This window comes from Phaseolus vulgaris, chromosome 1, assembly GCF_000499845.2.
Source record: "Phaseolus vulgaris cultivar G19833 chromosome 1, P. vulgaris v2.0, whole genome shotgun sequence".
Classification (NCBI taxonomy): Eukaryota; Viridiplantae; Streptophyta; class Magnoliopsida; order Fabales; family Fabaceae; genus Phaseolus; species Phaseolus vulgaris.
The window spans coordinates 50,000,918-50,057,665 of record NC_023759.2 but is presented as its reverse complement, the minus strand read 5'-3'; the positions used below and the strand labels follow the sequence as shown (position 1 = coordinate 50,057,665).

The 56,748-nt window shown below is 29.9% G+C and overlaps 5 protein-coding genes across 13 annotated transcripts; 2 read left to right on the top strand and 3 right to left on the bottom strand.

The window, feature by feature from the left end:
- Positions 1-7,943: 7,943 nt before the first annotated feature.
- On the top strand, positions 7,944-8,441 carry LOC137816118 (E3 ubiquitin-protein ligase RING1-like). The gene has a single exon (XM_068619209.1). It carries the CDS (start codon positions 7,944-7,946, stop codon positions 8,439-8,441), a length of 498 nt encoding a protein of 165 aa, XP_068475310.1.
- A 7,675-nt stretch (positions 8,442-16,116) lies between these two features.
- LOC137815131 (uncharacterized) lies at positions 16,117-22,189 on the bottom strand. The gene is made up of 7 exons (XM_068618187.1): positions 21,810-22,189; positions 21,199-21,284; positions 20,398-20,544; positions 20,185-20,293; positions 19,900-20,023; positions 19,280-19,553; positions 16,117-16,667 (listed from the first exon to the last, which is right to left on the bottom strand). The coding sequence occupies exons 1-7, from the start codon at positions 21,931-21,933 to the stop codon at positions 16,560-16,562; spliced, it is 972 nt and encodes a 323-aa protein (XP_068474288.1). The 5' UTR covers positions 21,934-22,189; the 3' UTR covers positions 16,117-16,559.
- A 10,482-nt stretch (positions 22,190-32,671) lies between these two features.
- Positions 32,672-37,431, top strand: LOC137815130 (transcription factor TGA4-like). Of its 6 annotated transcripts, none has more exons than XM_068618180.1 (9): positions 32,672-33,191; positions 34,010-34,236; positions 34,331-34,405; positions 34,949-35,008; positions 35,100-35,177; positions 35,293-35,356; positions 35,616-35,887; positions 36,156-36,383; positions 36,951-37,431. In XM_068618180.1, the coding sequence occupies exons 2-9, from the start codon at positions 34,078-34,080 to the stop codon at positions 37,101-37,103; spliced, it is 1,089 nt and encodes a 362-aa protein (XP_068474281.1). In that variant the 5' UTR covers positions 32,672-33,191; positions 34,010-34,077; the 3' UTR covers positions 37,104-37,431. The 6 variants fall into 6 exon arrangements, with proteins under 6 accessions (XP_068474281.1, XP_068474282.1, XP_068474284.1 ...); XM_068618181.1 differs by having other exon boundaries at positions 32,699-33,191; positions 34,007-34,236; XM_068618183.1 differs by having other exon boundaries at positions 32,820-33,191; positions 34,061-34,236.
- A 2,474-nt stretch (positions 37,432-39,905) lies between these two features.
- Positions 39,906-44,389, bottom strand: LOC137815128 (glutathione hydrolase 2-like). 4 transcript variants are annotated; one of them, XM_068618177.1, is made up of 6 exons: positions 43,759-44,389; positions 42,372-42,887; positions 42,047-42,282; positions 41,126-41,390; positions 40,792-40,948; positions 39,906-40,252 (listed from the first exon to the last, which is right to left on the bottom strand). In XM_068618177.1, exons 1-5 carry the CDS (start codon positions 44,104-44,106, stop codon positions 40,802-40,804), a joined length of 1,512 nt encoding a protein of 503 aa, XP_068474278.1. In that variant the 5' UTR covers positions 44,107-44,389; the 3' UTR covers positions 39,906-40,252; positions 40,792-40,801. The 4 variants fall into 4 exon arrangements, with proteins under 4 accessions (XP_068474278.1, XP_068474277.1, XP_068474280.1 ...); XM_068618176.1 differs by having other exon boundaries at positions 40,811-40,948; XM_068618179.1 differs by having other exon boundaries at positions 43,199-44,269.
- Positions 44,390-54,610: 10,221 nt separating this feature from the next.
- Positions 54,611-55,483, bottom strand: LOC137815127 (uncharacterized). Its single transcript, XM_068618175.1, has one exon. It carries the CDS (start codon positions 55,303-55,305, stop codon positions 54,733-54,735), a length of 573 nt encoding a protein of 190 aa, XP_068474276.1. The 5' UTR covers positions 55,306-55,483; the 3' UTR covers positions 54,611-54,732.
- Between the last annotated feature and the right edge of the window lie 1,265 nt (positions 55,484-56,748).

Genomic DNA, 56,748 nt, shown 5'->3' with positions numbered 1-56,748 from the left:
TATAATTTTTTTATTAGTAAATAATAAATGAATTAAAATAAACATTTAAAGACGTCTTAATTCCAATACAAATATCAACCACCTCTCACTATCTTGCTGGTTAATTAAAAAAACTATAATAAACATCAACAAAATACTGACAAAATTAATATAAATTAAGTTTTTTCATAATTATGTATCAGGATGATGATATATTAACACCATCAATAATTAAAATATAATTTAGTTATTATAATAACTAATTATTTTTAGTATTTAAATAGTTACTGTTAAATATTTTCAATTGTTATATTCTGTTTAACATTTAATTTGATAGGGATTTAAATTACATGTCATAAATAAATAGTTAATATTTTTATATATTGATCCATTGACATATCTTTCTACTTATTTCTCTTATTAAAGAATTTCATCAACCATTTTTCACAAAAAAAAACTTTATTTTCCAATCATATTTTTTATTCACAGTAATTAAGTTCAATAATTTATTTATAAAAATTGAGTATCATTTGTTCCGATTTATTGGTATTATATATATTTCCCCCTTTAATTTGACCTTGTTGCTTAGAGTATACATTAAAATTTTACTTATAAAAAAGGTACTCTTATCCCTTAATTAATAAGTGACACGTGTTTCTTTATAATGGTTAGTATATATATATATATATATATATATATATATATATATATATAAATAATTTTGGATAGTTGGTATAAATCCAATCTCCTGCACAATTTTATACTGTGAAACCAAAAGACCGTTATAGAACAGAAAATACGGATAAGTGTTATATAAACAGAAAATATAAAGGATGTGTAAATAAGATTTGTAGTACGAATGCACAACAATGACGCTTTTATTCTGATAATAATACAAAGCGCTATTTTGACACAACACATTAATTAAACTTTGTGATATACATGTTACAGACAGCTAAAACCCCACGCTGCTAACCTTAAAAAGTGTTTCATCACTTCGTATAAACAGGGTTTGCTTTTTTTACTGAAACAAACATTTAAAAGTTTAATCACACATATAACAGCTAGAGTTGAAAGGAAAAAAGAAGAAGTAATGGTGTGCATGTGAGAGAGAAAAACATAGTTTTGGGGAGTTATTTTCTCAAAGTTTAAAACCATTTATGCCCTAAAAACATTATCGGGTGTTCCTCCTTCTTCACTACCTGGATGTATCTTGTTCTTTCCCACACTTGAACTTGTCACCTTTCTCTCTTCAGAACTCACCTCACCTCTTCGTACTCTTTCCTCTTCCATTCTCTTCATCTTCTCCTTCTGCCTCTTCTCCATAATGTAAATTTCAGCTGAACGTGCTCCAATGGAAGACATGTTTTTGTCTGCAAAAGCAAGAAGCTACTTACAAAAGAGTTGGTTAATTATAGTATTAGGCTTGGCTTCTGAGAATGCTCTGTGAAATTAGCATTGCCAAAGACGGTATTTATAGGAGTTGAGATTGATGCGAGAGCATGTGAAATGAGTAGTCACGTTCATTTCTCTAATGAAAATGTGTTTGTGGCATTGCTTTTCAACCAACCATAATGAGGAATACACACTAATAAAAAGATAGAATGCCATGGTGTCATCATACTTTGCATGTAAATTGAAGTTTTGGTCCGCGCACCATTGATGTGTTCCAAACTTTCTAAATATAAGATAGAGAATGTTAAGGTTCCAACTGAACAATTTGTAATTATATATTGTTGAAAATACACATTGTGGTGTGGGGCATTAAATATAAAATTTCAGAAGTGGGCTTCTTAGTTGTTTAATTAGTGTGGCATCCCAACATTTAGCACTATTGTCACACAGATGACAAGTCAGCTTCAGATGATAATATATTCTGTGCAGGAGTTGGAGGCTGCACAATATGAGACCCATATTGCATTGCATGCCGCTACCATACTCATTACACACCAGTGGATTTTATCACAATTATCATTCACTTGTTACGTGATATAAAATTGTTTACTTATGAAACTTAGGCGTTGAAGTTTGATTAATTTGGAATCTCTCTTATACTTGTTTAGCAGTAAGTTCACTAAATCTTATTTTTTTCTGGTTTACATAGTTTAAAATTTTTAATGTGACAAGTTAATTTTATTTTGAGTAATGTTCGAATTAATGTTCGAATTGTGTTAGTAAACGAGATTTGGAAACATAGGAATAAAAGTTTATTTAATGGAGGAGTGGTAGACTATTCAGAAGTTTTTTCCTTGTCATAGAATAAGGTTTGGTTTTGGATTTCATCAAAGATACCATCATCGAGTTTCTCATCTGATATATATCACTACAAGAAAATCATGAAATAGAAATCAATTTTTAGAGACCAAAATAATTAGTTGCAATAGTAACTAAATTAGAGACCATTTTAGAAACTAAATAAAAAATTGGTTTCTAAATTAGTTTTTATTGTTGTTAAATAGTTTCTAAATTGGTATCTAATTAGCAACCAAAGTTTTAGAGACCAAATTTAGAAACTAAATAATTGGTAGTTAAAACCTTGGTTGCTAATTAGATACCAATTTAGAAACTATTTAACGATAATAGAAACTAATTTAAAAACCAATTTTTTATTTAGTTTCTAAAATGGTCTCTAATTTAGTTACTATTGCAACTAATTATTTTGGTCTCTAAAAATTGGTTTCTGTTTCATGATTTTCTTGTAGTGTATGTATTTAATTAAAAGTTATTGATAGGACGACATGGTTGGTCTTTAAAATATAAATCATTTTTAGCTAGTTTTGAGAGGGTAGGCAATTGAGGTTATTTTTTAGTTTTATGTATCTTTTGCTCTATATAAGGGTTGAACCACCCAAACCATATTTATTCTATCTTATTTATTCTATTTTTTCTGGTTGATAAAAAAACGTTAGAAGCGCATCTAGAATGAATATATTATATGTTATCTCGCAAAGGAAAGAATTAAATAGAGAGGGAATGTAAAAATCATTTGTATTTAATGTAAAACTTGGGAATAGTTGGATTAGATCCAAGGAGACCAAAAGGTTTTGTTTATTAATTACTAATAGTAGTTCATACACGGTACACTTTAATTGATGACCACTAATCGTGGAAACTATTTATGTGCAGCTTCTTTATAGCATTTTGACATAGGGTTTTAATATTATGCAGTGCACCAACTAAGCTTTTAGATGTTCATTATTAAACGTATATCTCAAAAGCATAAGCCATTAACTGACAGCTTAGTTATCATGAGACCAGAAGCTGCAAAGTGGAATAAAGCCGAAACCTCTTCTTATGAAACCATGTCTCTGAATAACTAAGAGTTTATCTTTCAATCTACAAACACTTTGAATATTGCATTAATTCCTCCTTGTTTTAATTTAAGTTCCTCTTTTTCTTGGGTGGCTATTAAATAAATTCTATCATGTAATATAATTCATGGTCTCCATTATTATATCAACTTACCGTTTATAAGATTGGACAATAATTAATATATTTATGTATTAGTGGAGTTTACTTGAAATTAAAAATGTAATGTCCTTTTCCACTTATGTGGACACTGTTTAAGAATACTAGAGTGAATATCACTTAAATTAATAACTTACTTTTAGAATTTTAGGCTTTCTTTTATATTTAGAGAATAAACCTAATTCTATAAAGTTTTATATCTCTCACTTATTTAAGTGGAGAGAAATCAAATTAAAATTGTACGAAAGAGAATCACTATTTAAAATATGCTAACAAATAAAGAGAAAAAATCATTATATTTTTCACGTATTTACTAGAATGGTCAGTGTTGTAGAAAGGATAAGAAGTTTTTTTTGTCATGACAATTATAATGTGTTGAAGAAATTCTAGATAAAAATAAAGGCTATGGTGGACACTTCTTTTACTACTTAATTTAAATTTAGTTCTAAATGGAATCCACAAAATAAAGTTGAGAAACTATAAACGAGTTTCTTACACTTCTATAATTGTAGTCTTATGAAACCATGTGCATAAGACCCAATATAGCACAAGTTGTTGGTACAACTAATAGATTTTGGACAAATCTAAGTAGAGATCATTTGAATATTGTGAAATGAATTTTAAAGTATTGTCATGATACTACTATCATGAAACTTTGTTTTAGTGGTAATAAGTGTGGTACTCAAATTCATATATAGCTAGAAACGTTGATTTCAAGAAGTTCATTTTTGAACTATTTGATTAATTTTGCAAGATAGAGGTGTGTAACATTATCAATAATAATAGGATCAAAATTAACTGGCATTACTTAAGGATACAAGGAGTTTTTATGGCTGAATAAATTTTTACATGAGCTTGATTTTGTTAAAAAAAATATATTTATAGACAGTCATAATGTAGTTTATCTTAGGAAGATTTTTATTAATGAGATATCATTGTATACAAATGTTTTGAATTAGAAAATATTTGTATTAATTATAATGAAGATGATATGATGACTAAGGTATTACAAAAAGAAAAAATTGAAGTTCCATAAAATAGAAATCAATTTTAGAAACAAAATATAATTAGTTGTTATAGTGACTAAATTATAGACTATTTTAGAGACTAAAGAAAATTTTGATTTTTAAATTAGTTTATATTATTGTTAAATAGTTTTTAAATTGGTATCTAACTAGCTACTAAGATTTTAACTACCAGTTATTTAGATTATAAATTTGGTAACAAAAACCTTGGTAGCTAATTATATACCAATTTAAAAACAATATTAATTTAGAAACCAATATTTTTTTTAGTTTCTAAAATGGTCTTTAATTTAGTCATTATAATAACTAATTATTTTTTGTCTTTAAAATTGATTTCTATTTCATGATTTTCTTGTAGTGATGAACGAGAGATATGCTAGATTTTTGGGAATATATATACTCAAATTTATAAAACTCATTTTGTCTTGCATATTTAAGTAAGAAGAAGTTAAACTTGGATAGTGTAAGGGAGACTCATTGCTAAAATTATGACAACAAATAGAGATAGTAAAGAAAAAATAACTTTTTTTTGCATGCCAACAAGTATAGAATTAAAAATTTCTTTTCTTTTTTTAAGGATAGTTAGACTTCTTTTATTGAAGTAAAATTAAATATAAATTAATCATATGTGAGTTATTTCTACCACATATGTTTAGAAGTTGTTTAGATTTTTTTTGAAGTTTTTAAATAACTCCTCCATTAAAACATTTTGACATCGGAGTTGTTTAATTTTTTGAGTTGTTTCTCCTAACTAAATATTGTTTATGAATAAAAAAATATTTTATTTAAAGCTATATATAAACTTGTGAGTTGCTTATAGTTTTTAATTTTTTTTATCAAAACAAAGTTAAATATAAATTACGTAGTATATCAGTAAAAAAATACATTTTCTAAAGCATAAAACAGCTTATCTAAATAGCTTCTTTTTTTACACGTGTGCGAGTGAGTGAAGGCTTTTGCGGCATCGCTCGATTCTCGTAACTGTTTCTTTCCCTTAACGGTTCTTGTTAATTTGCAAAAAAAATTAAATTATAGAAAAAGTCAACATGTATTCAAAAACTCTAAAAATCAAAGTTGAACAATTATTTGATGTTATGGATAACTACTAAAAGCTTGGACACTTCGAACACGTATGATACTGGTAGAGTAGAGAATGTATTAATAAAATGTTTAATTCAAAAAATATTTATTAAATTTATAATAATTTTAATATTATTTTAATAAAATTTAAAAAAATATATATTAATTTTATAAAAATATAAATTTATTATATAAATTTTTATTATAATTATAAAAATATAAAATAAATTCTTTTAAATCATTCATGAAAAATATATTTTTGTTATAAAAAAATTAAAATATATTTATGCACATAAATTTTTATTATCAATTTATATAATTTATAATTATATGATATATAAATTTGTGTTCCATGTCCTAGTATTTTTATCTCTATATCCATATATATTCATTTTGTATTAATATCCATAATATTTGTGTTTGTATCAGTGCGAACTCGTGTCTCAGTATTTGTGCTATAGTGTATAACCATCAATACTTCTTACAAAAATTAAACATCAAACAACACGAAAAAAATTATGAAACATGCAAATTAAAAATTAATTACAAATATTTTATGTATACAGCAGAAAAAAAAACATTCTTTCACTCTATACATTAATCTAGTCCCACTTCTGACTAAGCCCAATTCAGAAAGCCATCGAGTCTAAAAAATACAAAATATAAATTTATTAGCTTAATAGTTGGTTGATGTGATTTTTTATTTTTTATTTTTTATTTTTGGCTGCTCAAAGACTGCAAGGAGAATGAAGACTGGGTGCACCTTATCTTCTCAAAATGTTCCGTGTAAGCATTCTTCTTCTTCTTTCACTTTTTTTCTTCTTTTATTATAGCTCAAAGACCCAACACCCCAAACATTTTTTCTCTATTTTCTTTTCTACCCAAAACAATTCGAATATTTTCTTGGACAAAAACGTCATTCCACAATTCTTGTTTCTTTCAATATTTTTATTATAATGTCCTAATTCTTACTATTTTCATCTAATTTTGTCCACTTAATCTGACCACCTACCCCCATTCCATTTTCCAATTCTTATTTGGCTCGTACTGTTTTAATTCCAACTCATTCCAATAATTTTATAATTCTACTTTCATTTTAATATGCTACCATAACGTTTTCTCCTCCATCATCTTATGATTTTTTCCTTCTTCACAACTTCAACGAAAGTATCATTCCAAAATTCAAAAGACCATGTTTTAGTTTTACAGGTATATATCGCGAGATCAAATTTATATTACTATTTATCTACACTTTAACACGTTATATATAAATAAGTTTTGTATGGTTCACATACCACTTGAGGATGATGATGTATATAAGATATAGTTGGAAATTTCTATTTATTTTAATGGATTATGTTCAATAAATTTTGATAACTGATTTAAAACTGATCTCTTGAATATATTTAATGATGGTTATTTCAAAAGTTTTGAAATTGTAACTATCTCTTAAAGATGTGATAAGCGTTAATTATTCATTATCTCTTCATAAGGAAACATTTTACTCATTTTCTATATAAAGAAAAACTTATGAGAAAGAGAAAATGCAAGCAAGGAGAAGAGCAAGATATACAAGAAAATCATTAAATAGAAACCAATTTTAAAGACAAAAAAAAAAATAATTAGTAGTTATAGTAACTAAATTAGATATCATTTTAGAGACTACAAATATTTTTAATTTCTAAATTAGTTTCTATTATTGATAAATAGTTTTTAAATTGGTATAATTAGCTACAAAACTTTTAACTACCAATTAAATTAAATGCAAATTTAAAAACTATTTATCAATAATATAAACTAATTTAGAAATCAATAATTTTTTTAGTCTCTATAATGATTTCTAATTTACTCAATATAACAACTAATTATTTTTTGTCTCTAAAATTAGTTTCTATTTAATGATTAATTATTTTTTGTTTCTAAAATTAGTTTCTATTTAATGATTTTCTTGTACATATCCACCATAGTCTGATATTAGAAATCTTAGTGAGATGCTAGAGAGACATTGTATTTCATCCTTGTTGGATGAGATTAACTATGTTATCCTCAGAGGGAGAGAAATCAATGTTGTAGTCCTACTTTCATAATCAAAAAATTTTCTACACTAAGTTCCATAGATTTTATTTATCAAGTTGAAGAAGTTTTTTCATATTAAAATTTCTCAATGTCATTTTCTCTTTTGTTCTATTTTCTATTCTTTACTTATTATTTCCAAGTATCTGGTTTCTATCTACACCACTAAAAGAGAATTAGTTCTAATTTTGTCCTATTTATTAAACTCTTATTAAATAGTACTGTGCTGCAGTGAAGACACAAGGCGATGCGTTACATATAAAGGCAAAAAGAAGATTATTGCAATAAAGAAATCCTGAGAGCATTTAGCAGCCAACCATGAGACCTCTCGCAAAGTTCTTTCACAAGTTTTGTGGGGAAATTGTAATCCTGTTAGCATCCCTCGTAATAGAACTTATCATTCTCATTCAGAAACTAAAATCGTCCTCGTCAAGTCCCATCAGCACCCACCAATACCTCAAATTCATCGAGAAGAAGAACCCCACCATTTGCTACACCAAAAGGTTGCTGAAGGCAGAACAGGGTTGTGGTGCAGAGTGCAGAGTATGCTTGTGCGAATTGGAGGAAGGGGAGAAGGTGAGGAAGTTGCAATGCCATCACATGTTTCATAGGGATTGTTTGGACAAGTGGCTGCAACAATATTGGGCTACGTGCCCTCTTTGTAGGAAGCAAGTGGTGCCGCCTGATGTCGTGTTGAAGCACCGTCTGCATCAGAGTCAAGCAGAGGAACAAGGTTTTGATGGGAATCACGATGACAACATTCTCTATTTTCTATCAGCATTTCGTCGTGGCAACACTCTGCATAGATACTTCTGAATTACCCAAATTTTTCCTCAACTAACTAACTTTTAGAGAAGGGAAATTTGTTATTCTTCCTCTGCTGGGATTAATTCCTCAGAAGAATACTGATATCGATGTACACCTTGTGTTTATGGAACAGGGATATTAGAACAGAGACAGTGTGTTTCTTTTGTTTTTCTTTCACTCCTCTGTTTCATAAGGGTATGTTTATTCGACAAAATTGTGACGGTTAGGGTTTGGAATTTACTGATCTAGAAATTCATATGAAATATGTGTCTGTAATTGGTTGTTGGGCAGCGAAACATAGCATCCACAGATTGTGATTGTGGTGGAGAAAGGCAAGTTCTTCACCACTCAGAATTGGATGGTCAAAGGAGGTAGTGGAGAACACAGTCATGCTCTGTTTTTCATTGTGGCTATCTATTCATAGTCTAGAACACCTTTCTTTCTATTATGACAAATTGGTTAGTGGTTAGTGAATAAGTTTATGGTTCCACTTCTAGAAGCAGTTGTTTTCGATTTTTAAAAGGTTTGTTTTTAGGTTAACGTGGGTTAAATATATAAATATGAAAAAACCTCGAAAAGGAAAATAATAAATTTGGAATATAAACAACTTAAATTTAATATACAAAATTTTGTTGGTATAGAATATTTAAATGTAACTAAATTGAGAGGGAATATGAAAAATCTCTATATAAAAAAAATATTACTAATATAAATGCATGCTTTAGAAAAAGAAAATAAATTATTAGTATTGCATTGAGCAAATAAAGTATCTTAAATCATTTCTCCCTTTATCTTTTGACTATAAAGAAGTTAATGGCTGAAATTGTACTATGCTAATGTTTGGCCACCAATTAGTTTTGTCATCCCTATAATCACGTAGTGATGAATCATTGTGTCTTTTTGAGAATATTGAGCAATTAAGTTTAGTAAATATTCACAAGTTAAATATTAATTCAACTTACGTAATTCAATGTTGTCATAACTTAAACCAAAATTTGAAGAAACCTTGATAGAGATGGCAAAAGAATTTATTATTGAGGATATTATCAGAATTTGTGCCAATTTTAATGGAGAATTCTCATATTAATGGGTATATATACGTATACGAAGATTAATATGTAGACATTCATTTTCTCCTCCTCATCTTATTCTTTTTTTTAAATTACTAAAATATATTTAATTTAATAAATAATTTATAAAATATATATCATTTTTTTTAATTCTTAATTTTGTAACTATGTTTAGATCATACATATAATAATTATTTTATATTTATTTGATACTCGTATTTAGTATTTATATAATAATAATCATTTTATTGATATTAAAGAAAATAAAATATGTATCATATTATATTAAATAAAAATATTACGTTTTTTTACTGTAAATTTTATTTTTTATAAAAATTGTTTAATTAATATTTAAAATGGTTATCTGTTGTCAGATAAAAATGAGAATGAGATAGGAAAATTCATACTTATTTAAGATTAAAATAAAGATTCATTTTTACTCTGAAATAAAAAATAACATTAACTTTTATTTAAAAAATAGGATATATATATATTTTACTTTGAAAATAAAAATGAAGATTAATTGTTATTTGGAAAATCCACCTGGCCATTTTTACCCCTCCTTGCATGCACAATGAAAAGACGTGTTTATCACGTATTAGATTCCATTGTGAACTTAAATATGAATATGTTTATTTTGTTAAGAATGCAAAATTAAAAGACAACGACAACATTAAACACAACACAGTAGTTACGCTTTGCATCCTCTTCTTTCTATGATTACACATTAAACAAACTTACTTTAAAAAGTACCCTATTTCCTCTTTTTCAAACCCCTATGCAAACCAATATAATAATAAATTAGATAAATGATACCTAAATTAATTTAATTACATTAATGCAATAAAAAAAGCTAACACAAATATCTTAATTAAAAAAACTACTTAAAATTATTTTTTCAAAAAGTAAAACTAGTTTATGGATAATTGAAAAATAAACTTAAAAAAATATTATAATTGTATTCATATCATATGAGATTATTATATATAAGCTAATTTTACATTTTAAAACAATTTAAAAAATATCTCACCCTTTCTTTGTTAGAAATAAAAGTTGGCATAGGTGTGATGTGTTGTGTAGAAGAATAGAGTTGGTATTAATTATTGAATGCAGTTGAGAGGTAGATGAAGAATTTGAATATCCTAGGACAAATGCATGCATCAAATCAAACTGTGTTGAAATTGTTCTAAGTTTTGGTAACAATGGTCTCTCACTCTCACATCTAATTAATTCCAACACATTTCTTAGGATGCTTGGTCAATTAACCAATACAATTTTATGTAAAAACCAATCACAACAACTTAAAAAAAATTACAATTAAATTTTTAAATGATATTATTTTATTAATATACATATATATAATGTTTTAAAATAACGATATATTTGGTTGGGTAGAAAAAAGTTAAAAAAACATGAATAGGGAGAATTTTTCTTTATTTTCTTGAAAAAAAAGTGTAAAAAAAAAATTACTTTTAGAAATTACAGCATTTTTCTTTCATTCCAGTATTTATTTGATTTTCGTTTGAAAACATTTTTCTTTTTGGATGGTACTAAGCCTAGCATAAATTATAGTAATAAATTAAAGAAAGTAAGTGGAATTTACTATTATGATATATTGGTAGTGGTTAAAATGGTAGGAGAACCAACCGATGTGACGGTTTAGACTGTCGGTGGATAATTGATTTACAAAACCTGCTAACACTCTACTCCAACTAACTCACTCCTTCTTTCCAACGGAAATTTTAAAATCTTAATAAAGTCAAAATTACACAAAACATGTGTTTTAGGTTCTTCACCCTCGTTTAGCCTATGTTTATATAGACTCATGTACGACGAGTGAAAGGGGGTAAAATCAAGATATGAAACTGGTTTGCTTGTATAGGTTTTCGGTTATGAGATGGAAAGTTTATCCTCATGTGAATCTCATTATTTTAATTCTTCTCTCAAGTGAAAACACTCCACTCAAAACAATGGGAATAAAAAATAAATATGACGTTCCTTTTCGTCATTACTAGTGTACCTACCTTATCTAATAAAAAATATATATTTTATTAATGAAGAATGGTAGTTACTTAGTATTATATTTATATAACATATATAAAGATAAAAGATAAAAAAAATTAACAGAAATTGGTAGACTCGAAATGACTCCTAATACCATATTAAGAAGTTGATTTTAAGTTTAACTCAACCTCATAAAACCAACTTTAAGGTGAGGTTTGCACTCATTTATATGTTATATAATCTCTAGTCGATATGAGATCTCTAACAATAATTAAAAATTAAGAAAGAAAATGTGAGTAAATTGTTGTCCATTGGGGACACTATCCGAGAAACAAATATTAGTGTCGTCTAGACCTACGTTAAATGTAATAGAATATTAACTTGCATTCATTTTGTGTCCCGTTTTAAACTCGATATTATTTTGTCATTTAATTTTTTTCATTACATCTACATATGTTTCCATTCTATACGCTAACTTATTATTATTATTTTAATAATTTTAACTTGCATCCGTTTTCATTATATATTTAATATTATTTTATCACTTAATTTTTTTCATTAATCATTATATACTTAATATTATTTTATCACTTAATTTTTTTCATTAATCATTATATACTTAATATTATTTTATCACTTAATTTTTTTCATTAAGTTTATTAACTTATTATTATTATTTTAATAATTTTTAATGAGTTAAAGACATAATATTTCACATTTATTTCGAAATAACTTACAGATTATTTTTAAAATACAAAAAAATTTTGAAATAAAAATTTATGAAAATGAAAGAAGAACTTACGGAGGTGCAAGAAGAAGCAGTCCTTTGTATCATTAATTAACGGGCCGTAAAGCCCAAAGAAAGCAATAGCCTCCCAAAGGTTGCCATCAACTACTGGGAGATTGCCCAAGAAATTTAAAAGTAAATTTTAAGAGCATTTCTTCATGCACCTTGTACATTTCTTCTCCATCTTCGTAAACATAAAATTTCTATTTTATCCTATTTCACATTTTCATAAAAATAAAAATTTCATTTTATTTTTTCTATTGTACTATTTAGAAGATTAAAATATGTTACGAATAATACAATTTAAAAATATTTAAAAAAATAAAATTTGCAATGTAGAATTTAAAATAATTTTTATTATTTTAATTGTCTTCTTCAACAATATTTCTCATCGAGAAAAACATGTCACTAATATTTAACTTCTCAAACTTCTCACAAACAATGTCGTCGTCTTCCTTAGCATCACGACTTTCAAGAAGGAACCACAAACATCAAACTATCTCAATCACTATTTTTTTCACTATATAACTTTCATATTGAACAATTCAAAACTCATTTTTAACTTTTCAGATTATACAATTCAATTTTTTTAAATTTCATCATGAAAAACACTTTTTAGTTCCAGACTGTTTAATCTTAAAGAAACAAAATGAGAATTGTATGAAGAAATGTCCAAATTTTGAAACAGGTAGGGTCCACTCGTAAACAAGAAACTAAAGCTAAGGCTTAGCTATCTGTACCTTCTATGATGCTAAGTTCATATCCTATAAATCTTGTAAAATATTGTTCACCAAAACGTGTTCTTCTGTACAATGTTATGGAAGTGTGTAAGAAGCAATACAAAACTAAAAGAGACTTAACTTTCTCACAACAAAAAGTGGTAGACAAAGCTTAAATGAAGCAAATAGTTACGAAATAAAAAGTGCCACACAACAACAACAAAAAGTCATTATCATCATCATCTACACTGGTTATTTCATATAAAAAAAAAAGAAAAAGTCACACACATATGTTGAGATGCATTTTTATATACAAATATGCAGAGTAGGAGGGAGAAAGGTAGATTACAAAAGCAGAAATGAGGAAGCTGAGAAGGGAATTCAAGCAGAGAAGAAACTTTTGGAAGCAGCAATGGCGATTTGGGTTTTGGGTTCCCAAACCCATTTGGTAAGCTCCTTCTTCTGCACTTCAATTTTGTCCTTGGGAGGGAAGGAGTTGGTGGCTGGCAAAGCTTCTTCTCCTTTCTTAAAATGTTTTGTTCTCCTCTCATATTCCTCCGCTACCAACATCGCAATATCAGACATGGTTGTTTCTCTCTCACTATTCTGGGTTTTGTTTGTTGTGAAATCATGTTTAAAGCAAATGTTATTTATAGTGAGAGACTCAGTACGCGTGGCCGGTCAACAGTTTCGGATAAGGATCACGCCTTCTTCTTGTTAGGTTCCCACTATTTAATTATTTTATACTTATTCTTACAATTATATTTGCCTCAATCATTTATATCATATACTTTTTTATTAGATGCTATCATATCTTTATATATTATTCTCATAAAGTTTTAATCAGTGATTTAAAAGAATAACACTAACAATGTTGATATTTATAACGTTGATTAAATATTAGAATTTTTCATAGTATATAAGTGAGTATAAATTTCACTCTATAAGTCGATTTTATGAAATTAAATTGAACTTAAAATTCATTTCGTAATATGGTATAAAATGATTGTCCTTTCCGAATTCTAAAAAGACTTTCACAGGAAATGCAGAGTATTAATAATGGCCCTTCATAGATACACGGAGAAAATAAGATGAAAATTTAAATATATATATATATATATATATATATAATAAAAAAAGAAAAACAAATGACATACTAGTTAAAAATACACAAAGACAAAACGAAGAAGAAAAAAAAGTGTAAAATTAATATGAGGTTTTATGCAATAAAAATTAATTTTATAATGATGTTTTTTTGAATTAATTGAATAAAAATATAACTAAAGTATATTTAACGTGTGTTTTATTACAGCTCTAGTTATTGATTCCTTAAATGGATAATAATAAATAATTACTTTTTGATGTGTGGTCGGTTTGGAATCAGAAAATGACAAATATTGAAACGTGGGACACGTTTAAATACATAGTACAGAGACAGTAGGTACTAGCGTCGAACATGCACATGCCCAAGCCTGTGGCGGTGTCTGTTTTTGAGTTTTTTCACAATGGATCATTGTCTATGGAATCCTAAAATCGGGCCCTATTTTTATATATAGGTTTTGAATGCAGATATAACTAAAAGTACTAATACAATAAATCATATTAAATAATAAATAAAATATATGTTGAATACTTTTAATTTTGCCAACCCTATTTTCTAAGTGTAAAAAATAAATACAAACCGGAAAAAAAAAGAGATAGTATGTCATGTAATAAAAAAATTGAGCATAAGATAAAACAACGATAAAAAAATCATATTACTGACACTAAACTTGGACTCATTAAGTAAAATATTGGATTTTTAAGGGCTGTGAATGAATAAATAAATAAATAAATATACTACCAGTGATAAGTTGAATTTCCTAACAGAAAAACAAAAAAAATATATACAGAAAGTATAATAACAAAAATAAAATCAAACACAGAAACTAAAAAATGCAATAAAAGATAAAAAACAAAAAATATTTTTAAATGTATGAACATCAACATCCTTTGTTTTAAACGTAAGAGAAACGTGCCCTTTATCATTACAGCTTTAGTTTTATAACAATAATAATTTTACGTGTCAATCTAAGTCGGTAAGGTAACCATCTGCGACGTGTGCAAAACTATACGCGTGGCTATTTTGTAAACTATTCTGAATTTGAATTTGCTTCTATCTACTGTGTGTAGAAAAAAGTTATACTATCACCGAATGAATCTTTAGCAAATCATGGGTTCGGCCTACGGAATTACTATATGCAATTACTCATTTGCCTACGGAATGCACACAATTTTGTTCGGCCAACTATTGAACAGCAGTGATTGATAGGAATATGTTCTACTTTACTTGGAAAGCAAAACTATAAACTTTACATCTTGTCATTATTATAATACATTCCGCTTTCACCTTTTCATGTCAATATATTTTTCACCTTATTTTTCCTTTACAATTTTTTTTTTAGAATTTGCCACCTTACATTATAGATGTATATTAATGAAAGGCAAGAATAATTGGCTGTTTTTTAGCATGCAGAAGTAAATCAGATGTACTTGTTATAATTAATGAAGGAAGTAAATATGATGAACTTGCTAAAATAAGTGAAGGAAAGAAAGAAGGATAAACCACCAATGCAAACTCTCATGGCCTCCACCAGACATTAATTATTGTTTGCGGTGGCTAAAGCCGTGTGGAAGTAAAACGTAAGCGAGCAAAATGGGAAAGAATGAACTCCGTTGAAATAGTGAAGTTTTAGGTATTAAAGGAGGATAAAGTAATATATCTATTTCTATTCATAATCACAACTGCAAAAGAAAACAATTCTTGAAATATTAAGAAATATGGAAACCAGAGAAATAGAGAGAACTAATCATCAGATGTAATCTAAGAAACTCCAAGAATAAAATAAGGATCCTAAGCAAACAAACTCCAAAATTCTTCTTAATGCAAAATTATCAATTTAATCCCTCTCTGTTGAAATCAACATATCAACTCAAGAATCGATTAATGACGTTATTGCCAGGTAGATGCACTTCCATTAAGAGGGACAACAGATATAGCAGAGACAAAAAACGTTGTAGACTAAGAAATAAAGTTAAAGAAACAACAATACTGAGAAAGAGAGTGAAGACCAAACATTTTTCCTTAGTCCAAACACTATGCTTGTATCACGGGGCAGTTGTACGCATGAAATTTTACCGCTAGAATTATTTACAACAAATGCAACAAGCAACCAATAAAACATGACTAGCCAAGCAGCAATGCATCAAGGAAAAGAAATGGCGATGTACCTGTAATCGGTTATTGGGCAATTAAAGAATCCTCTTTCACTTTCTTTACATAAGTAGACTGTAGGCGTGTCGTGTCAGACATTCACAATTTTCCACATATCAATAGTTCAGCATAAGTGTACAACTCTAGCCAAACTGAATTGAGTGGCTATCACACAATTATCAATTAACAGCAGGTCTTCACGAAAAGGACCAGCTTACCAAAACATGGGGGAAGACAAATGTATCTCTACTGTCATTATTGTCATCAAGTAGATGTGTGGTGTCTCTTACAAACTCATAGTAGGCCCAATGTTTTCAACTGCTGAACATGCTCAGGAGGGAGAGCAGGGGGAGACCAATCAGATCCTGTCAGCTCTCCATCAACGTCTTCAACCACGTACTCCTATGATGACAAGTGAATAATTTCATAATCAACAATTCAAGATGATGCCAGCTTAATTGAGGGCATCATGATGCTTTCATAAAACACGCAATTAACACATGGGATTATTGGTCTTATTCATAAATTATAACTAATTACAAATTGTTTATGGTCACATATCAGCCAGAAGATGCCTCACTACTAACCGCTCCCGGTCCCAAAAACCTCTCCCACACAAGAAAAGAGATACAGACATGATAAAACACATTTTGGAAACAAAAAACAGAACAACACAGCTTGAACATGTCACGTAAAATAAAAAATTAATATTTTACAATCCCATTACAAAATATCTAAAACATAAAAATTCAAATCTTTATAATAAAATTTTTGCTATTTTATATATTATGAATTTATGATAAGTGTCTTTAATAAAATAAAGGTTCATAACAAATGTCGTCCTACTAAATTTGTCATATATAATGTTCCTAAATCCATTGGACATTATTCAGCTCATTGCATTCCAGTTATTGCCTACTTTGGAGGACAAATGCATTTCTATCACGATTTTGTATTTAAAAGGTGCTTTGATGGGATAAGGGTGCATATAAATGGTATTCGACTTCTAAAAAATGTGAAACTTTTTAGATATGCTGAAACAAACCCCTCAATCGAGTCTAATGAACTAGAGTGGCCTAGCTCCCCCTACCTAGCAAGTCAATGTTCCAACTTCAAGCTTCAAATGACAATACCTCATATGCAATAATCTTAATGTGTCTATAGCTCCAAGTAAAGGGGGGCCCAAACCACTTTAGCTCCTTTAGCCTCGGCTAGGAGGGTGGTTATGAGCACCTAAAAATACCACTTCATTTAGGAGCTAGAGCCAATAGTAGTTATATACACATTCCTCCCAAATCTACTAAGACCTATTTTAAGGATAAAATCGTGACGGGGACAATTTTGAGTTCCAAAACACACAACACTAGGATGCGGTGACCCTAATGAGTTATAACGAACTTGTAGTATTCAGAACAATTGACTAAATATTTTTTGTTTGAAAAGTAACATTTAAGAGGCCCAAAATCCAGCTTTAAGGCAACAAGCAAGATACAAGACCTAAATCAAGCCGAATTACTACAGCCATTTTAGCAAATCACTCTGATACAAATATGAGTTGAAAAATTAAATCTAAAACACTTTGTCCTGTCAGACAAAAGAAAGGAGAAAAGAGAGAGAATATCTCCAACAAAATTCTTCAAATAAAATCATATCTGATGGATAGCAAAGAATAAGAAAAACCAGATGGTAAACTCCACACACTAACTGAATGCAACTCCCAAACAGTTACGACCCATAGAATCCAGATCTTCAAACCGAGTCAACTCACATCCTCTCCAGAAAATTTTGAATTTACCAAAAATCCAGTCAAATTTTAACCTTCAATAGCTTATTGCACAGTAGTTACGGAAGAGAAAATAAAATAAATGCTACAGATTTTGGCTGCAGAGAACATCCTGTTGCACAGACTAGAGAAGATCTTAATCAATGGCAGCAGATGCAAAATGGTTTCAAAAGGGTGACCAATATAAAATTCATGTATTCTTTTTAGTGAGGGGCAACAATTATTTTGTATATAAAATTTTAAAGAAAATTGAAATTTTTTGGGGTGACCATGGCATCCCCAGTTACCCACTCTATCCGTCCCTAATCCTAATCCACCTGCCACATACCCTAACATTTCGCCAGAGGATCTATGTAAGAGACATGTCCAACAATGGTACATCAGCCTTGCTGTCCCACCAGTCCTTCAAAGTGTCCCATTTCCACCCTAGCTAAATTATGCAAACAATGGAAGAGTAGCAAGAGATTGCATAATGCATGCTCATGTACTTGGGAGGGGTGTGTGAATGAGAATGAACTTGGGGAATTGATTTGTAACAGATGCACACTGCAGGTGGGACAAAAGAGTTTTGGTTTGAGAGCAGAATTGGGGAAATGGGGAAGTGAAATAAGCATCTGAGCAAGAGTTTGGACAGAAGAAAGTATACCAATTGAAGGGTCTGTCATATATCTGTACTTATCTTTTTTTTCACCCAGTTTTTGTACAAAATTATAAAATCTGATCAATATAATAAATACTGTCGTATCAGTAGCAACAAGGATGGATGTTAGGAGAGTTTGGCAGTAATTTCCAAATTATGGAATCCAGTTCTCTATCTATCATTTATTAGACTACAAAATTCCTTTCAATTCCATCTACAAGTTCACAACAGCTACATAACAACGCATAATAAACGTAAGCTAGTAGCTGAAATACATATACTTTCGCAAAACCATCAGAAAATGCCTCGGTCAATGTGACTCTAATGCAAGAAAATCTTAAAAGCAAAGTCAATTATAAAACAATAAAAGTTTAGAGTTGACTTTCTTGGCATTTCCATCCCTGGTAAATGTTTGTGCGAAGATATCATATGGGGCTTAAATGCTAAAAATTAAATCAAGCGACAGCTAAAAGGCTAATTGCAGATATTGGTTAGGAATTAGCATTACTTGTCAGCAGAATTGCAAAACGGTTAGACAGCTCATATATATACACCAAAGGCACAAAAGAACATAAAGTAAACCAGCCACACCTTTGTTAACATCCTTTTTGCAAGTATGTGATAATGACGTTGCCATATCCGCTGACCTACCATGGTAGCCACCAATACACTGTAGAATATCCCAATTACAGTAAAAAGTCCCAGAACAACCAAAGCCATTATGAATAACAATGGCAGCCCTGCTTCCCCAGCACCCCCCAAACAACCACCACATTCAGTTGCCATGGTTCCACAACTCTCAAAGCAAGTGGTGCAATCAGTCCACATACAAAGAGTGCCTGGCAAATGACAGTCTGCACAAACTCTGCAACATCATGTACAACACAGAAGTTAACCTTCTGAATCACAAACTTGTTGCTACTGTAACCTACTTCATACACAACATTGCAAATCTTCTTTTTCTGCTTAGCATAAGCAAGCATGAATGATTTAGCAACTTAAATTTATATATCTTTGAAAAAATGTTCTTAAAAGAAGGGTCTGCAATATATAAATTAAATCTTATATATTGCTCTCCTAGCATATTTTCTGGCATCCTATAATGAAATAAGAAAACAAGCATTATAATGATGCCTTATGAAGATGCAGAGTTCCATTATGTGTTCTAACAATGTCAGATGCTTGTGAATGTGAAAAATCAAGATTACTACCCAGGTTGACAGCAACAAAGACATAATTCTCTACAAGGCTGAGCTAAATCATTGCGAACTCTTCGATCATAACAAGTAATGAAGCACCCAGAAAGGCCAAGCAATGCGAAAAATAATAGAGCTCCTGCATTAGAAATTACCAACAAAAATTAACCAAAACCAATATCTTTTCGACTTTGGAACAAGAAAACATTGAACTCGAGGCAATGGAGTCAAAAAATAATTTGCAGAAAACCATATTGCATTAGCATTTTGATGACATAACTCAAGTTAATCGTAATTTACCACATATGTAGTAAAAGCTCATTTCACTATCAAAACCCCAGAGAAGACGAAGCCAATATTGCTGGTATCCATCTATTAGATAAACCAAATATGCCAGTGCCGCAATGACCTGCATAAATAATTAAGGGGCTGAATCAGATCACCTATATGCACTCATAAAGTACAAACAGACAAGTATGTAGATGGCTAGACAAACGGAAACAAGTCACCTACAAGCTGGACAGACAGAAAAATAAACAAAATGTCTCTGGTGACAAAAAACCGAAATTTCAGGGTACGCCATTTCCTATCAGCAGCAACATGAACACGCAAATGGTAAGGAGCCTTGCACGTAGTGCAGTGAGCAAAGGCAAATCCTTCCTGGAAAAGAAAAAAAAAGTTAAGTAATATCCATATATTTCTTAGGTAAGCACGGTAAAGTACACCATTTTACACATGGAACTGTGGAGTACAGGAAAAAATATTCTGCTACTAAAAATTGGGCCAACTTTAACGACTAAAGTTTAGGCGGTTGCATATCATAAAAATACAGATTATTGTTAGAGCTCTGCATAATACAAATATCCAGGTGTTTCTCCATCTGTGGTTAGTACTTTATACTCTACAAAACACCACGCGCACCGGAGGATAACTGAAGGGTAAAAAATAAATGGTTTAATGGGTAATGGATAATCGGTAATGCATATCACCAAAATAAATAGGTAATGGATAGCCAGCAAACAGAGAGATGACTGAAGGGTAAGAATCAAAAGAAAACCACTGAAAGAGGTATGAAATGCTACCAACACATGTTAATACACACAAATTGGAAAATATTATGAGATCGAATCAACAAATGAGAGCATAACATAAATCACTGTTTAATTGATTAACCAAACAAAACGTTTACTAAACACCAAAGAACCCTCCAGTCAGTTTAGCATAACACTTGCTTCTTGCCACGCTTACTAACAGTGACAAAACTATCATCACTTGTAAAGTTGTAGTGTAATGTTATAAATCATAAAACATTACCTTAACTGCTCGCCAATGATCCAAACATTCTCGGTGTACGTATTTTGATGTCCCTTTGCACTTACAAGGGGCTATGAAATCTCTACCTGAGTAAAATAAACGGAATGCAGCTGATAAAATATATCATATACTCTAAGAGTCGGGGATCATCATTCAATAATGAAGCGTACATACATTAGCAACCATTCCCGACATAGGTGCAATACCCCACACATGGAACAACAACAACAGTCCCAAGAGCAAGTACACGCATAATTGCTAAAATAACGAAATTCAAATTCCAATGAACAATGATGAAATCCAGACTGTACTGCATTACTCAAATTCAATAATTAATTACTTTCTCCGTATAACGAAACCAAAATGAGCAGAGCTAGGCGAATAACGTGCTTCTCGTCAACTCACACGATTCAAGTTTCTGAAGACTTAAATTCTTAAATCGACAAATAAAAGGAATTTTAAGGACAGAAGTAGTAAAATTCGAAATTACAACATATTGAGTCCTTAGAATTACGAAGTGATTGTTTCTCAGTTCTGAGCCCATGAAAGTGCAACTTGCGAAAACCTGAAATCGAAAATTGAAAAAGAAAAAAGTATGGAAGTGAAATTACCATCGGTTTCGAGACAAATTCGGCATTGGATTTGTTCGGAGGGGCCGGCTTCGAGGTCGATCTCGGAAGGGTCGGTGAGAGGAAGGGGAGGGACGAGAGGAGAAGAGTCTGAGTGATCGGCCATTGAAATCCAGAGGGTAGAAATGTCAAATGAGAGATGCTGAATCAACTTTACTTTCGCGAAACCATAATTCTAATTCATCATCCTTAGCTTAGATTACAATTTAGAACTCAGGAGAAGAAGAAGAAGAAGAAGAATCTCACTGATCCTTCTCTCTCTCTCTCTCTCTCACTCTCTCTCTTCTCTCTCTCTCTCTCTCTCTGACTTGTAAGTGCGAATTGCTTTTTCAAGTTTTCGTTATCAGCGTAAACAAGGTTATGCGTGAACCGTTGGATTGGGAACGATGAAATGTTCATTTTCATTTTTATTTTTATTTAAAAAACTTAATTATAAGTTTTACAGTTTTGTGAACGTAAAAGTGTCAAAGTATTGTACTGCAAAACAGAGAAATCAAATGTAAGAAATCAAAGTTTGAATATAATTTTTTTTTTTAAATTGAAAGATAAGATAACTTTATCAAAGCAGTATTTTTTTTTGGGAGTGATTATTAGTAAATAATTTTATATTCGCAGCATTGATTGCACACTGGTTGTTTTGGAAGTATAAATATGTAGCTCTGAGCATTGAAGAGAAGACTCATTCTTGGGCATAAACCATGACTTCAATCTTTTTGGGCTTAAACCATAAGGAGCTTTTGGGCTCATTACTACTCTGTTCATGAAAAAAAAACTGCATTTGTTTACCAAAAATATTCTCCCATTTTTAGCAAATTCTCCCTCCACCTTTCTGATTTTTTTTCTAAGTTTTTCAACTTCAAGATTGTACAATAGGTATTTTCATATCCAAAATGAGATCTAAATAACTTATTATTATTATTATTATTATATATTATTTTAATAATAAAATATTTACATGTGATTTTATTTGAGTATTGATACGTGACAATCCGCATTAGATGAGAATTATAAATATTTTTTTATTAAAATAAAATAAATTTTAAAATTATATTATGTCACATATAATTGTAAAGTGGTGTCTTTGCAATTGTAAAATTAATATTTCTCATCTTAATTATATATTTTTATTCTAAAACTATTTTTTAATCCTTACTTTCTCCTCAATAAAAAAAATCATCCAACATTTCACAACACCTTGACACTATGTTTTTCCTCTAAATTATTTATTCTAATGATCTTCAATACTAATTGATATAATTAAAAAAAATAAGTTATTCTTACACGTTGTGCACCTCCAACATATGACTATCATATATATATATATATATATATATATATATAAATATATATATATATATATATATATATATATATAATACATAAAATACTAGGTTTTGCTAGGTGATGAGTTAGAGCAATCTGATAAACTAATGAAATTACCTTTCTCATAATTCGATAAGATAAAAAAAAACAAACTTAAAAAATAATTTATCCAAGGTAAATTATTTGAAATATAAAATAGGGTTGATCTTTAAAAGAAAAAGAAAACTTACAAGCTCAAACTCTTTATATTGTGTCAACTTACTATAATATTTTAATACTAACAACAGAAAACATTAAATAATTTATGGTATCATAAAAAGAAGGGGCAAGGGATAAGGTGGGGTTCCCTTGCGCATGTGATATGTTGTTTAAGGAAAAACATAATTGTTGTTTTTATTCACTTCATTTTTTTCAAAATAAATTTATGTTTCGAAATGTGTCATTTATGATGTAGTTTGTTTTTATCATAATATATTTTCCGTCCCGTTTTATTTTTATGCTCAGGAACATAACCAAAAGAATTTGTAACAAATTATTAATTATAATTTATTCTCAAAAGAATTTGTATATTTTATATTTATACTTTTTCCTGCTATATAATATTTTAAAAAATAATTTAAAATTTATCAAATTAAAGTTATCTCTACGTTTTTAATTAGACAAAAATGTAAGTATTAATTTAGTTTAGTTTAAAAATTAAAATCATTTTTTTTATAAATTGTATCGATAAAATTATTTCTTATTTTTAAGGATTTTCAAATTTTAATTTAAAACTAAATTATTTATCTATTTAATGTGATAAAATATTCATTATCGATAACTAAAACAAACAGTATCTATCCTTCTGATACATTATTTTATTTTCCTTTTTTGTAATAAAACTCTCCAATCTAATCCTAATTGTACTAATATTCACTGATCGACTAAAAGATCTTCCAATTCTTTAAGCAGTCTTTATTCTTTAAACAAAGAAACAAAAGATGAAGAATCAAACAAAAAGTTTTTTTTCCTACAAGAATCAACCAAAAAACAATTCCCTTAAACTGTATGTTTATTTTTTATAAAAGTTTATTCTTTTCAAAAAAGTATATGATCATTCTTAATAATCTTATTTTTCGTTAAAAATAAACAAATAATTTTAATAATTGCTATAGTTTTCATTAACTCGTCTATTATCAAAATAAATTTACATGTATTTTTTAATATTTTTCAAAGCGCTTTTGAGAAATTTGCTTATTTAATCAATATAATTTAAAAATTTATTTTTATAATTTTTTTATCTTCTCATGTCATTTGTAGTGTCATGGGATATTGTGGATAAAGAGATCTTAGTTAAAGATATTAATGTTGTATCAGTGCAAATTAAATAATTTTGGGATAATCAACTTCAAATAGGATACAATACTTATTATTGAAATAAGCCAATAACAAAATCAAAGAAAACAAAGAGAAAAATTTAGTATATATCATTGAATACACAATACACAAGAAAGAAAAACAAATTACACACTAGCCAAGAATTTTCATACTCTTGACTACTCTAAATATTATAAGTTTGACATCGTAAATACTCTTGTCTGAAACATCATTATTATTTAAATATTAACTTTTTCATGGTTAAGAAAAATATGATAACTAATTAAATATTGAAAATATGCGTGTAATAAGAATAAGAGTAGTTTGCATCATCAAATTGAAATGGTGTTACCAAATATAGTTGTGTGTGATATCACTTGTAACATTAAAAGAAGATTCAGTGACGCAAGAAGAAAACATGATCCATAGAACATAGAAGCAGCCATAAAACCAAATTTCCCATCCATAATTTGCAGCATGCAAAATTTTTGTTTACGTGAACACATCTCAAATGATGAGAGTAGTTAACACCCTCTTTCATTTTTTTTCTCTCTTCTCTTTCTAAACACGTAATGTTCTTGTCTCTTACTTTAATTTTTTTTTTCGTGTTTGCCAAAATACACAACAACTTGAGATGGTGGTGTTTGAGAATCTAAATTCTTGCATAATAGGTGAGAGGCCCCAATAGCCATTCTTAGTGACAACCCACTTTCTTTGGATTGCAATTTGGAATAATAATAAAAAAAAAGGCAATGTGGGTGTGTTTGGTTGACCTATCATTAATTATTCAAAGAAAAAAAAAACAAAAAATAGGGAATATATGAAAAAGAAAATCACTCACAAATGCACCCACCGCCATCATTATGGCTTTATACACATCATTTGACACTCACACCTAATTGAACACAATTATTTAAATTCTAGTCGTTAAGATAGGCTCGAAATGGCTCTGATACCATGTTACGAAGTGGACTTTAAGCTTAACTCAACCCCATAAAACCGATTCATGAGGTGAGGTTTGCACTCACTTATATACAATGAAAGACTCTAATCTCTCGTCGATGTGGGATCTCCAACAATTATATAAAAAAAATTATAAAAAAGCTAAACCAAAATCTATATATTAAAAAAAATACCTAAATAATTTATACCTAGATGAAACTCTATTATTCTAATAAATATTATAGTTTTTTTTTATAAGAATTACAACTAATGAATTAGAATTATTTGGTTGACGAAGGAGAAGCCACTGTCCCTCAGAAGAAGTACAATGGTCGACCCTTGTGCTTTCATCATTGTCTCTTGCCTTTTCCAATGCACGTATGGTTCATTCCTTCCAAATATATTTTACATTAAATTAGGTTTTTTATTTTTTATATTAACCTCTTTTATTCATTTAAAAATATTATATAAATATTTTTTTATCTTACTCGGATCTCATGTTCTCTTATATTATTAGATTATTGTATTTGAGGAAATGGAGAACTGCTAGATCCCAATAATCTAGAAAGGGTCTTCTATAGGGTAGTGTAGTAGGTGCCTTGGATCTTCATTTCACTGTGTTATTTTCCTTTTGAGGACAAATATTCAGTATATTCTTAATTTCTTTAAAAAGCAATAAATTATTATAATTATTTCAAAATCATATCCTTCTTGCTTCTACAAAAAATTATTTTATAAAGACCTTTTTTTGTCTAATTCACTTTAAAGAAACATTTTTTTTGTTTTATTGATTTTTAAAAAGTAAGTGGTTATTTATGTAGAAGTTAATCGATTCTACAGTACCGAAATTAACGTATAAAAAACTGTTCTACTTTTAAAATAATTAAATGATTTTAAACCATGAAAAATTATGTCCAATTGCATTTTATCCCATGAAGTAGTAATTGCATAGTTCATTAAATTAATATATACGTATGTATATATAAATTAATAAAGGTGTGTATTGTAGGGAGATGTGAATCCCTAATTAATTAAATAAATAATTAATATTATGCATATATATTACATTATATTATATTATTCTATTTTTATTTTGTTTATTATACTATATTATATTAAAAAATGAGTTCGGCCAACTTATCTAACATATAAAGTGACCTTTGTTTTTTATTTGGTATCTTTTTTCTCTGAAATTGCAATATATGAAAGATATATTTGCTTAATTTTATTTTTGGCCATGTTCAAATTGTTTTAATTAAAGGAAGTGGTGGTCTAAGCATAAAACCTTTTTTTTCATAAATCAGTAATAACAAATATATAATGGTTTCATATTTATTATATCATATGTATATGTTATTGATTGGTCGTAATTACTAATCTTTTTCACATCTATTACTGTTATTAAAGTGTTGTGTTTTTTTTCCCTCTTCTATATTTATTTAATCCTTCTAACTAACCTTAAAATGTATTTTTAGTGTTTGCATGTTTACAAAATTAATTGTTGAGTTTATCCCTAATCACCCTTCTTTCTCATTCATTATTTTCCCCTTTCTCTTTATCCTTTTTCTCATCCATTTCTTTCCTTTTTTTTAGTGTGCCCACAATTTTAAACTTTCCATCAAATCCTCATTCTACACTTTCGATTCCTTTTTCTCAGTTATACTTTTTCTGCCCTTTCCTTCATAGACATTAACTTCTATAACCATTATCCAAATAATGTAATCAAGAATGGATGGAACAAATTTAAATTAAACCAACCAAGTTTTCAAAATTAAACCCTTCAAACTATTAAGTATGTCCTGATTTATTTTCATAAAAAAAAAACTAATTTTATGAAGTATTTATCACTTAATACTGTTTATTATAATATTACTGTACGATCGAGTCGAAATTCGATTATGTGGATTGAATTTTTGAATCGGTCGAATTAAGTCTAACAAATTGGATTGTGTCATAAATTCACTCTTTTCTTCTTTATAAATTCTCTCCTTAATTCAAATACATGAATATTTAGGTATTCGAGGATCACTCAATTTTATGAAATATTAATTAAATTTATTGATAAAATTCAAAAATTTAACACAATTTCGCAGAAATTACCTCAACATTTTCCTTTCCTTAATTAGCAAGTTATTAATTCCATTGTTGCGTAAATGAATACGTCTCCTAGTGCAGATTTTGACTCGGACTTCTCCACATTGACCAAACTCTAAAAAACAATAGCCAAATTATTCTAATCGATTCTTCACTCTTTCTATTTTTTTTTTCTGTGCTAAATTATATTCACAACTGTATATGTACTCTTATAATAACATATAACATAATTTTTATGATGCAGTTAGATAACAAGAGTGTAGCAATAAAAATAAGAGTAAATAGTTTATATCCCTAATACTAAATGAGATAAATTAAAAAGGGTAGTATTTTGCTTAATTGTTGACTTGTGGGAAAGATTAAAGTATGATTGGATCTTCTCCTATCTTGTCACTATGAAAAATTAAGCAACAAAGAGAACAAGTAAAAGAAAATGGGAAAGAAAAAAATTAGTTGAGGAATGTTGGGCCTACTTGAGGTGTTAGGCTTGTAGAGATATTGTTGGAACCAAAAAGTGTGCCAAAGTAGATTTGGATTCCCAAGTTAGGAAAGAGGGGTTATTTTAAAGTGGTAGGCAAAGGTAAACTTGCAATAAATTAAGGAAAAGGGGAAGAACCTTATTAGTATACAAAATGACTCACTTGTGACTAAATTATTAGTATAGAATAGATAAATTACATTATTATTTAAAACATTGTTATACAAATTTTCAATGACTTGGGATAATCACATTATTGAGTAATCCAAAAACTAAGAATATGTTTTTAAAGGACAAATATATATTAACTCGTCATATTTTGTATTGGGTTGATTTAAAAAAAATGTATTTTAAGTTTAATTAGTTATAAAACTGATTTATAAAGTGATATTGGTACTAATTTATATATTAATTTTTATCTCTAGTCAATGTGAAATTTTCAACATACTGAGACGGTCAACTTATACAAGACTAAATATTTAATGATAGTGTAATAATGATTTGATAACTAATTACATAATAGATTTAATAGCTCTTGTTAGAATAAACTCTAAAACTGATATAATTTTAAACAATATATTTTTAATCTAATTTAACCTTACAAAATGAGATTTGTATATACTTATTTCTAATCAAAATCTATAGCTAACAAATTAGGACTAACATAATGTAAAACAAACTGTTTGATTTAAAATTAATGGAAAACTCTAATTAAGAAAGTAATTCATTCTAAAAGTGAAACCTATTCTTTTTATAAGTTAAAGAAACAATTATTCTTTTGACGAATTAAGTTTCTGGGTGTCAAGGTGTACTTGGTATCACCAGACAAATGATCACAATCATGCGAGTTCTTTTCATTTTATTAGTAACACAATTTCTAATGTCACTTTTCCTTTTCATCTCTTTTTACGATAAAGTTGTTCTACAAGTTTTTCCAAGCCAAAATCATAACGAAAACTTCTATGGATATGGCTCTAGAATCCTGCAAATTCACGGAAGCAACGACAACATTTTTATGAGTCAAAACCAGTGTGTAAATGATTCTGGTGCATGTTTGATGAATACAAGTAACACACACATGTACTATGCAACCGACAAAACAAAAAAAAAAAAGTTGATTCCATAAGAAGGGAACTTAAAAATGTGGTTATCCTCGTCCCAACACTATCTGAAAGGGCAAAATATGTGACAGAAAATAGGTGTGTGGTTTGAAGGGATTGGTAATTAAAATATCAAATGAAAAGACAAAAGAGACAAAGAATGACATGTAGATAACAACTTAGCGACAGAGTTTTTGAACTCGTTTGTCTCAATGGAAAACTTTGTGCGCGTACCATAATCTACATCTTAATTAATAAATATATCCTACACGCATTCTAGCTCCTTTACCTATCTTTTCACAGTTTTTTACAAACAAGATCATGTTACACACTTATAGATGGAGAAACTGTTGCATAACAAAATATTTATCAGCTTGTGCTCTTTCCATCAAAAAAATAAGTGGGTCTCCTGCTAAATCCTCACATCTCTTGTATGATTCTTTCATTTTAAACTAATATAAGTATTATATTACATTCAACACATATTAAAACTTGGACATTGGTTCAGAGGGTTTTGATCCATTTTACACTAAAGTGTTCTTTTTTTAGTGCTGGTCTATTTCCTTTTTATTATTATAATGCCTTTTTCATTCCTTTTATAAGCTCATTACATTGCACGTAACGTAACTTATATAAAATTTAAATATATTAATTGCATATAAATAATATTTACTTGACAGATGTGTATTGTACCGGGCGGTCCGTAGATAGCTGGGACTCCAAACATTTGGTCAAGGTCAATTGACACAACTAAATTCATTATATTTAAACAGAAGATTAAGAAAACTAATTAGTGATAAACATTAGGTAATACACTCTTAATCATGATTTAAAATCCTAATTTGGTCTAATAAAAAAGAATTTATGATAATCATATAAATAGACACAAATTTCAAAAATCAAAGTACGTTATTATTCAGTACTCACCGATGACCGAATACTGAAAAATCACTTGAGCGTCAGAGTGTCTTTTACAGATATCATCTGAGCTTGAAGTTACAAATACGAGAAGTGGATGAGTGATAGAAGAGCGCAGAGACCGACCAACTGACAAAAAGGAAAGATAATAGTTTTCTTAGTCTAGCCCTTTCGAAAACTTGTATTAAATGATAAATATGAATTTAATATTAGAATGATATATTTACCCTTTTTTCATAATTATAAGTTAATTATGATAAAACATTTTTTCTATTCTATAAAAATAATTTTAATTTAAAAAACATTTTTTTTAATATTAATAAAAAAAACATTCATGATAAGAGAATAGATTTCATGAATAAAATAGTAGTAATAGATTTGGACACGTACTCGTTGAGTTGGGTATATCATAAGTACGGATTTAATTTGAAGGCCGAATCGTGATATTAAGCATTGCTTTACACATGGATATTAAGTTAGATAAAAAAAATCTTAATTGCGGATATTCGTATTGATATTTACAACCATTCCTAATTTATACGAACAGTTAATAGAAGAATTTAATAATAATATTTTTTTTGGTTGCAAATAGTGTAGGAAGAATAATCCGTGGTGACACAATTCTTATTCTAAAGACAACTTAAATTGGAAGACAACTTAAATTGGAAGACAACTAGTTACTTTAAAATAAATTAATGTGTTATTCATTTACCAATATTGTTGTGTCCTACATATATTATAAATACTGATATTTCTTCGTTATAACATCATCAATATAACGAATAGTTATTTAAGTTAGTTAGTTTGTAACTATGATCTAACTACTTCATTAACAATAATCAAAACATAAATCAATTTTAAAATTATGAGATGCTGGTCCCTACTTAGATATTAACTTTCCTAGTTAATTCTAGTATTATAAATAGAAGTATGTCCAAAAATAAAATGTGACTAATTAAAAATTTATTAAATCACTATTTTTATTAATTGACTTAAACGTTGAAATATAATCACAAATAACTCAATTAAAATTGAGACGAATCAAAAGTTAAGACTGAAACTAAAATTGAGACGAATCAAAAGTTAAGACTGAAACTAAGAAAAAAATCAAGAAGAGAAAAAGATGAAAAGTTAGAAACCTAAACTATGTAGTGATTATGTTAGTTGATCCGACCTTACAACAACGATAATGATATATCATTATTTATTTAATTATGGAAAATAAAAATATTTAAAAAAATGATAAACACTCTTTATCTGAGAATATTTTTTTATTGAATATGATAAAGATTAATCTTTTTTAAGATACTAGAATCCATTTAAAAGAGGTTTTATTTTTTACATGACAGATGAAGAAGAATGGGAAGATGGAAGAGCATTTTTAAAGGAGAAAACGATGTGGGGCAGCATGGTGGTATAGATGAGTAAAGATTAACGTAAAAAAATAGAAAACGCATTAAGTATTATAGTTAGGGTGCAGAGAGTTGAATTAATATGCATGATGGTTTGTTAGTTGCATTTGATGCTTTGATTTATTAGGCACAAATTCTTTTGGTATATATTATGGTGGAAGTGGTGAGGTGAATGGTTAAAAAAGTATATGAAATCACAATTATTCCAATTCTCCACCCTAACACAGCATCAATCTAACAGGGAGACGTAAGGATCTGCGAATCCTATTTTATTTCAATATAAACTAATACTGATAACAACTAGAGGGATGCATAGGTATAAATATTGGTTAATGTGCAATCTCAAATTCAAAAAACAGTATTATTAAGGTTAATCATCGCATTTGAATTATTATATGTTTTATAAATTAGTGTTTTGTAAGATCTTTGGAAGAGGTATATAAACTCTTGGATTTGACTTCTGAACGATGTGAGATTTAAAGTTAGGATGTGTGTATAATGTAAGCTATGAAACTCAGACACTTCTCTTAAATGACGTATTCGTGTCAGACACACTCCGTATCGACACTCGTAGGACACTTATCGGTGAAGTGTTCAATCCAAAAAATATTTGTTGGATTTATGAAAATTCTTTTATGGTTTTAACACAATTTTAAAAAAGATAAATACAATAATTTTCTAAAAGTTCAAATTTATTGTATAAATTTTTATTATGATTGTAGAAATAAGAAACAAATTCTTTTGAACTAGTTAGGAAAAACATCTTCCTACTTCCAAAAGAATCTGAAACATACTTGTGCATATAAATATTTATTGTCAATTTATATAATTCATAATTATATAATATATAAATTAGTGTCTTGTATCTTATATTTTAGAAATTTTACGTATCTCCGTGTTCGTGTAAGTGTCATATCCATATTTATGCTGTAAGAGATGAAAAAATAAATATTGAAATGATTAGGTTTTGTCGAATCTCGTGTGAAGGTGTGACGTCTTCTTCTATTCGAAACACTCCACAGCACCCTTGATTAATCATATAAAACTCATAATTTCTTGACTTTTTAAAATTGTTGGTGCCCGCATTCTCCTAAGGTTATCATTTGACAAAGGGTGATTAATTTCGTGGATGGTGACACCAATAATAGCTTATAGCACAGATAATCAAATACAAAAATACCAAGTATATTCATCATTAAAATATTATTTTATAATATAATTGGAGATAGAGAGATAGGTGTGGAGAACAGGAACATGAACAGGAACAGGGTTGTGGTCTACCTGGTGCGCACATTAGCGATAGTGGAAACATGACGATGACTGTGACACTTGGCTTCTGAAATATATTTGACTCTCTGTAGATCAACACAAGCAAGCAATTAGTATTCAGTAACAACAACAACAACACACAGAGACACAGAAAAAAAAAAAAGTTCCATTCTCTAAAAACAAGACACCAAAAAGTCGTCTCTGCATTTTTATTTGTTTTTGCATATACATAAATAATGCAACCCCATTTAAAAATGGGGGGCTATGTTTTTTTTAATATATATAGTAAAAATAGAAGGAAGAGGTGTCTCTGAAAGCGTCGTCTTCTGAAGTAGCAACGCAATGATGGAATGATAGGAAGGGTGTAGCGTTCTGCGGTTCTTCACCACGCCATGTTGGCATCAAGATTTTGAGCGGGAAAATAGTAATAAGACAACGTAAATAGCCTTCCTCAAAGTGGCTTTATAACAAGGTTTGGTTTGGCTTTTTGGATTTTGTTTTTTCAGTTTTTGTGGATAATTGTGTAACTGTCGAGGATGGGAATTGGTAAAGATCAAAGTTTGTTTGTAGTACTTTTCCAACTCAATATTATGATGACATCAATAGGCAGAGATACTTGGAGAGATTGATGCCTTTATTTATCTTTGCTTTGAACTGCTATGATTACTGGTACTTTCTTCTGGCGGTTGCTAAAAACTTTTGTTGCTTTGGGAAAAGGGAAAAAAAGTGAAAAAAAAGGGGGCTATGTAGGATTTGGTTTTGCTTTCCTATATTTGCGAAAAATGATGAGGTGCTTTGTTACCTTATTAATGGGAAAATCGTACAATAGATTCTTTTACATAGGCGTTGTCTGTGGCAGTTGTCGTACAAACGTGGATGAGGTGGAGGAAGAAACTAAAACACGGTTTAATTAAATGAATCATGCGGTTTTTTGTGCTTCTCTTTGCCTTTGTGATGTCTGTTTTTTCTTGAGATTTAAGGTTCTGTTTGTTGCCGTGTGTTTTTAGCTATTAGTTAAGGTATTTCACTCTTGGAATCTCTCACAGTACTTCTTCTGGTTGAAACAGTGGCAACTAAATAATCTACTCTGCTACCCTTTTGTATCTTATTCTACTTCCTGCTGCTACGATGTAGGATTAGCACAGTATGAAGACCTGCTCTATTATTTAACCTTAAAATAGATGTTTGTGATTCTTATTTTGTTTCTCACTGTTGTTTCTACTGTTAATCTTTGAAGTGAATGTGTTTGGCTTATAATATTTAATGCATTTTTTTTTGTCTTGACAGCAGTTTGCTGCATAGGTATGTATATGTTGAATGCTTATTTTTGAGTGGTGGCAGTGATCAGTACCAAGAGCATGAATTCAGCATCCCCACAGTTCGTTTCCGCAAGAAGGATGAGTGTGTACGATCCAATCCACCAGATTAGTATGTGGGGAGAAGGCTTCAAAAGTAATGGTAATTTAAGTGCTTCCATGCCTTTAATAGATGATGCAGACATGAAGTTAGATAGTCAGGTGCGAGTCTACGAAATCTGTGCTTTGTTTCATTGGCAAATACGAAGGCCTATTCTGCCAACTAACCAAATTTGTTTGTGCTGTTTAATACTAGTCAGAGGATGCTTCTCACGGTATTCTGGGAGCACCTAGCAAGTATGATCAAGAAGCTAACAAACCTACTGATAAGGTAAGAGCGTGTTATGCAAATTTGTTGGCTCTTTTTACCCCCCTTTTCCCCCAAACAAAAGAACAGAAAGAAGGGTTATGTCTTAGCGGGATTTTGTTACTGTAAACTGTATCTACTTGGGAACTCTGGAATACTTCCTGTAATTGAATTGTCAGCTCAAATTCCCTGTAAATGAAGAGGTGGATAATTTTGAGTAATACAATTTCAAGTTTCTTTCATTGGGCCATTTGTCTAGGATTAAATGTTTTGCATTTTAGATACGTTGTCATCTTGAAGGTTCAAGGTGTATTCTGTAGGGTGTTGTTGTATAATGTAATGAAGCATTCAAACCTTTTGGAGTTATTGGGAATGTTTTGGCACAGCCTTTTCAGTTCTGTTTCCTTTATGTGTACAATTAGGGTGGGAGTGAAAAGTATGTCAGTCCTGCCATTTTGAACTTTGAAAAATCTGTATTCAAATTGGATCCATGGCTTGGATTCATACTCTCTTTTATACCCATATATGGTGGAAACAAATAGGAATCTAATATGATGAAACATGCAGATACAAAGACGTCTTGCACAAAATCGAGAGGCTGCTCGTAAGAGCCGTTTGAGGAAAAAGGTTTGCATGTTTATACATTGATGGATTGTTAGATGTGCTATTGGAGTTTAGATATGCTAATGTTCGTGTGGATTCTGATATTGCCCCACAGGCCTATGTGCAGCAGTTAGAGTCAAGTCGTTTGAAGTTGATGCAGTTGGAGCAAGAGCTCGAACGTGCAAGACATCAGGTGTGGGGAAGATGAGTTAATATACTTGTAGTTTCTCTTGTGGATCACATTATGTTGATCATCAACTTCCTTTCTTTTCCTTTCTCTTTAATATCTTGAGGCAACAAAACTGCAGGGAATGTACATAGGTGGTGGGTTGGACTCTAATCATATGGGTTTTTCTGGATCGGTAAATTCAGGTTGGTTTCTTATCATGCTACTGCAACTAAATAAAATCAACGTATCTTTGAGAGTGACCTTAACTTGTACCAATTTTGGTAGCCTTATTGGCATTGCAACTCTTGAATTGTTGAGAAACTTTCGTGCTACCATGTAAGCTTACCATAGTTTGTTATGGTTGGAGTAATAGTTTTCCTGGTTTTCGTGAGTATCATTTCTTCTTGTGTTACAATCTGTTTTCCACTCTGTTCTTGCATTCTAAGAATACCATGCTTGCAGGAATTACAACCTTTGAGATGGAGTACGGACACTGGGTGAACGAGCAAAATAGGCAAATCACAGAACTGAGAACTGCTTTAAATGCTCATATTGGTGACATAGAACTCAGGATTCTAGTAGATGGTATGATGAACCACTACGCTGAAATCTTTCGCATGAAATCTGCTGCCGCAAAAGCAGACGTGTTCTATGTCATGTCTGGTATGTGGAAAACAACAGCTGAAAGATTTTTCCTGTGGATCGGAGGCTTTCGCCCCTCTGAGCTTCTAAAGGTGATGGTTCATATTTAATAAATGCAAGAAGTATAAAATGTTATTTGTAGAATGTGTTCAGAATCTACAGAATGTTTTCTACTAAAATCTCCATCACTCTGTCAGTGAGCCCCAAAGAACTTGGTCCAAAATTAAAATTCCGCACTTGAATGTTAAATCTACTAAAAGGGATTTATTGTGACACTATGAACTTGATATTATTTCTATTGCCATATTCAACTGTATGCTTGTAAGTATGGTTCTTGCTGACACTTTATTTTAATTGCAGGTTCTTGGGCCCCTGATTGAACCCCTCACAGAGAAACAACGGTTGGATATCTATAACCTAGGACAATCATGTCAGCAAGCAGAAGATGCCCTATCACAAGGTATGGACAAACTCCGGCACACACTAGCTGATAGTGTAGCAGCTGGACAGTTCATGGAGGGAACCTACATTCCACAGATGACTTCTGCAATGGAGAAGTTGGAAGCTCTGGTGAGCTTTGTGAACCAGGTAATGTTTCCACAGACATTTGTTCTCACTTCAGTATTCTTTTCCTTTTCAAAACATGTCATGTTAATTAACGGATGCCATCTAGTAATTTCAATACTTTTCATTCTAAGGTGTGTTGGATATCTTACATCACTTACGGATAAAACCAATTTATATTATATAAGTGGAAGCAAACCTCACCTTATAAATAAATTTTGGTTTTATGAGAATGAGTTAGGTTTAGACTCACTTCCTAATATAATATAATATCAGAGTCTATCCTAGCAAGATTAGTTGGATCTATTGTGCCACCCGCTATCTACTGTCGAACTATCCATAAATATCTAATCGCACACTCGAGATGTTTGATCCTCAGTATGAGGGAGGAATGTTTGATATCCTATGTCGACTATAGTTAAGACCAATTTACACTATATAAGTGGGGACAAACCTTACCTTCAAAGCTGGTTTTGTAAGAATGAATTAGGCTTAAACTCAATTCCTAATATAAATAAATCCTAGTAAAAACAGACAACAACAATTTTGTCAACTAATTTAAAGGTTAAAAACATGCTCTATGTGAAACAGGCTGACCATCTTCGGCAGGGAACCTTGCAGCAGATGTCTCGAATACTTACAATCCGTCAGGCGGCTCGGTGCTTGCTTGCTTTGGGAGAATATTTCCAACGCCTGAGGGCTTTGAGCTCACTGTGGTCTAACAGACCCCGTGAACCTGCTTAGTCTCACAAACAGGTTACAAGAACCAAAACTTGTAACATGAATGTGATGTGATGATAAATATTGGTCAGTTTCTTTGGCCAAGAGCATCAAAACCATGCATCATCTGAGGGTCCAGGTTGCTCTCAATTTTCCTGCAGTTTTGCGTTATGGATAAGTTGTAAATAGGACTGCTCGCTCATTCTATGCATACGAGTCTGTAAATAAATTATTTTGGACGCATGGTGTATATTGGATTGTTGCAAAATGAAATATTTAGAATATGCCATGAGCCTGTGTGGAAGTTGGTAATGTAAAATTGATATAATGTTGCGTTGTTTGTTTTTCAAAATTAATCGACTTTTAGACTCTCTTAGTGGACACAATTATTTTCTTATGATTGAGAGTAGTTTGTTAGAAATACCAGTTAGTTTTGTTAAAAAGCTGTAAACTCTAAGAAGCTCTATAAATAGAGTATTTATACAGTTTTGCTGTATCTTTGTTCTATAAACTACAGATGGTACTCCTTTTCTCTACTCTAATTTTATGGTGTATGGCCCATTATATTGGTATTACTTGTCTCTTTCCTCAAAGTTCTGATATTGACAGTGCTAAGTAATTATCATTCGTTCTTGGGATGGAGGCTTGAGTTTCTATCCAAATGCTGATTGAGAAAATATTGATTTGCTGAACACTCTATATTTTTGTTTGATTTTATATATACACAAATATCAGGAAACCAAGCATAAAGACCAGTGTACTTATTCACATTCAATTTATAATGTCAATTGTTTACAGGAATTTTCACTTTGCAATGGGATGAGCATTGCAGTGTTATTGGTAATATGTAATACACTACAGCAATGAGCACATACACAAGTGCAGCTAGCAGGACTTGTTTCCTTATTTAGTAGTGATTTTTGTAGTTTTCAACCATGAAAAGGGAATGAGAGCAGACATGGTTCTATTTTGAAAGCACACCAATGTCTAATTTGGCCTTTTTGCCTTGCCATATTACATTATTTATCTTTCCTCATTGACATTCAATCTTGCAAAATGTTCATGGGACTAGATCATGTGAAAATTCAATGTAAGAAGATCATTATTATCATTCCCCTCTTTGGGAATAGTAACTGAAACACAAATTATGAAGATAAAATTGATCTTAAGGTTCCAAGGCCTCAGCAAAGTCAGCTATTGCATGGTGTAGATATATGGTTGTTGTATGCTGCAAGAGTTTACTTTGCTCCATTATAGCATTCAGAACTTCAGGATGGCAATGTCCACCAGAAATAATAACTATTCCAGCAAAAGCATGAAGATAACACCTGCCATTCTCATCAAATAGATACTGCATCTTGCCCTGCACAATGTTGAGCTTTGCACATCATTTGATTCACATTTGAATTATAGATAGCTGTTTCTCAAGCATAATTCATAAACATCAACGATAGCTGTTTCCCAAGCATAATTCATAAACTTCAAAAACTGTACTTTGTCAATACCATTTGACTCTTATCACTCTGTCAATCATCTCTCCATTAATTTTTAAAAACATCTTTTATGAATAATTATTACAAAACACTAATTTTAAACATGAAAATCACTTTTACTTTTATTTTCTAAACAACTAAATGAAAGCTCTGTTAATGGTAAGAGATAATATTCAAAAACATAAATATTCTACATTTTTTTAAGTGTTATTTGTTCGCATACAAGAAAGGATGAAATTAATTTCTAATTTTGGAATTTTTTTTTATTTAATAAACTTTTTATCAATTGAATTTTCAAAAAAAAAAAATCTCTAATCATATAAATTCCTGCTCCTATTCTTAATAGAAAAATGTGACCATATTATTTTTTCAATTTATAAAAATCTTACGAATTTATATATTAAATTAATATTTTCTAGTTTATTAATATGTCATCAATTTTATTTTATTTTACTTTCCTTAATTATTTAATTAGTACTTAAATTTTTTCAATCATCATACTAATTAAAATAGGATACTTAAAATTATTATCCAGATAATATTTCATTAACTAAACTAATTCTTAATATTTTAAAATAAAAAATAGACATTTTCAGCCTTTAATTCCAGTAAAAAAAACTCATTAAATATTGTTATTTGTTATATTTAACGTATATTTATAAACTTGTTTAAATGATAATAATAAACTCACTTATTATAAACAAAACAAAAAAATTGGGTGGAAAAATGGTTTTCCACTTACCATAGTGAAAAGTTCAGTGTATCTAATTTACGGGGAGTATTGGTGATCGGATTAACATGTGATAACTAATGCAGAGACTTAATATAATATAATAACTAGTTTTAAGTTTTCCTTAAAATAAAAACAACTAGTTTTAATTGACATGGAATCTTCTTTGTTAATTGGGCGTTAACTTGGATTACCTTACTCCAGAAAAATTATGCTGAAATTTGTTTAATTTAAGCAATGTAATTAACAATAATCTCATGTTTAATAACTTTGTATTCATCTATTAAATATATATTGTTTTGCATTGTGCTATGACTATGTTGGAGATCTCACATCGACTAAATAAACATAAGTGGTGCTAAAAAGTTCACTCCATAACATGGTATGAATCTTGACGTGAGGGGTTGTGTTGCAATATTATATTTCATCGACATGTCGGATCTTTTACATCTTTGGAATCCAATTGATGTGGTTAACAAAAATACATATTGTTTTAAAACTTATATCAACATATACTGTAGATTTTTGATAAATCTAGTAGCTGGTATCCATACTCGTGGCAAAGTGATGCAATTAACTGCAGGAGTAGGAGTGTATAACCCGTAGTATAATTGTGTAGATCTTTTATTCGCATTATGGAAATACAAAAAAAGAAGTAGAAGATGAAATGAAGATATCACAATGTGAGTGAATGAATTATCTTAAAAGCCTGCAGGAAGACCACCCTTTCTTGGATCACTCACTGCCACAAGCCTTTCAATTCCAGTCACTTTAGTTTTCCTTGATGACACAGAATTCTCTACAACAATAAATTGACAAATAGTCCCACCGGCAAGGCTCTGTAGGACATGACCCTTACTTCTAAGGACTTTCCTGATATCAGCGCCAAGTTCAAAATGGTCACCGGTCACAGTTGTCCAATTCTCATAGTTAACCACGTTAGGAATTAGCTGCATAAAACATGGGGAGTTTCTCAGTTAATTAGTCATCGAAATTTTGAGACAAGTGTGCAGTCACAATCACAAATGAGAAAAACATCAGAAATAACAGTAGCAAAATAAATACAGAATTCTTATTACTTGAACTGAACCAGGGGAACACAGATTCGGAGGTGAAAAATATAGATGTGGTTGTTATTTCGGTATAAGTTTTACATTTTTTATAACATTTTTCCTTGGTTTTAATGCTGCCATTCATTATATATATCTATATCACTTTAAGTCTAAGTCAACTTCATAAAACTGGCTTATAAGGTAAGGTTTGCACCCACTTATATACTATGAAATACTCTAATTTTTAGTCCATGTGGAATCTCTAACACACCTCCCTCACACCGAGAGTGATAGCTCATGCGTGGAACAACATATTATGGGTGGTCCGATAACTGTTAGATAGCGGATGGTCTGATAAGTCAAACAAACTCTCACTAAAATAGGCTCAAAATGACTCTGATATAATATTAAAAAGTGGACTTTAAGTCCCACTTAACCTCATAAAATTTAAGATACCTGATGATAGACCCTTGGAGCCGTTACAGAAGAAAAAGGATCCAGTCCTTTACCGAAGTGATTCAAAAGAACCTCTGAAGTTCCACCAATAATGAAAGCACCTCCACTTGCACCTACTACAGCTTTTAGCTTCCCATCCTGAATGGACATGGTAAGAAATCATTGCAAGTGAACAATGAGTACCGTAACTAATAAATAATGACAGATTTCAAAAGCATTGATGAGGCTGAAATTGGGCAGTAGTGGATGACATAGATAATGTGGAAAAAGATAGCCAAATTAAGAGAGTCAAATCTTTGTTAAAGGATTGATTACCTTGAGAGCAATAGTTGGTGACATGGATGATAGTGGCCGTTTTCCTGGCATGATGAAATTGGAAGGAGCTGGTGGTGGGACATCCTTGGAAACATTTCTAGGTATGGAAAAATCATCCATCTCATTGTTCAGTACTATTCCAGTACTTGGTGAAAGGATCTTTGAACCAAAATATGCATTTACAGTGGTAGTCATGGAAATGGCATTTCTCTCAAGATCTATTACACATAAATGACTTGTACCATGATCATGAATTTGATTCCACCTGCAAAGACAATTAAGCAAAACTGAGACTTCTGTATTGCCACAAATAATTTTACTTAGAATATTAATTTAGACTTTGTTTATTTGGATCTATATATAGTGACCACACATACAAACATTTTCAACCTCCTTTTCATCGTTGTCATAACATAACACATAATATAATGCGAGGCTTCTGATATACGCTGGTTTGTGAAGATTGAATGCATTACTTCACTTGACTTTTAAATGGCATTTGTAGTTCTAACTGTGAATAAGCCTTGCCAAGTTGGTCAAATGCTTAGTCAAGTTAAATACAATTCTAGATATGCATGAAGAGCTTAGTCAAGTTGGTCAAATGCCTATAACAACTAAAGTCAACCTTTATAAACAAGTATGGGCACTTCCTCAATCAAGTTGACTAAATGCCTATAACAACTAAAGTCAACCAATTGATCACTAAACTGAAAGCATTGAATCTTTCAAATCTAGTTTGCGGCGCATGTTATGATGCATTATTTGTCAACGGTTACTGCATTTTTTTTCTGCCATTCATACGTAAAGCTGAATGTTCCTAGTGTATGAGGTAGAATACAAACATGGAATCTGAAGAATCTCATTAACTAGCACAGGCATGAATGAAACATTAGTGTAAATTCAAGGAACTTAGGAGCTTACTTGCCACCGTAATGAGTGGGGCTAAAAGTCTTATTATCGTTGATGTCATTTTTCAACACTGTAGCAAACCTACGAGAAAGCATATCAGAAACAACCTCGGTTATATTTACAAAATCAGGATCACCAAGATTCATTCTCACGGCAAATACATGTTTCAAAGCTTCAATTTCACGATGGATCCCTAGGGCACCAGAAAGGCCAGAAGGGAGTTTATATTGATCTAGAATGTTCAGCAGCTGTAACAAAAAGATAACAATGGCTAAATAAAAAGAAAAGGAAAAAACTATTAACAAGAGAACCAGTGTAGTGAATCAGATAGACTTACCAGTATCATTGGAGGCCCACCTGAAGGAGGAGGCATGGCAAGGAGATTTAGTCCAAGAACATTTGTAGACAATGGTTTCTTCTGGTTAACAGTGTAATTTTTGAGGTCTTTCGTAGTCAATATCCCTCCAGCATTCTGAACATCCTTAACTAAATTATGACCAATCAATCCATCATAGAAGGCTTTTGGACCAAACACAGATATTGCTCTGAGAGTGTCAGCTAGCTTCTTATTGTAGCATGTGTCACCTATGTTCAAGAGTTTTCCATTTGGTGCCAATATGCTACGAAGACCCTTGTCTTGCAGTATATCTGACTCTGTTGATTTCATCTGCATGTGCAGGTATGCTGATATCTTAAACCCTCTACGTGCCAGATTCTCAGCTGGATTTACAAGCCTTTTCCATGGAAGTTTCCCATATTGTTTCCACGCCTCGTGAAGGCCAGCAAGTTCACCAGGAACTGCTACAGAGAGGCCACCTTGGGCCTTCAAAGTAGTATTTCCACCATACATATCCTGAAAAAATGGATATACAATGTTCAATACACCTTACTAGTTGTTTCTAATATTGAATAATCATCCACACTGAATTCCCTAATATACATTATGTGATCACAAACCGACTGATACAACCAAAATCATTACGTTTAAATAGGATTAAAAAGACTAATTAACAATCAAGCTCTAGGTTAAGCACGCTTAAGCATGAACTAACTTCCTAATCCAGACCAATAACAAAACACCCATGACAATCATATAAATAGACACAGATTTCAAGATTTAGGTACGTCATACAGTGTTAATAGTGTCGAATACCGAATTCTTACTTGGAACATCGGAGCGTCTTTTGCACATACCATCCGAACTTGGAGTTCACGTGAAACGAGAGGTAGAGCAGCAAAAGGAGAATGAGAAAATTGTTTGAAGAGGATGGGAGGAAGAGTTGACTAACTGACTAAAGTGTTCAAATCATTCTCCTGAACCCAGTTCGAGAAGATATTACGTACTGTCCTCCCAAATAAAATCTGGCCAATTTTGAATGCTGAAAACCAGCCTCAAGAATTAACCCCTCACTGTACAAAGATACATTTATGGGACTTCCATCTCTCAAAATCATAAACGATTTCATTGCAATATAACAGTTACCTATACTTTTACTTTTACTTCTTTGAGCAGTGAGTGTCTATAGATACTAGCTGACCTTAATGCCAAAAAATCATAACAAGGCTATTGTGAGATGAAAGGAATTAAAATAAACAAACACAAAAACCGAGATACTTTTGGTTTTATCTCTCTCTTTCTTTCTCCTGAGTCTCAATCATGCAACAAATTCATCAATTGAAAGTATAATAACTGGAGTGGTTGGAGCTAGGAGGGTAGGTGGTACCTTAGAAGCAAGAGCAGGAGCAGTTTCTCTCATATCAAAGGCCTTGGATTCCCCATTTGCCTGCCTGAGAAGCATAAAGGCTCCACCGCCAAGGCCACTTGAGGCAGGACTCACAACCCCCAAACAAAGGGCAGCAGCCACTGCAGCATCCGCAGCATGCCCTCCTTCTAGGAGAATATCCTTCCCAATCCTTGAGCATCTACGGTCATCAGTGGCAACAGCTCCATTGCGGGCATAGATCACCTCTGCCCTGAGTCTTTTGGCATCATGGCTTGAAGCATACCCCAAATTTGCCACAAGAAGCAAGGCAATGACATGCCATAACAACACAGCTGCAACACTTGGCATGTGTAATGAGAGAATTTGATGCAGGCAATGAAACTGTTTTGTTAAACTCTGAAGGCGAAAATGAATGGTGCTTCAGGCTTCACCTCAGTTTTTTGCAGTCATAAAGCAATAATGGGTGGTGGTAGTGACACACACACACTCAGTGGTGAATATTTGTGTACTATCTTCTATGAAAGCACAATATATTTATAGTCAAAAGGGTAAAGGACCACTAACGTTTTCTAGGATCCTGCTATTCCAGATTTGCTTACAGTTAACAGCTTCCATGCTTTTCTTTGTCGATGTTCGAATTTAGGTAAAAATTAAAAATTAAATGAACAAGGTCAGTTTCTCAACCTAGAATTTGACTAAGTTGGTCAAAACTTATAACTTTTAATAGATACCAATGACATGGAAATGGAAATAGTATAATCTCTAATATATAAATATTAATTATATAATTATTAATTATATAAATTGATAATAAAAATTTATATGTATAAATATATTTAAATTTTTTTAACTAGAAAAATATTTTTTATAATTGATTGAAAATATTCATTTCTTATTTTTTAATCATCCGCAGTTAACATCTTGAATTTTAAAAAATTAATATATTTTTTATTTTTAAAATTTCATTAGAATGATTGAAGAATTTTTAAAAATCTAACAAATATTTTTTTATATTGAATATCTATAAATATTGTACGAGTGTCAGTATTTGATATATGTGTGTCTGAATGTCGGTATTTGATATATATGTGTCTCTCAGATACGTCATTCCATATATACAATATTTTTCAAACTATACTCAATCCATATACAATATTTTTCAAACTATACTCAATCCAAATTTAATAAAAATAGGATCTTTTAACATCGTAGTTGAATAGTGAATTAAAAAAAAAAATACTACTTCCGTTTAGATATTTTGTAGAAAAATAATGGCGATTTAATTCCTTCACTCTGAAATTCAACAATCAACTTGTTTATAACTCCTTTGTTTTCATCAAATGCGTTGTGCAATGCGTTTTGTCATTATGCAACTGCTCAATGATGAAGCAAATTTTGATGTGCCTTTTCGTTTTTTATTTCTTTCTATTCTATGCATTCGCGTTTATGAGACTTTAACGTTTCTTGCTTTCAGTACACATCCCTCTCGTTTGTTTTTATATACAAAAAAAATAACTTCACACCAATTAATAAAATCATTAGATTGTATTGTTTTTTAAAAATATTTTTCCTCAACTTCATGACGAAATCATTAGTTTGATTTAGAATCAATCAAATAATAATCTAAATACGTTTTCAAAATATGTGCTTGTGTTTCTCGCGGCTCCGTAAAAACATTATTAAAAAACTGTCTCTCAAAAAGTAAAAGCTTGTTTGAGCATTTAATTACTAATTTATTTTGTTCAGTTAATGTTAAATAACTAAAGAAAATCAATGTTAGACGAAATGTAAGGATGTGGGGATATTTTTGAACTTATTTAATAAACAAATTAAAGTTGTTTGTTGAAGGAAAGGGTTGTTTGAATTATAAAATTATAAAAGTAACGTTGGGATTCTCTTAAAGTGTGTTAAAAGTTAAACAAAATGTGCTGAAATAAGATGCTCTGAACATGTGATCTTATTCTTGGAAAAGTATAAAATATTGTTTGAAGAAAATTTGGTTCTTCGAATCTATCACGTATTTAAAGTAATCTCTCAACTATCCAAAATGATATGATTGCTAGGTATTCAAAAGACCTTATATTGTCATGGTTTAATCTTGAATTGGAATTAATATTTTATTTTTAGTGTATAAAATATGATAAAAAAATTATATCGATCAATGATTAAAAGTAGATGATTATTGTTATTTGAAGTGTTTATTTAGTGGATATATTAAATTAAATAATAATAATGTTTAATATAAAAGTTTTTATAAAAAAAATATGTAATGAAATGAGTGAATTAGAGAAATGGTGTGTTTTGTTTATTAAATATTAAAGGACGGCGAAGTGAGAAATAGCAATTAAGTTTGTTTGAAAAAAAGTGGGAGAAGTGGTTTTGAAACAAATGGCACGCGTAACTTTAATGAAACAACACAAACACTTTAAGCGCATTAGACAAAGTGCTCAAGTGGTCCACCAAATTCAATCATTTTTATTTTATTTAGGATACCTTGGGTTCACGTCCACTAAACAAAATTGTGTAGATTAATTTCTCAATCTGTATTATTCATTTATGAATTATATTTTTTAAATTTAACTTAATTTTATAAAATTAACTAAAAATAAAATAAATTATATATTATAATTTATTTTATTTTTAGTTAATATAAAATCTTTTATACATCTTTTTATATTAAGGATATTGAATATGAAAAACAGAAAGATCTAATGATAAAATATATTAACAAACTCAATCAACCTAAAATAAATTATTTACATATCATATTATAATAACTTTCATAGTTGTGAGTGAATTTAAATTTTGAGATTTGTTTTAAACTTTCATATTATTTGTTTTCAGTTATATATTATAATTTAATTATATATTTAGATAATATGGAATCTTCAATACAATATCTACAATAATATAAAAAACACACTAAACTTTAAAGAATATGAATGAACTAAACTAATCTTGTAGTTCAATAAATATTCAAATGCTTATTTTATGTTTGTAGGAAATGAGTTATAATTACTTTTTTTCATTAACCTTATGCACAAGAAGTTTTTCGAACTCTAATCCAACTATATATGCTTTGTCCGGTATGTGTTTAACCATTAATTGGTGCAATATAAGTCTTTCAATTAAGATATAGGGAGAACGAGGGATCATTTTTATAATCACTTTTTCATCCTTCACATATGATTCTAATTTTTTTATCTTAAATTCATTAATATACCATCGTTATAATCAATTATCGCATTCAATATATTGTTTGTTTTGGAACTTAAAGTTTCATCATCTTTTGTCCTTTAAAAACGTTTCAAATGATTATGTGAAGAATGTGTATTTAAATTATTATTGATATCTATTAAATTACACCTAAACTATGTGAACATATTAAACGAATCGAAATAGCTTGTATATCTAAAGACTTGTAGTATTTATGTTGATTTTTGTTGTTCTATCTTAGTTTTTTACTAACTAAATATAATGATACATATTGTACTACTTTCTACTTAGTCAGTAAAATATTTTGTGAACCACTTGTGAAAGAAACTCCACCCAATAATTAGTCATTCATATAAAATATTTAATTTTTTATTAATATTAAAAAATTTATTGGAAAACCTAATTAATTATAACTTAATGCGATTTTCTTGTCAAATTACAAATTTTCCTCGGCAAAACATCAAGTAAATTTGTTTACATTACGTATTTGTTTAACGGTATATAATATTTGATGACATCGCTTTCGTTTCGTTCATATATGTTATTGATATGTTTTGGATCATTTTGTTGAGATTACATGCTTGTCTTATGTAAATATGTTTTTTCTATTTTGTTTTTTATATTTTTGCCCGAAATATGAGTATAATGACATATATGTGTTTGTCCCTATTAGAAATAATGCACGATTCCACTGTTCACTTTATATACAAAGAAAAATGTTAGACAAAAAAATGTATTCCTGCATTGTTTTTATTGTTTTCAAAATTAGGATTTCAGAATAACTTTAAAATAAGATAGTTGGAAAATAATTAACCAAACAAGGGTTTTTTTCGTTTATTTATAAAAATATTTTTTTCTTAAAAACAAAAAACAGGCAAAAAATTAATTAACTTACATGTATTTTCAATCCATAAAAAAACTAAGTAAATATGTATTTGAGAAAGAAAAAAAAATCTATTCAAATATCATCTATTCAGACACTGTTATAATGAATTCTTCAAACTGAAATACATATATGATAGAATGTTTCTAAATAAATTAAAAAATAAACGTAAAGTGATATTATAATCATCAGAATACTAATTAAAGCTTAACATGTATTTTTATTAATATTTTGTCAATGTTTTAATTTTAAAAAGTATTTATTAAAAACCAGTGATGATGAGACGAATTAAAAACGTTAAATTATTTTATTAATTTAAAATATTGAATAAAAAATAAGATATAATATATGTAACTACCTTATTTATACTAAATAATAAATATACAACTTAATTAAATTATATTTATAAAAACTATAACTATCTCAATTTAGAATGTTTCTTCTATGTTAATTAATTATAGTAATTAATACTTTGTATTTTTATATTAAATTAACTATAGTTATTTATAAAGACTAAAAACTATACAGAGTTATATTTATAAGGATTAACAATATATTTTCATTTTTTATTTTTAATCAAATAAACTGAAAAATACATAATGTTATAACCCGTTTCTAGATTAATTGGTTTGACTTTGTCAAAGTTATCACCATCATGTTATATGTTGTGATTCACGAGTAGATTTTATCCTTTCTATTCCTCCTCCCAAGAGGCAAACCGTTGACTATTAACCATTGACTATAGTACCATCTTTATCACATTAATCTTCCTATTTTTTTCAGAAAAAAAAAAATCATTGCACCCAGCATCCAGTAAAAAATAAATTAAAAAAATCAATTTTCTGGATGAGAGATAAAAGTGTTTCGATAAAGTTAAGAACCGTTTATATATTTTTTTTCACTAATTTACAAAAACATTTTTTAAAAATAAAACTGTAATAAAATACTGATCTTTAAAATAAATAATATTTCGAATACAATAATTGATGTAATAATTTTATGGGACTTAAAAGTTCGAAAATATGATATTTTCTCACAGAAATTATTATTAAAGTATTATCTTTTAAAATATATAACTTTGACCCAGTTAACACTTCCCAATGAAACTGTTCATTCTGAACTTGTATTCACTCAACGTCAGAGCATTAACGAACAGTTTCTAAAACCAGCAAAGATGTAAAAGAAAAGTGACACGTCAAATGTAAAAGGAACACAGCCTCTTTGACTGCATTTTTAAGCATCTCTCTCTCTACACACAAAAAGTCATAAATTCACATTTGCAAAATAATAATGATAATAATATTCTTATTACTATTATTATTCATTTACAAATTATTATTATTATTGATTATGTATATATAAAGTTCGCATGCATTATTATGGATTTTGATATCCCAACGCTAAAAGAAAAGAGTCACTTTAAAGTTCAATCATCATGAAAAGTTGCATAAAAACGTATGATCAAACTTCTATAGAAGTTATACAAAAACCAAAGTATATGAGAACGAAAATAAGGGAACAAAAATAAAAAGAAAATAATATTTATACCATTAAATATCGAATCGTCTCCAACGTATTCGTATCTGATACCGATTTAATAACATAAATTTAACTATAATTAAACAATTAAATAATATAAATATTAATTATAACACACATTTTAATCAAGATCTAATAATAATAAAAATATTATAAATAGATACAACAATCAAAATAAATATATTATGTACCTGTTTGGAGTAATGGGGCCCAGGCACGGTTGGTTGACGTAATGAGATTGCTGACGTGTCGATCTTCTTCTCCTTCGGTCGGTCGTTCTTTTTTGGTGTCTCCTTCAGTCGGTCTTTCCTTCTTGGTGTCTCCTTCGGTCGGGCGGGGGAGGGTACCTGCGAAGGCACTCCGACGCTCAAGTAAGTATGAGATTCTAAGCGCGGTTTCGTAAGTGAATGAAAAACGTACCTTTCTCTGGCTTGAGCACAGTATTTATAGGATTGCCTAATGGGCTTTCTATCCCTTGGGCTCAGGGTGGTTATGGATATGTCTTGCCAGTCGTGCTCCGAAATACCCGGGAAACATATTTTCTTTAAACGCATATTCCTTATTCTTCGGAGTTGTATCTTAACCACCTTAGCTTGTCACATAAATGCCCTTACATTTATTGTGCATTCGGTCGGTCGATCACGTGCGTTCGTCCGGTGCCTACCAGTACATATTACATACGAAATACTTACTTAAACAATGATATAATATTTATTAAAAAAATCAAGTCACACTTACATTTTAAATATACACATAAAAGTCTAAAAGGTCCGGATCTTCCCAATAAAAGTTTTTATTTATTTTTCTTTTCTTAATGTAAATATTCATGTTGTGTATTGTTAAAAAAAGTTTAATAAATATTTGAAATGAATTTCATAAAATTATTTTGTTAAAAGATTATGAGGAAAATGAAAAGTAGAGAAGTCTGATGGAAGCAGAGCATTTAAGCCCTACTTTTAAAGTCAACCTTATTGGAAGAGTCAACACGCAAATACACTCAATCAACTACTTTACATAAATATTTATTTTCTTTTCTAAATTTGCAGAAGGTCAGTGTCTCCACTCGTTATATTTTTTACAATAAACATTTTAAAAAGTCAGTTTAATTAAATATAAATAAATTTTACAAATTATTTAACGGATTAAAGTAACTTTTTGAAATTTGAGGACCAAAATTAAATGTATCAGGAATTTGAACATAAAGCATAAAGAATTAGATTAAATAAAAATGATTTAGTTTTATATAAATATGAAGCAAATAGTTTTATGGAATAATAAGAAGGTGAAGCACTTAGTACAAGTTCCATTGGGCAGCAGTGCAGGAGAATAGGAGAATGTAGTGACAAAATAACCTTCAGATATTTCTTATCATACAAATAAGTTGCTCCACAATTTTCTTTCTCAAATACATTATAAATATTTTATAAACTCAAATTTAGTTTCTAAAAAATTAGGGTCACAAAACGGATAAACGATTCCAGTGGTCAAACTCAGTATTGGATGTATATATTTAGTTGTAATCATTGATATCACATATTTTAACATTAATAAAAATATAAGAAAAATAATAAAACTAAATTAAACTTTAATATTTTTATCAACAAAATTTTATTATCTAATAAAATAAAGTAAATATCAACAAATACTTCGATAAATTAAATGATGTATAAATAAATGTAAATAAAATTCTATATAAAATCCATCAAAATTTAATTTCAAAACATACCAAAATAAAAAATTATGGATTGACGGACTAGCCTATCTCACTCCGTTTGTAATCTGTTGGGTTTACAAGTTAAGTAGAGTAAACCGATCAATACAAATTCAAATGATTGATCTACCTCACTCAAATAGTGACAGATTAACGGACTAACACTTTGAACTCGACTCATTCTCAAATAAAAAAATGACCACTATCCAAATACGAAACTTATCACTCAATAAGATAAGAACTAAATGCTATCAAAATTTATTATAAAGTATTATTTATTAATGCACTTTCAATGTATCATTTCATATAAAGTTAATATTTATTATTAACTATGGACCAGGATTCAAATTATAATATATATATATACGTGTGTTTAAAAAATAGAAATATAAGGAAATGTGTATTTAGTTATAAATGTCTATCTCTTAAAATAAAACTACATTAAACCGAATATCCAGAAGTTATGATTCGATCCTACACTGTTGAGGTTTTACTCGAAAGACTTTTCTAGAAGAAATAGTTTTTCAAAAGATAAATTATAATATACTATAACTATTAGGATACATTACAAAACCTACAAAGTCAACTAAATTAAATAAAAAATAATAATTTTATTAATGTGACTTATTTACAAATGCGCGTTTAATTTATTATTTAAATTATTTTATTTATATTTTTTAAAGTAGTCAAAATTAAGAATGATAATCCAAGCTCATTCATAATCTGCAATAAACAATTGCATAGAGAATAGATATTTCAAATATAGTTAAATTCCATTAATTTACAACCGGCGTAAGTTTTATTATATTATATTATTTATACGTTGACTGATTAAATAATTTTATTCATCTTTTATTAATATTCTATTTTAATAATTATGAATCTAAATTTTATTTCATGTTTTTTTTAATATACGTCTTTAATTATCTGGAAATTGTTAATATGCACATGTTTATTTTTGACTTTATATTTACCGTAAATAATAATTTTTATTGAGATATTGAATTTTCTAATTATTAAAATTACGAATGACGTTGATTTCTTTAGTTTATACGAATCGGTCTGAAAGCGTAGTATTGATGGTCAAAAAGCAACATGTCAACTCAAAATAAACTATTATATTTTAGAAATCAAAGTTGACTTGTGATGATTGCTCATGGCATCTAGAGAAAAAAGTGAAAAAAACACAATGTTGAAGATGAAGATCCACCTCTTTTTTTTTAAAAAAATAAAAAAAAAAATAAATAAATAAATATATATATATATATATATATATTTAGCGTTTATGATTCTATAGTTTACTTTTTTTAAGACTATTTTTATTGTTAGTTTAATTTATCAATTCAATTCCTCTACTACTAAATTAAATTAATATTTGAATTAAATTTAAACTAAATTATTAACATATTTTATAACTACTCTTTTCCATTTAAATTAATTTTATAAAAAAAAAAATTAAAAAATAATTGTTGGACTAACTTGTCATATTTTCTTTGACAAAGTGGTGGTGGATTGGGCTCAAAAGAGTTCAACTAGTATGTTTCGTCGGCTATAAAGAGCAGAAATCATTTCAAATTAAGCCCATGTTCATCATAGAAAACATTAGATAAATTGACACGAATAATTTAAAATTAAATTCTCTTACAATAATTTTTACCTTTTTCTTAAAAGAAATTAAGTGTATGTATTTTATTCAATAAATTTTTATAAATTAATTATAGAAAACACAACACTACTCTATTCACATAATGTTATTGTCCAAATATGTCAACACACTAAAGTGGAGTTACTGGGTTTTGAGAAACGATTAAAGCCCAATATGAATGCAGCCCAATCTGAATGAAGCCCAATCTGTTTCAAGAGTCATAAATTTGTTAAAATAAATTAAAACTGTTTTTCGAATTTCTTTTGGCTGTAGTAATGGTTAACGCAATGAACGTGACCTATGTACGAACTTTCTGTGATTTTCGTTCACATGATACATAGATCAAAATCAAATTTTTAAGTATCACCTTCACTATTTTAGTTAGAGCGTAAATTTTAAATTTTAAAGATGACGTATTTAAATTTTATCATTTTTGTTTGAGAAGTATTATTAAAAGAATATTTGGTGCTTGCAAAAGCAAAACGGAAAATTAGGAAGCATCTTAATGATAGATTTATGAGATATAGATATTTTAAGAGAATTAGAATTAGAAGAAAATTTCAATGGTGGAAAGGATATTGATACTATTGACCATGAAGAAAAACAACAACTAATATAATTAGCATATGTAAAATTCAAGGAAAAAAAATCATAAATGCTATAAAAGATCAAATTCCAAAACAATGTTAATATTGTTTCATCACTTGTATATAGCTCATTTCGTTTCTTATCCTTAAAACACATTTTATTATTTCTGTAATAAATTAACTTTAATCCAGAGATATAACAAATTATTGTTAATGTAAAGTATAAATAGTATAAAATTAAAAAATAGATTTGTTTATTAGAAGGACACTAAAAAAAATCATTAAATAATAATCAATTTTTTAAAATAATTAGTTAAATTAGATACCATTTTAGATATTAGAAAATAATTGGTATTTAAAGTAATTTCTACTATTAATAAAAATCTATAAAATAAATCTATAAAATAATTTTTAAATTGATATATTAATTAGTTTATAAAGTTTTAGGTACTAATGTTTTATATTTTAAATTGATGTTAAGAAGTGTACTTTAAGTATAAGTTAAAGTCATAAAACCGGCTTATAAGGTAAAGTTTACATCCATCTATATACAATGAAATGTCTCCATATCTAATATACGTGGGATCTCTAATAATTAATCTTAAAAGATCAATAAAGATTATTTTAGAATATAAAGTAGTTAGTAATTAACTTTTGGTAGGTAATGGGTAGATACCAATTTAAAAATTAATTTAAATTTTTTTATTAATAATATAAATTAATTTATATATCAATAATTATTTTAATTTATAAAATGATATTTAATGTAATAAAATATTAAGTAATTATTTTATTTTCTAAAATTAATTTTTATTCAATGATTTTCTCTGATAGTCCAAACAAAAATATTTATTTAAAATTACTTATAAAGTTTTTTTTTTTTAATTTATAAAAGGAAAACGATTTTATGACGCGTTAAATCATAAATAAACCGATGTCAAATTCTATTTATATAAAAAGAATTTAAAAATAAAAAAGTTTTTGACAATATTTTTTAGCACAACCAAACTGAATGATATGATAGTTGTTGGGTGTGAAATTGTGTGTACTGCTATATGATCTTTGTAATGAACAGCTTCCACAGAAAACATACGTAATTGGATTCTAAGCACAGTGAGAAATTTCTAAAACATAACACTCGCGCATTTACCTTGCATGATTTTCAGGCAGCCATGGCTACTATCCTTGTCACTTTTTGACATCCTATCACAGTGTTTCAAGATTGAATGAGGTGTTATAATGTTAAAGGCATGCAAAAGAGAAAGTAGTAATTAAGAAGTATACAAATTTTGAAGATCTCTACAATATTAAAATAATACAGAATAAGTTAAGTTATAAAATCAGAATCTCTAATTTATGTAGATATTCAAGCATAATAAATTTCTAATAGTAACTAGTCTGCACCATGGCTTACATTTACGTTGCCGATGATGTTCCCGAAAGGATAGCACCCACTAAATCCATTGGAACATTTGTGTTTGAAAGGGTGTGAGAAAGAGGGGCTTCTTCCTTGTTGACCTCGATCTTTGTCTCTCATGGAAAACGAGGGAAATGGTGATGAATGATATGACAAAGAGCAGGAAGAGGAAGAGGAAGAAGGTGACCTAGAAGATGTTGGTGGCGACTCATGATGAGACTTTCTTGGCCCTACAAGCCTTGGCAGAAGGGTTGAGAACATGTTGTTGGGCTTGGAGCTTCTCCCCTTGGCATTGCGTGAGTTTGAAAAATAGGAAGGTGGAGGTGTGAGAGGTGGTAGAGATGTCTCAGACAAGGGGTGTTTGGGAGTACCAGGTTGTGCCTCCCAGGTAAAAGGAACAGCTACTGAAGTTCCTCCATAGTACAAAATCCTTGAAGAGGAGTTTGGGGTGGTGGCTTCCTTCGCCATTAGCCTAGAGAAGAACCTATCATCCTTTGTTATTGTGAAGGACATTTTGGATGACTGATTCTTCCCACCCTCACTCAACATTTTGCAGGATATTTCTGAGATTCAGCCAAGTTCTGTGTGTGTATGTGTTGTGTTGGCTTATCAGATCTAAATGCCTCAAGATCTGAAAAGAGAGTAAAAAACAGTGTGATAACTATTTTCTACAAATTTGTGTGTAGAGAGGTTACGGCAATATTATGTTTGGTTTGAAGTGTTCACGTTACTCAACAATATAAACAACTAGCTTCTCCTACTTCCCTGACAGGATCTTTATTTTATTCATAATCATTGTAAAGTGGACACCTACTCAGATTTTTAATTCATCATAATATTTTATATATCAATAATGATTTTTAGACGCCAGAATACATCTAGCTTAGGTGGATGTATAGCTTACGTGGCATGTCATTTTGTCATTTTTGCAAAATGACATCGCTGACGTGGCATGGCGTTTTTGTAAAAGGGAATTTGAATTTTGTTTCACAAATCCCTGAACCCTAACTGGGTGCTGCTCAAACGCAAGGAGTGTGGGTGCGAAGCGGTTGCGGTTGCGGTGCGAAGCGGTTGCAGAGCGAAGCGGTTGCGGTGCGAAGCGGTTGCAAATCGTGCTGATAGAGGTCACCGGAATCAGAATCAGAATCAGAATCGGTACCACTCCAAATCGCACTGAGAAAATGGGGCTGATTTTGGCTTTCTAAAACCTACTCTTTTACTACAGAACCCTAAATTTTAAAATTTTGCCACCTCAACAATACTGGCCCCACATCATAATACTTTATTATATTTTCATCCATGTCAGCAGTGTAATCTGGCTCTAACACTTAATTAAGTTAGAAATTGTACCGGTACGGGGGAGACATCGGGACCCACCCGGCTGCCCGATGCCGTGTCAGCCTGACCGAGACCATGAGAACCTGGTCAAGACCTTTGAAGACTTGACCGACCGGCCGTGGGCCGAGACCTTTGGAGACTTGGCCGAGACCTTGGAAAACTTGGCCGACAGGTCGAGACCTTGGAAGGCTTGGCCGAGACGACCGAGAGGTCGAGACCTTAGAAGACTTGGCCGAGAGGTCGAGACCTTGGAAGGCTTGGCCGAGACGACCGAGAGGTCGAGACCTTAGAAGACTTGGCCGAGAGGTTGAGACCTTGGAAGGCTTGGCCGAGACGACCGAGAGGCCGAGACCTTAGAAGACTTGGCCGAGAGGCCGAGAGACCGAGACCTTTGGAGACTTGGTCGAGAGGCCGAGACCTTAGAAGACTTAACTTAGACGGCCGAAGACCACAGGTATTTGGCCGATGACCGACCCTTACCATGGGAATTGGCCGATGGCCGAACCCCATTACAACTAACGCTCAAACCGAGATCAGTGAAGCTAATCCATCATCAAGAATTAGGTAATGCAATCCTAAGCGGTATCCACCTCGATAAACGGGCCCAACAAGGTAGGCCCACTAGAATAATATAAATAGCACGCATTTCAAGGA

Coding starts and splice junctions, on each gene's coding strand:
- LOC137816118 (XM_068619209.1), top strand. CDS start 7,944: ATGAGACCTCTCGCAAAGTTCTTTCACAAGTTTTGTGGGGAAATTGTA.
- LOC137815131 (XM_068618187.1), bottom strand. CDS start 21,933: ATGGCCGATCACTCAGACTCTTCTCCTCTCGTCCCTCCCCTTCCTCTC. Junction 20,545..21,198: donor ATCATTGGCGAGCAGTTAAG/GTAATGTTTTAT, acceptor TTTCTTTTCCAG/GAAGGATTTGCCTTTGCTCA. Junction 16,668..19,279: donor CAAAAAGGATGTTAACAAAG/GTGTGGCTGGTT, acceptor TTGTCATCATAG/GAGTACGTGGTTGAAGACGT.
- LOC137815130 (XM_068618180.1), top strand. CDS start 34,078: ATGAATTCAGCATCCCCACAGTTCGTTTCCGCAAGAAGGATGAGTGTG. Junction 35,009..35,099: donor AGAGCCGTTTGAGGAAAAAG/GTTTGCATGTTT, acceptor ATTGCCCCACAG/GCCTATGTGCAGCAGTTAGA. Junction 36,384..36,950: donor TGGTGAGCTTTGTGAACCAG/GTAATGTTTCCA, acceptor TATGTGAAACAG/GCTGACCATCTTCGGCAGGG.
- LOC137815128 (XM_068618176.1), bottom strand. CDS start 44,106: ATGCCAAGTGTTGCAGCTGTGTTGTTATGGCATGTCATTGCCTTGCTT. Junction 42,888..43,758: donor CTCCTGCTCTTGCTTCTAAG/GTACCACCTACC, acceptor CCATTTTTTCAG/GATATGTATGGTGGAAATAC. Junction 40,949..41,125: donor CACCAACTATTGCTCTCAAG/GTAATCAATCCT, acceptor ATGTCCATTCAG/GATGGGAAGCTAAAAGCTGT.
- LOC137815127 (XM_068618175.1), bottom strand. CDS start 55,305: ATGTTGAGTGAGGGTGGGAAGAATCAGTCATCCAAAATGTCCTTCACA.